We start from the raw sequence: 72,089 nt of genomic DNA, 5'->3' as shown, positions 1-72,089 counted from the left end.
GATGGACAAATAACCCCCTTTTCTATGCATTCACACTGTTCCTGGCCTTGAATCGGTGTCAGATCACTTGTTCTGATTCAACTGAACATGAAAATAGGGAAGAGTTCCTGCCTTTGTGTCCAATTTTATTATAGTCTGACCCATGTGGTGTCCATTCATGGAGGATGAGCTTAAGAGTTCAGCTTCAACCACTTTCAAAACACTTAGCTAGATGTTTCCCGTCAGTCTGAACACCTTGATTAGCTGGTTCAGGTAAGTTTAAAGGGATACTCCCCTTTTCCTTTTTTTTTTGGAAATGGGCTCACTTTACAACTCCTCTAGAGTTAAACAGGTGAGTTATACAATTTTTTAACCCATATAGTCAATCTCCGGGTCAGATGGGAGCACTTTTAGCTTAGCTTAGCATAAATCATTGAATTAGATTAGACCATTAGCATCTAATTTGAAAAAATTCAAAGTAAGACTTTCCTATTTAAAGCTTGACTCTTCTGTAGCTACACCTTGTACTAAGACGGACAGAAAATGAAAGTTGCTATCTTCCAGGTCAATATGGTTAGGACCCAAAATGTCATTCTGGTGTAATAATCAAATGATTTTGCTGCCATACCCCGGCTACAGCAGGCACAATGATAATACACAGTACTGTTACCAAGCTTTAAATAAGAAAATTATTAAAACTTGCTAATGCTAATGGTCTAATCTAATTTAATGATTTATGCTAAGCTAAGCTAAAATGCTTCCGCCAGACCTGGAGGAACTCAAGGGGAGTTGTAAATTAAGCCGATTCCCCCTAAAAAGTGAAGCGTTCCTTTAATAACTAATAAAGGTTGGAGCTGAAGCTTCTGAAAGCTTCTGTTTGTACATCTGTTTTTTTAAACACCTGACCATTACTTTCCACAATTTTGCAAAACTTACCCGGCAGAACTGGAGTGGCCGTGGCCTGAGCGATGGGGCCGAGACCCTGCTGCATGGACAACTGGTGCAACTTGGCCAACTGAGATAAAAGAGGAAGAAAATGTCACTTCATTCATATGGAAGGGGTTTATTACTCTCATCAGTAGACAAGGATGAATTAAAGCATACAGTTCATTGACATGTGATATACAGGCTCATTTACTTGAGCTAATGAACGTTACGCAGCATGTGTGTGGTTTTCTTACCTCTGAGTGTGGAATGCCATATTGGTTTTGTACAGTATAAGCCTGAAAGAGAAAGGTAGAGAGCATTAATATGGACAGATGCGATGAGATGTCATTCAGCCATTTATTATTGCATGTTGTTGTTCATCAAGACAGGACTAGAGTTGCAGATATTGGAGGATATGGTAACACTTTACCTGAAGGGGTGTTTATAAGACTGCAATGACACCTTTATAATCAGGACATGACTGCAATATGAAGGAGATAAGCATGCTTATGACAACTGTCACATTGCCTGAGATGTCTTTATGCTAACTTGACATAAACAAATACATCATAATCAGTCTTGACATTACTAATACAACATAACATGTCATAAACCTGTCATAAACATGATTGTCCTGAGATGATTATTGTGTCATAAATATATATTTTTGATAGTTTTATATTTTTTAAATTGTCAATAAAAATTCGCAATTAATGCTCGTCCACACCGGGTGCTTTTCATTAGCGTTTATCGTCAGCGTTTTTCGAGACGATTTTCCTGATTCAAACCCAAGCCATTTACACTGGCGTCAAGCAGAAGAGTATCCAAAATCACTCCTTGACCTTAGAAATCATGTTGATGACAGATTTATGACAACAACACAGAAATATCACAGCAGTCTCAAACAATGTCCGCCTTGTGTTTAACATGACGTAACTGAACTAAATCATATCAATCCAGGATTATAACGGCTTCATGACAGTCTTATGAACACGCCCTTCAGGTTAATGTCACTGACTATATTTATATAACATAAACACGCAGATGCTAAAAGTTGTTTGCTTGTGTTTTGCCAGACGGTTGCTGATTTCAGAGAGTTTTGGGCCACTTATCTAGCGGTTAGGACAAAAAAGTAGGGGGTCTCTGTCCCTCTAGACCACCCTCCCGCTCTCATAATTCAAAAGCTGTTTAAAGGGGGGGACAGATGTGAACCTAGAAGATCTCTGAATCGAGGCTTCTGCATCAAAGAGAATAAGAAGCCAAATAGCCAGACAAGAAAGCTACAGAGAACGCTCCGTGCTGTTCCCAGAGGTTTTCTTGCATAAGCCTGCTTAAAAGTTTAAACACGTGGAAGAGAGAAGGAGAGAGAGAAACCGAGGGAGGATGAGATGGAAAATAAAATAAAAAGATCAGTGATGCAGAAATGGCAGTCCGTGTTGAGGAGCAACCCCAGTTTGTGTCTCTGGCAGTCGACTTAATGAAAATGATTGGTCGCTGCTCTCAAAGCAAACATTGTTTAGGGGGGAAAACATGACCCTTCATTGTCAGGACGGATTTAGCTGGTCTCCAGAGGTGAGTTCAGAATCTGTTACGTGACTGCCATCCTTAACCTTCAATGTCTCTCATATTCTCTGTTTTTGTGTTGTGCTTAAAGTTTCTGCCTAAAACGCTTCAAATAATGACTTGCTTTCTTTGGGATGCAGAAAAGGCCTTCACGGATAGGAAGACCAAGGAAAGAAATGGCCAGAAATCACCATACAGGAGGGGAATAAGTATTAAACACGTCACCATTTTTTCTCAGCAAACATATTTCTAAAGGTGCCGTTCAGCATATGTTGGTGACAACCAAAGAAATCCACATGTGCAAAGAAAACAAATCTAATTATTTTACAAGTGGAGTTCTGTGTAATAAAATGAAATGATGCAGGGAAACAGTGTTGAACACATGAAGAAAGGGAGGTGTAGTTGATCAGTGAAAGCCCAGACAGCAGCTGAAATCTCTCAGTAGTTCTTCAGCACTCCTCTGCCCTTCCTCAGTGTAAATGAAGATCAGCTGCTTCAGTCCAACATCTACATTAGCAGGAGGATGAAGATGGAGCAATTTCAGCACGACAATGATCCAAGACACAGCAGAGGAGACTCTCAGATGATTTCAGAGAAAGAAAATCAAACTGTAGAATGGCCCAGCCAATCACCTGATCCAAATTTGATAGAGAATACAGAATAAAGCTCAGATTTGATAGACGAGTTCCACAGAACATCAAGATTTACACACTCTGTGGCAGTCCTGAGCAATGCATGTCTTCATTCTGCATATGAGAGGCGTCTTCACGCTGCAGCACCTTTTATATGAAGTATTAAACACACTTCAGTAGTTCAGTGCTTTCTCCTTGTGTTATTCCATTGTTAATACACATAATAAATTTTTCAGTTTGTTTAATTTAATCTGTATTGTTTTATTCAAATCTGCTTCAGTTCCACGTCTTCTAGCCGACCTGCTTGCTGTGAAGTCATATCAGATTTGTTTGTGTTGAACGCAGCGTTTATTTACAGTGTTTAAAGTCACCCAAAACTCCAATGTTTGGAGATAAAATGAAATCTGTTCATCTAATAAAGTGATCGTGTGTCTTCATTAGACTTTTGATTAAACCACTCCACTCATTTGGGCTTGTTTTTTTTTATCTCTCTATGATGCATTGGAGATTTAGGTGAAAAGACCTTCATCAGAAGGACAGAACAATCTCAGGGCGGATTAAAATATCTTCATCTGCATTCTGAATATAAATAAAAACTTCATTAGTGGAAATCAACATTCAGAGGACTTGGAATACACTGCTTATTTCTACAACCTGACAGTCAGGGTGGAAACGTTAAGTGAAGTTTATTAATAGACTAATGTGTAGAGGATCACGTGCTGATGATTGCTTGCGGCCGGTTCCGCATTATCCAATTTATGATTCACCAATCAGACGATTCCTAAGCCACTATAAATACCCTCAGTTCCATATCACAGCCATCTTCATTTTGAACAATCCCCCCTACTCCTCCTCTTTTCCTAGATGGGTGGCACGGTGGCCCAGTGGTTAGCACTGTTGCCTCACAGCAAGAATGTCACTGGTTCTAGTCCTAGTCCAGCCAATGTTTCTGTGTGGAGTTTACATGTTCTCCCCGTGCTTGCGTGGGTTTCGTCCCGGGTTCTCCGGTTTCCTCTCACCGTCCAAAACATGCAACTGAAGCTAATTGACTAAACCAAATCTAAACCACAGACATGCTCCTAGTCAGTAGTGATCTCTTAAGAGCGATCACTGTCTGTTCATTAGCCACTACAGCAGGGGAGTTCTCCAGATCTACCTGAGCTCAAACTCCCCTCTCACCCTGCAAACGGGAGGGAGCCCCGGGCTCGAGGGATCTCATGAGCTCAGGACTCTCTCCTGGGACAGCATGCCGAACACTCTATAATCGATCATCAGCTCAGTGTGAACTCTTGAATGGTAAGTAAATAAAAAAGAGGAACTGAATTGAACTCAACTATCACTTGTCTTCATATTCTTGCTAATGTTCATACTGTACTGTATTAATTAACAGTTTCCACATTATATATACATCTAATTCACAAGTGTTTTCTGCTTATTTACACTTGTGAACTGCATTATGGGATGTTGATCTCTGCTCTGTCATCGTTAGATGCTGTAAATTCAACTCTACAATTTAACAAAGTGACTTGTATTGACATTTTAGTAAATAATATAATGTATAAGACATAATATCTAGAGAAATAAGTCAGTAAAATAACAGAAAATGTGCTGGCAACCTATTAACGAGGTTGTGGCACCATCATATACAACCCCAGCCCAGACAATACAGCACTATAAACTAATAAAAATGGCCATAAGAGTCACTTTTTTGAACCTTTCAAGGTTAAAAGTTGTTGGAAAGAAAGATCAGGGTGTCATAAAGCAGCTCAACAGCAGAAATAACCATACATCAGAACATATGGAAATCTGCTAATACATGTACAGAGTGGAAAAGGTCTTAAAGTAGAGCAAACGAACATCATTTCCTGCGTTATTCCTCTCCCTTCCTGCTCTGCCAGCGCAAAACACTGGTAAATAATGCAGAAAAGCATTAATCGGCTGGCTGAGCCACTTAACGCTGTATAATCCTTATGCACACACACACAAACGCGGGGCCTTCATTAGCGAGAGCTGTGGTGATGTTGTCAGTCCCTTGTCTCCTGGCAGACAGTATTTATCTCCGCTGGGTTAGAAGAATGTCAGCGTTCGGGCCTGACACCTCGTCCTTACAGCTCTCCACTGTACTGGAAGGTCACATGGTTCCCCTTTTTAGCCTTCGCATCAGCATTAGTCAGAGGAGGATGACATTTAAAGGAACAGTTCACCCAAATTCGGTCTTCGTTAGCATACAGGGAGGTTTTTATGCTGATCTAAATGCAGAGAAGGCGGCAAGCGAACGGGAGATGTCAAAAAGAAGCCAACATTACCAGTAATAAAGATGATATATGTAAGGAAGAGGCTGAAATTTGTCTTATTTTACTGAAAATGTCTCAGCAGGATAATATAGGATTGAAAACATTGACAAAAGTGTGCCTTACAGTAGAAATAAGAATTGTTGACCCTCCTGAATTATTAGCCCCCCTGTATATGTGTTCCCCAATTTCTGTTTAATGGTTAGCAGATCTTTTTCAACACATTTCTAAAGATGACAGCTCATAATATTAGACTAGATATTCTTCAAGACACTAGTATTCTGCTTAAAGTCACATTTAAAGGCTTCACTAGGGTAATTAGGGTAAAGTTAGGGTAATTAGGCAAGTCATTGTATAACAGTGGTTTATTCTGGAGACAATCCAACACTAATATTGCTGAAGGGGGCTAATAATATTGAGCTTAAAATGGCTTTAAAACAATTAAACACTGCTTTTATTCTAGCTGAAATAAAACAGATAAGACTTTCTCCAGAAGAACAAATATTAGAGGAAATACTGTGAAAAATTCCTGAATCTGATCATTTGGGGAAAATAAATAAATAAAATCTCTTGACCTCAACCGTGTATACTTTAATATTGTCACGATCCTCGTTGATCTAGCCTGGGCAGCCCGCTGGAGAACTACACACCTGCCATTGAACTGGACTACAAATACTATCATGCACCTCACATACACACCAGTTCCTGATTCCCTCTGATTACACACACACAGCTTGTTTAGTCTTTCGTGTTTGACCCACGCCTTGTTTGCCGCCTGTATCGACCTCTTTGCCTGTGACCTCGACTATGCTTTTGAATTACCCCCATGACACCCTTTGCTCCTGTTTTGACCATTGCCTGCCTGACCAAGCTGTAAATAAAACTGTGGATCCTTGATAATTGCCTGCCTAAAAGACCTTTAAATGAAGTCAAAAGATTATCAGTCACTCACACCATCACTGCATCCTCAAATGAACTTTGCACAGTGGAAAAGATTTAAATAACTGCAAAATAACCTCCAGAATAGATGTTTGTTTCTCACAGAATCAGCAGTGAGAGACAGCTCATTACTGTGTGATATTATTTCCACCCTGTAAATTATGCACTGTTGTGTTTTAACTTAGGGAGCAACACTGACATTCTGCATCTCCGCCCATTCCTCATATCAATATATGGATTTGAACATTTAGTAAAATCATGCATAAAGTCACAGTGTAAAACAAAAAGCTGACTCAACTTAAAATTGCAAGGCAACTTGCTGCAGAGCTTTTTTGAGTTGACTCAACTTAAATTGAGTGCAGTACTTTGGTTGAAAGTTGACTCAATATGACTTAAAACTTTAAGTTGAGTCAGCTTTTTGTTTTGCATTGGGTTATACTGGGAAAAATGACATTGTGTAAACAACTAATGTAATACATCATCACTTTGTGTATACATTATCACCTTTCTTTGCTAATTAAATCAATCATACTTCTAAATACAACAGGACCCAACACATCGCCTTGGGGGACACCATTACTTTAAATCTATGAAGTGTACACTACTTTATTGTACAGGATTGTGTTGATGTTTGTAAATCAATAAATATTCAGCATTTCTAATGTAATGTCAAATATAAACTCACGTCTAAAACAAAGTGTGATGAGTTTTTCCATTATACACAGTTGTTTTCTAACTAAGACAGCAATATAAACAGGAAATCAGGACATTCAAAACTTCAGCTCATTACTGTATTGATGAGTAGTGTTTGTAAAGTAATACAGGAAGTCATATAGTTTTCTTTTATAGAGTCTTTAACGTTTTACTGGAACAAGTTAGATTTTATATACACAATTCATTTAATACTAAGAGGCATATTAACACTTTGCCTGAGCACAAACCTTATCTTGCCATTTAAAGGAATCCTATTTCCTAATATAACAGGACCCAACACATAGCCTTGGGGAACACCATTACTTTATATCTGTACACTGCTTTACTAAATCAACACAATAACGTGTAATAAATCAACACAACTGCAGCATTTCAAGGGTAAAGCCATGCCTGAATCTAACGTCAAGTGGAAAAACTCATGTCTGCAACCAGTAATTGCTGTACAGTCTCGCTCCCTTGCTCAAGTGGGGAGGACACTGGCTGCAACATGCGGCAAGAGGAATGACAGAAGGGAACAGAATTCCCATCTTCATGCAGGGGCGAAAGAGGCAAATAAAGAAAGAGTGGGAAGCGCTGCTCCCTACATTATCCGTCATGGATTGATGATACTCACTTGTTGCAGATCCAGGCCTCCCTGAGCCACTGAGAAAAGCGGATGAGACGCAAACTCTGACGTTTCGAAAACCTTAAGAAGGCAAATAGAGGACAGAGACACAAACCAAGGCTCAATTGAGCTGTTACAGACGTCATCAGCATCAAGCGTGATATGAAAGCAAACAGATAATGAGCAATCTGAACATTAATTGCATTATTAGACATTAATCTTGCTTTTGTCATGACAGACGGCTGAATATATCAAACAAACGATGCGTCGTAAGTGCGTATGTTAAAGTTTCCGCCACTCCGATTAATTACGCCAATGGCGAGGAGGACTTTTAATGGCCGGGAATATTCATGAGCCTGATTGATCTTAATGCTACTGTTATTCATGCGTAGAAGCGTCAATAATGAATAGCCGTGTCAACATGAATAAACATAACAGCCTCTCTACTCTCGTCCTGAAACGCGTTAGAGAATTATGTGAAGTGAATAATAGGACAAACGGTAGATTAAAGAGTACAAGACAGCATATTTCATTTGACACGGACGAAAACAAGCCTGGGAGTGATGGAAGGCCATTTAACTCAAGCTGACAGTGTCAACGAGAATACTTTATAGATTATTTACATGAAATAAAGCGGCCACTTTATTAGGTACACCTGACTAGTACCGGGTTGGACCCCCTTTTGCCTTCAGAACTGCCTTAATCCTTCATAGATTCAACAACCTACTGGAGATCGTCTTCAGCATGTCTACATGCCTAAATGCAGTGAGCTGCTGCCATGTGATTGGCTGATTAGATTAATTTGACGAGCAGTTAGACAGGTGTACCTATTAAAGTGGCCAGTGAGTGTACGAATATATTACATTTATTCTTGTTTTCATCTACATTGCATTAAACAAAATAAGTTCGCAAATCATCACAATACGTGTTAGATATGCATGCTAATTATATAATGGCGCTAAACCGTGGTGTAATAACACACACAGCAAAGAATATTTCATAAACAAAAAGTGCCCTCCGCCAACACCTTTCAGTGAGGGACTGAGTTGATTTATTAAAGGAAATAAAGGGCACATGCTGTCAGCTCTGTGTTAAATACTCAAATCAGCATTGCACACAGGTGGGTTTTACGTTTGTGCAGATGCTAATTGGATCTACTTGATTCTATCGGTAATTAAGAGGATTATATTGTAAATAATTAGGCCTTGTTCACATGGGCATCAGGAATTCTTCTGTTTGGGCTGTGGCAACAGACTGATGTGCTGATTTATACAATCCAATGCACACTTCACTTTACTTGGTGTAATAAGGTCTTCATTATAGCAGCTTACTGTGAAGCCATTACAGGCATCAACAGCGCTTATTTCAGATGAGGAAGAAAGAGCACCTTTAGCATCGTAGAGACACCTACGTCATGTCTGTCAGAATCAATGTAGATGTACTAGACGTTGACTAGACTGTCCGAATGTTTCAATACATCAGGTTTGACTGCCAGCACTCAAGATGGGATTAAAATAAAACACATCAGATCTGTGTGCTGTGAACAAGGCCTTAAAGGGATCCTTCATTCAAATAATGAAGATCCTGTCATCATTTACTCTCGCTTTACTTCTGTTGAACACAAAGGAATATATATTGTAGAAAGCTGAAAACCTGTAATCATTGACGTTCGTAGTCAAAAAAAACATTACTATGGAAATAAAGGGTTACAGGCTTACACAATTCCTCCAAACATCAGCTTTTGTGCTCAACAGATGAAAAAAAGTGTCAAAGTGAGTAAATAAAAGCAGAATCTTCAGTTTTTGTGTGTGAATGATCACTTTAAGGGGTAGTTTGGATCAAATAAATGAGAAACCTGTCATTATTTTACTAGAAATACAAGACACAGTTGCTGTTTTGGAGCTTGACAACATTTTTACCTTCCCTAGGTTGAAAAGAGCTTCAGAATTTCAGCTTTGCTCCACAGAAGAATACAGCACTCAACACAATTGAGGAACTCTTTAACACTTAAAGGTGCTCTGCGGAGGATTTAGCCATCTCACAGGTGAAAAATAAACCTGCACGTTGCTGACAGAGTAATGCAAGGGCTACATACAGTAAGTCATCAATCGATTGAGTAATTATTCAGCATGACTGAATATGATGGTTTGAGGTCTTTAAATGTGAAAATGGGGGGATAACGATGCAGTAACAGCTAAAGAATTATGTTTATGGATGTAATGCATGTTATGATTTTACAGTAAGATTAACCATTAAGAAGAAACCACCGATACCTAATATGTACTTCCACATTAAAGAACACCACTTTTTTTTGGAAATAGGCTAATTTTACAAGTCCTCTAGAGTTAAACTGGTGAGTTTTACCATTTTTTATTTATTTAGGCATTTTTTGGGTCTGGCTAGAGCTCTTTTAGCTTAGCTTAGCATAAATCATTGAATCGGATTAGACCATTAGCATCTCAATCAAAAAAACAAACAAAACTATACTCTCATTCTGACCTAACAATGAAGGAACTTTGCTGCCAGACCATGCCTACAGCAGGCACAATCCTATTACAAAGTGCTGTTGCCTAGTTACCTAGCTAGGGACTATTGTCATGTGCGCTGTAATATAGATGCCTTATCAATCTAGAACATATCAACGTTTACAATAATGCCAGTTTTATACACAGTGTCTCTACAGAAGAGTCAATATTTAAAAGGAAAAATTATTGATTGAGATGCTAATGGTCTAATCCGATTCAATGATTTATGCTAAGCTAAGCTAAAAGAGCTCTGCAGATGTGGGATCTATGAATTAAAACTTGTCTTTTACAGCATAACACAATTATTCTACATAACAAATGTCATTTATTCAGACACTTTTCAGAATGTATTTATATTATATAATATTATATACTGTCAAATAATATATCAGTATATATAATATATATATATATATATATATATATATATATATATATATATTATTGTATATATATGTATATATATATATGTGTGTGTATATATATATATCCAAGTGTGTAAACATTGGAAAAATCAACTTTCAGTTTAGCATTTTCTTATTCCCCCAAAATACATGTAATTTATTAAATTATTGTTATGCCTGCACTATTAATTATTTTTATGTTTAAGCTGGAATTAATTGTTTATATATATAATATATATATATATATATATATATATATATATAATATATATATATATATTTAGATATAGATATATCTTATTTTATTTTTATAAGACCTTTACAGAATAAAGCAGATCAAACATTTTACTCAAACGCCACACAATTAATCCAGGAATCAGTGGTCTCTTATTTAGATTTGCCATAAGCGCGTTGTTTTCAGAAGCGTGTTAATGCTTTAAGCTGTGTTGAGTGACTCTACTTGATCAACACTTAATAAGCTCATTTATCTGTGTCAGAATGAGTGAATCTAAACTGATGGAGCCGCTGCAGCGCTGTCTGTCAAACCTGAGCGAGAGCTGTTCCTCCACACCTCCTGCTCCAGAAGCGACGGGTCATTTCTACAAACTGGCCATTTTAGCAGCGTTTCGTGTTTGTTTTCGTCAGCCTGTGAACAGCGAGCTGGTGTAATTCAGCTGCTGAGAGAACGGTTTCGTGAACTTTGAGTTCATTTAGGAGGATCTGAAGCACAGCTCTTATATCAGGCTTAACTATTTGTATGATAGGCTAATAGTTGTGTGAGCAACATACATATTGTGTCTTTAAGTAATTGACAATAAGCAAAATAAGGGGGGAGAATATGGGTCAGACCTTATTTTGATGGTCCGTTTGTTGTTTTTAAGTTACATTGCATCTACATGTCGACTAATTCTCATTAGATTATCAGTAGACTGTTGGGGTTGGGGTTAGTGTAAGTTGACATGTACATGCAAAGTTTCTTCTAGTCAGTTAAATGTGTGTTGAAGGAACAGAATCAGCAGATATTAAGCAGACAGTCTACTAATACTCAAATGGACCATCAAAATAAAGTGAAATATGGTTAATTCTGCTCTCTATTAATATTATTATTTTTTTTTATTAAAGTAAATCATGCGCAGAATTTTAGAGAAAATTGATCGTATTATATAGTTGTTTTTCACAGCATTACAATAAATCAAGTATAAATCATATTACTAATTATTACTATTATTAATGTTATATGAGTCAAATGAAACTCTTGACTCACATTTTGCCATCCAAAGACTGGAATGGATGTTTCACTGCATTAAAACAAACCACATGAGACTGTTGTTGTAATCGGTGTCATTTTAAATCACATTTTACCAGGCAAATAAGAAAAATACATTGTTATATTAGTGGTGTATTTTAATATAAAAATATTTATTAAACCTCCTTTGAATGGTGAAATGTGGTCAACAAAACTTATATTTTATTATATTTTATAAATTATATCATATATTTATTTAAATTATAATTATGTTCATTTTGTTGCATTTTAATCTATATAAATATATACACACACATACAGTGCTCAGCATGATTGAGTTCAGCCCATTTTGAAAATGAATATGTTCCTCCATTTCTCAGTGAATATAGGCAGTGTATTTTGGTGCATTTAGTTAATTAAACAGATATATTTATTCAAATAATATTTTAGTCACCAAACATTTAGAAATAGAAAGATAACACAATTAAATTCAAGCTAAATATTGAAAAAATTGCAAACCTACAACATTTCAACAGTTTTTCCATGTTTTTGCTTCTCTTGATTTTTCCTCTTTGTTAAATTTGTATTTAATATTTTTCTATAACATATGCATTTGGCTGTACTAGTGTTATCATCGGTTATCTTATTAGATTAGCACCAGATTTGGCTTCAGTACTGACCAATCTAATGTATATGCACAAATATAATATTGTAGAGCTTCCTATTTGGGGGGTGAACTTTTATATGCTGAGCACTGTACATATATATATATATACTAACAATATTACTATTATTTCTTCAGGATTTTCTGTAATTTTAAGTTAAACATACTTCAGTTGCATTTAAAATCTCATCATTTCACTCGGTCTGATGCTGCTTACTAACGTTGCTTTTGGCCTCTGGACTGCTTTGCTCATTCTCTGAAGTGCTTAGCTCTTTAATTGCTGCTATCAGCTATATTTATTATTATTAAACTAATGTGTTTAAACCCTCCTAAACGTCACTTTAACTGGACAGACTGAACTCTAGATTTGGTGTAGATGTGTTTGTGCACTTCATTGATGTTGATGGAGTCTCTGAAGCCTCACTTGAAAGGATTTTTAAGAAGAGTATATTTCCACACTGTGCTGAGCCAGCAGCTCCTGTGACCTGCATACGTCTGATCGCTTTAGTGTGCGCTGTTGCACTTGAATACCTGAACATCCACAATTCTCCTCATAACGGTAATATAATATTAAACACACAGACATGCTGTTGATTTATTCCCAACCAAAAGGGCCACATCTCGTTCTTTCAGGTACATCGCGGATCATTTGGCAGGAAAACAATCCGATCTGACGAATAACCTTGCTCAGGTAACAACACTACATCTTTTTCGAATGTTCGCATGAAAAATGCACCGACTGCAGCTGAAATCTCAAGCCGCAGCAGGTTATTTATTTACAAGCAGAGCACGTCAGGCTCATTGCAGCTCAGGGTTGTTGTTCTGATGTCTTCACCTAATTCTTCCTGCCCTTTTTGTCGTTTGGAGTCGCAGATTGGGCCCCCCGGGGGCAGATGGAGATCGGGTGTTTCTGGGATTTGGCCGATTCCTGCTCGCAGACTCCATCGACCCGAAGCACTTCACTGTAAGCTAACCGGGTGCTCTTCTAGCGCAGGAAATGGAAGACACAAGTAATAAAATATTAACGCAGAATCATGAGAGGTCCAATGAAATCCATTAAAGCCAGGAAAATCAATGAGACATGGCCCCGCAGCTTCTCAGCCAGACCACATATGACGGCCTTCTCTTGGTCTTTATGGACCTTTTGTTAAGAAACACAGATGAACAAGAGCAAACTAGAGTTCGGCAGTCAGCGACACGCGGGGCCTTTTGGGCTACGTCTGAATTAATCAGCTCAAAATGTACTTTTCATTTATTTTCCTTCGGCTTAGTCCCTTTATTAATCAGGGGTCGCCACAGCGGAATGAACCGCCAACTTATCCAGCATATGTTTACGCAGTGGATGCCCTTCCAGCTGCAATCCAGTACTGGGAAACACCCACACACTCATTCACACACATACACTATCCTACCCAATTCACCTATAGACCATTTCAGTGTGGTGCTGTCATTGGCCCATGAACATCTCCTGCTTGTTATCAAACTATTTCATATCTGTAACAAGAGGCGACGTTTAGACAGCTATCATAGCGTTATTTTTCAATATGTGGCGCTTTTTTGGATTTTCGGAAGCTCTAGAAATTACAAATGTACAACAGGAAATACGTTAGGACCATTGTTTTTGTTTACATCTCTCAAAGTGGTCTATAGCGCATGTGTTTGGACTGTGGGGGAAACCGGAGCACCCTGAGGAAACCCACGCCAACACGGGGAGAACATGCAAACTCCACACAAACACCTACTGACCCAGACTCGAGCCAGCGATCTTCTTGCTGTGAGGTGATTGTGCTACTCACTGCGCCACCGTGACTCCTGTGTCCATACTAGGGTCTATTTATTCATTGAATGTTCCCAAAAGTCATCTTACAGTCATGTGAAATGTGATGAAAACAGACAGCTAATATGCGATAAAGCTATTTAGCGTTACTATTTTTAATAGCAAAATAGCCAATCAATTAAAGCCTGTTTTATAATTGTAATCAAACTGAATATAAAACAAAAACCTCAATACTAGTGTTGATGGAGCTCATGTTAAATAAGCTCAGTTTGAGCAAACAGCAAACCTCACTGTAACGTTAGCCATATTAGCTTCCACGCTAACAGATGATGAATGTAATGCTAACTATAGTAGCGTGTACGCCAGTAGATTATATGTTTAACAATATAACTGCCTACTTCAACAGACAATAACACTATTAGAGTCAACATCAACAGACAGTAAGTGGAACTCTAACTATATTAGCATCCACTCCCACAGATGATAGCAATTATAGCAATAACTGTATTAGCATCCACAGAGACAGGTAATAAATATATCAATAGCTCTATTAGCATCCACACGAATAGACAGTAGCTTTATTTCTTTGATTTATTCGATATGGACAATGTTAAGAATGTTTGTAGGCTACATGCTTTTAGCAACATTGCTAATTTACATCCATAAATCATTGCTAACTAGATTAGCGTACATTAAGCAGACAATTACACGGTAACTATTTTAGCATCTACAACAATAACTGTAATGAAAACTATATTAGCGTCCACTCCAACGCATGATAGCAAAACTATAGCAATAGCACTATTAGCATCCACAGAGACAGACGATAAATATGACAATACATAAGCATCCACACAAACAGACAGTAACTTTATTTGATTCAATTTATTTGATAGGGACAACGTTTAGAACATTTGTAGTACATGCTAGATAATTAGCAACATTGCTAATTACATCCATACATCATTGCTAACTAGATTAGCGTACATTAAGCAGACAGTAACTAAACACAATAACTATTTTAGCATCCTCCAGAACTGTCAGTACTTATAATGAAACGAGCGTCCACTAGAAGGGATTATAGCTAAGCTATAGCAATATTAGCAATATTTATTTGATAGGGACCATGTTAATGAACGTTTGTAGTAGGCTAACAGAAATGCTGCATCATAGCAACATTGCTAACTAAATTAGCATCTATTAAGCAGACAATAACTGTACATGAAAACTATTTTAGCATCTACAACAATAGCTATAATGAAAACTATATTAGCATCCACTTCAACCGATGATAGCAAAACTATAGCAATAGCAATATTAGCATCCACACAAACAGACAATAACAAACAGATCCATTTGATAGGGACAATGAGCATTTGTATTAATAGGAAATGTAAACATGCTAGATTATAGCTACAGTCTTGAACACACAAAGTCCAGATTTAAATAGGAACAATCTTTTTGGGATTTTTAAAAATGAGATGCTAATTCACTTCAATGATTTACGCTAAGCTAAGCTAAGCTAAGCTAAAGTTCTTTCCGCCAGATGCGGAGATCAGCTCAATAGATTAAAAAAAGGCCAAACTCGTGTGTTTAAGTCAAGCGCTCTCGTAGAATTAATGTATTTTCAAAAAAACTAAACCAAAAAGTGACATGCTAATGGTCTAATCCGATTCAATGATTTATGCTAAGCTAAGCTAAAGTTGTTTCCGCCAGATGCGGAGATCAGCTCAATGCATTAAAAAAGGCCAAACTCGTATGTTTAAGTCTAGAGCTCTTGTAGAATAAGTGTATTTAAACATCTGTGCAATGACAACTTCACGTCCTGCTTTGACATCATGTGTGTGCTCATGTTGACTCATTACCCTTCCTCCTCAAATCTCATTTAGACCCAAACATCTGACCTCAGATCAGCTGCTGTAAACCTCATGATCTGCACATGAGCTCACCGACCGGCCATAAACACTGATTCCTAGAAAAGCTCGCAGGAAATGACACAATCACAACACGGCGCATGATTTGGAGCTCAGGCTTTGCATTCAGAGGAGCAGGCAGGTGGTCGTGTGGCTTTTGGCCGCCGCGTGTATCTCTGACATACCTACCGTATGGCTTTAAGCATTGTTTTACGGCTACAAAGAAATCTGTCGGGAGCTTACGGCCCTGTCTCGCAAATCCTGCTCCGTTATGGCAGAGACAAGAGCTGGAATCTCCCAGAAACAATTGTGCTCTGTTTCATCCCGATGAGATTGGAGGTGTATTTATAAAGCATGAAGCAGGGACAATGGAGCGGGCCGAGCTGATCTGTGGAGACGTGACTAAACACTGCAGACACGGATGAATCACACAATACATATATCCAGAACACGTCGCACCATGTAGTACAACACACACTGCAATTTATTTTATTGCTTTACTAATTGAGAATTTTGTCTTGTTTCTAGTACAAATATCTAAATGTTCTTAACCTTTAATTGGCCCACAGGGATGTTTCCTACGTTTAAATATATACAAACACACTCAGTAACTCAAATAAGCACTCGTTACAACCTTGAGGCGGATGGGCTACAGCAGCAGAAGACCACACCGGGTGCCGCTCCTGTCAGCTAAGAACAGGAAACTGAGGCTACAATTCACACAGGCTCACCAAAACTGGACAATAGAAGATTGGAGAAACGTTGCCTGGTCTGATGAGTCTCCATTTCTGCTGCACATTCGGATGCTCGGCTCAGAATTTGGCCTCAACATGAAAGCATGGATCCATCCTGCCTTGTATCAGCGGTTCAGGCTGGTGATGGGTAGTGTAATGGTGTGGGGGAGATTTTCTTTGGGTCCATTAGTACCAATTGAGCATGGTGTCAACGCCACAGCCTACCTGAGTATTGTTCTGACCATGTCCATCCCTTTATGAGCACAGTGTCTCCATCTTCTGATGGCTACTTCCAGCAGGATAACGCACCATGTCATAAAGCACCAATCATCTCAGACTGGTTTCTTGAACATGACAATGAGTTCACTGTACTCAAATGGCCTCCACAGTCACCAGAGCTCAGTCCAATAGAGCACCTTTGGGATGTGGTGGAACGGGAGATTGGCAGCAACTGTGTGATGCTATCATGTCAATATGGAGCAAAATCTCTGAGGAATATTTCCAGTAGCTTGTTGAATCTATGAAGGATTAAGGCAGTTCGGAAGGCAAAAGGGGGTCCAACCCAGTACTAGTAACGTGTACCTAATAAAGTGGCCGGTGAGTATATATATATATATATATTAGTTTTATCATTTCAGGTAGTTTAATGCATTCAATTTAATGAAGCTAAATGCAATTTCTAAGAAAATATATAGTCTTACTCACCCCAAACTTCTGAATGGTAATTATGAAGACAATTAATCTAGTTTCTTGTCATTTTCTTAGCAATTACTCCCCAAAGTCTGATTATTCTAATCTTTTTTATATTAAAATGATCAGTATTATTATTTTTAAAGTAGTAATTATGTTTTGATTCTTATGTAGTGTAGTCCTGTTCAATGAATAATTATACACTTATTTATTCACAGTGGATTTGATTTTCACTAATGCAATATTTATTTATTTAAATTATTATCGTTTTTGTTAATAGCTCTATCTCTCTATAGCTGTATTTTATTTCTCTCTCTATAAAAAAAGACTAATACAAAGATAATGAGAGAATAATACAACTATGTAAATAGATTACTATATATGATTTTATAATGCAGTTATACATGTTCATACATAAAATAATACAATAAAAGATGTATTTTTCAAATAAAGACTGTTAATGAGAGAACTTATGTCATTAATCATCATAAAACAAACAGAAAATGTGCATTTATGAATAACTATACATAAATATTGTTCTTTGTCAGTCTGATCTAATCTATAGGTATGGGGTTTGTGGTATATGTTCAGCTGCAGAAAAGCAGCAGTTCAGTAGATTTGGGCTTTCTAGAATATCAGTCCAGCACTTTATTACTATATTTTCCTTAGGCCTTGGGGACAGCACATGTATCCCATCTCTAATTAGAAATAAAAGTTAATAAAGAGCATGCTTTACAGCTGGGAGCGGGTCTGAGGGAGCGGTTTGAGCTTATGATACAGCAGTTTCCATTAACAAGCGTAGGCAGTCTATAAAGCTGTTATTAACTGCAATTATACCACGACCAGTCAATCAGTTTTAGTGCTTCAGTGTTTTTTCCTCCTGTATGTCATGTCTGACCTGTTTTTCTCCATCTGACATGCATCAATCTCTAACATGCAAATTCCTGATAGTAAAATACAATGACATCAATGTTTACCATGATTTACTCAGCATGAAGTCACTCAGTAAAATCCCATTCAGTCTAACAATAGCTACGTTACACAAATGGACATGTTAAAGGTCATAGCGCACTTCTGAACTAGTTCATTGTAATTTTAAATACTTTTAATTTAACATTATCCTTTAAGCCAGTGTTTCTCAACCACTTTCCTGGAGGACCACCATCTCCGCACATTTTACATGTCTCCATAACCAAACACACCTGATTCAGATCTTCAGCTCATTAGCAGAGGCTGGGAGACCTGTAATGGGTGTGAAAGACACAGGAGACGTCCAAAACATGCAGTGCTGGTGGTCCCAATTATCATTATTATTATTTAATAATACACATGGAGATGGGTATTGTCAAATATTGGAGTATTGCTGATAAGACTTATTGTGTGCAACTTAAAATCATTTACATTCATATTCACAGTTGGCGGTTCATTCCGCTGTGGGACCCCAGATTAATAAAGGGACTAAGCCGAAAAGAAAACAAATGAATGAATGAATATTCACACACTGCGTTCCCTTAAAATGATTCATTAAGTTCCTTAATTGTCCCTAAAAAGGGTATAATATTCCTTAAAGCGACATTTCATCCCTATGTAAACAACATATATAAGTACACATCATTTTTCAGTCCACAACCATGATACATTGGCCAGTTTTTAGATCCTGTACACCCCCTGACATCTTTTAGTCGACTCTTTATTTACTCAAGTTGTTTCAAACCTTTAGGTTCTTTACTGTACTGAACCTAAAAGAAGATAATCTGAAGAAAGCTGGAAACCTGCAATCCCTGACTTCCACAGTAGGACAAACAAATATGGAAGTCAATGGTTACAGGTCTTCAGGTTGTCTTCTTTTGTGTTCAAGAGCGAGTAAAGGATGATGGAGTTTTGAGTGAACTTTCCCTTTAATGACCCAACAGTTCTGAGTGACTATGGCTAGATCTAATAAGCTAACACTTCCCTGAACCACATTTGATCCTCATACTTCAGAGCTGATGAAGACAGCACATGGCACAGCTGTATGTTTTAAAGCTCCTCTGCTGTTCTTCCTCCAGATTGGCTTCTCCAGGCTGGCAGATGGTGCCGGGGCTCCAGGTGCTTCACCTCCTCCTGTTTCACACCCTCATTGATCCCGGCTTTCTGATTGTCCTCCTGAACCATCAGGCCCTGCGAGGCCCTCGGGGACTCAGACTTCACAGGCCTCTTGAGTTGAACCCGGGAGTTTTAGGTATTGTATTGAAGATCTCTATTGGACTGTAGTGTCAGAGCTCTATTCAGTTATTGATTCTGAATTGATGATGGATTCGACACATGTTGGCATGCAAGAATAATAGATTTTATTATTAGAAAGTAACCCAGCAGACATCAAAAACACCTCAAAACATGTCAATGTAAATCGACTTGATGTCACTTGACTACCTTGATGTCCAAACGACATTAAATTGACATTTACCACTGCGCCAAAAACCAATCACAAGACAACCCTGTAATGCATTCTTCAAATGGTTTTGACCCAGTGATAGACGTCAATCTGGTGTCGTTTTGACATCAAGGTAGTATACATGCATTGAGGTCGCCACAGCGGAATGAACCGCCAACTTATCCAGCATCTTGGCACACACACACACACACACACACACACACACACCCACACACACACGCGTCATTCCGCCTCCTCCCAGAGCCGTCTTCAGTTCTTCTTCAGGGTTTGTGTTGATAACAGGCTCATTCACAGTTTGTTTTGCATATAGTGAATGGCAGGGCGGTTGTACATGATGTGTGTGTGTGTGTGTGTGTGTGTGTGTGTGAATAGCTTGATAAATAGGCTTGTGTGTTCAGCGGCCTGCAGTGAATGAGTGTGAGGGACGGATCGGTGTTTAATGGTTTAACACACAGACCTCTGGCATTAGATTGACTGTGCTGAAAACCCTCATTGTGGCTGATTGTAGGATTGTGGTGTAAGTTTCAGATCCGCCGGTGTGACTCACTCTCACAGACGCGTAATTACAGGGATGGAGAACAAACCCACGCGCCTTTAGTGATGTTTGAAGAACGAGACGGGAGAAAAGCTGCACAAGCCATGTGCGGCTCTTCCTGTGCAAACAGGAAGAGCAGGCTGGGGGGTTTCAATATGTTAAGTGGCAGGGGATTACCCCCAAATATGACCTTACTGGCAACACCATCCTAGAATGTAAGACATCAAGTTTAGAAGGTCGCTGGTTTGAGTCTCGGCTGGGTCAGTGTGTGTTTCTGTGTGGAGTTTGCATGTTCTCCCCATGTTGGTGTGGGTTTCCTCCGGGTGCTCCGGTTTCCCCCACAGTCCAAACACATGCGCTATAGTGGAATTAGGTAAGCTAAATTGTCCGTAGTGTATGTGTGTGAATGAGTGTGTATGGGTGTTTCCCAGTGATGGGTTGCAGCTGGAAGGGCATGCGCTGTGTAAAACATACACTGGAATAGTTGCAACATGCATTTTGACAAAATTTCTTGTTTGTCGTAGATATTTGTAGACAGCTCATGAATATTAATGATTTGGGGGCGGGGTTTGTCTGACCAATGTATGATGTCATGACCAGTGTATTTCAATATTGGTGGTGCAGAAATGCTTTGAAAACACGAGACTATGATTACTGATCAAGAAGCAGGTAAACATGGCCTCACCCACTTTTCTGTGGACATTACCCAACAATAAACAAATGTAGCTGTGTTTACAGGTCAGCAACGCACTAAAAGGGAAACTCTTTGCGATTTAAAAACGTTTCACTCACCATGTTGTCAAAATGGTCACACTAATAAATTGAAGTCTTTCTCAGTTGTTTGCATATTGTTTCCAAATTTGCGCATCTTGTCATTTGCATCAAGCATTTTAAGCAAGCGACATTTAAAAACGTGCATAAAAATAGGTGGATTTGCAATTTAAATCAATTTACAAAACATGCTTTATATGCATGCATGCCAGTAGATGGCGATGTTTTCTTTTTTAAAGATATACTACACATCTGCACACATATAGTCGCCATTATAGTTTGCTTTTATGGTTTCAGTTGTCAAATATTCACTGATATCTATAGAGCGAATTAACGCAATTTTACGACAATTCGTAACTTTTAGATTTAGTGGCTTATTCGTATGATCACATTCGTACGTTTTAGTATGATTTGCTCATTGACCAATGAGCATTGGGTTTAGGGGTGGAGTTTGGGGACACGCCTCTTTTTAAAAAGTTAATTTTAATAAGAATGAAGTCGTATCAAGTCGATAACACAAATCCTGCACGTTAAAAACCGTTTGCGTTTTGCCGCATTCATATGCTCAACATATAAGTGGAGGTGCAAGATTTGTGTTATCACCGTGATACGACTTCATCGACATGAAAATGAACTCTTGTTTTTAAAGAGGCGTGTCCCCAAACCCCATCCATAAACTCACAAATGAGCAAATCGTACTAAAATGAACGATAGAACCACTAAATCAAAGCTGTGCGAATCGCTGTGGGATTGTGTTAATTCAGCATATAGGCATTAGTGAGTACTCGACAACTAAAACAACACGAGTGAACTACAGTGACCAAAACACATCCGTTTTCCATTTATTATTGAAATATAGTGTGGTGTAAAGACGCTCTTACAGCTGATTGACACACCAGGACACCGGTACGGGCAAACCCAGAGCAAAGTGTGTAGGAGAACACCAGGACAGTCTGCGCATCTCAAGAGCTTCCTCATGATAGAGATTGGACTGCTCTCTTTGGACCTGCTAATAGGAGAGTGCAAAGTTGCAGTTTTCAATTTTCTCAATGTTTTACAGGCATTCGCAGGGCCGCTAGGGAATGGCCTGAAATAATTCTGGATAGCTTCAGGCTAAATATACACTAGTTTCTGTTTAATAGCCTGAGCTGAGTTTCATTTCCCTCTGATTTTGATTCTGTTTCTTTTACATCATGTACGTGGCACAGATCATGTGCTTTTATTCGCATGCCAAGCCCACTGGTGTTAAGCTCCCACCGCAGCCAAAGAGGTCATCAGCACATAATTACAGGCTTCCGTTTCCAACTCTCTTTGTCTTTAATTGTTGGTAAATTGCAATTATTATTCCACCCAGTGACTGTAGGAGGCTTTCGTAGCATAATTACTCGACATCAATGGACGACACCGAAACCTGCTGAGTTTTGCCCTGCTAGTAAATCCCATAGAACCCACAGAAGATACTGATGGTTTCCACTACACTTAACATGCATTACATAATATCTCCATCAAAACCAGAACATTTGAAGGGTCTCTAGTGTGTGTTGGGACATGTTACATTGGGGTTTATTCGTTTTAAAGGGTTAGTTCATTCAGAAATGAATATTTTGTAATTAATTACTCAACCACAAGTCATAATTAGTGTCATAGTTGGCATTTCTGTGTGGAGTTCTTCCTGTGTTGGTGTGGGATTCCTCCGGGTGATCCGTTTATCCCACAAGTCCAAAGGCATGTGGTTCAGGTGAATTGGGTAGCCTAATTTGTCAGTAGTGTATGTGTGTGAATGGAAGTGTATGGGTGTTCCCCAGTGATGGGTTGAGGCTGCAAGGGCATCCGCTGCGTAAAACATATGCTGGATAAGTTGGTGGTTCATTCAGCTGTGGCGACCCTGGATTAATAAAGGGACTAAGCTGAAAAGAAAATGAATGAATGAACATATGAATGAAGTCATTCCAATCCCGAGGAACACAGCTCTCTTCTCCTCCATACACAGCAATGGTCTCAAGACGTTCAGAAAAGGTGTCAAAACAGACTTCTGTGGGTTAAGTGTAATCATATGAAGCTGCAAGAACGCTTTAGTGCACCAGAAAAACAACCCAACAGTAAAAACGACTTTGTTAACCATTGTCTTCTGTTCCGCATCAGGTCAGGGTGCGCATTTACTCCAGTAATACTACACTATTAGAGTCAACAGACCAACACACAAGCGTAAATACACACCCTAATCTGACCTGTAACATAGGTCAAGGTGTTTTTAGTGCACAAAACGGTTCTGGAAGCTTCATATGATTATGATGGAGGACAGAGCTCCTGGATTCCATCTACAATATCTTAACTTGAGTTCCTGAGTCAAACAAGGGTCTCAGGGGTGAGGTGAAGCCTTTAACACACCACCAACAGAAGGCAGATCCATTACCAGAAGACATTCAGTTTCCATTACAACCAATACATTTATATTAGAACCATTAAAACCAGTCAAACTTCTATGATTAGCAGAGCATTTCTTCTTCTTTTCCTCCTCGAGATGTCAAGGATTATCTGTGTGGGCATCAGCGAGTTCCTTTGTGAGAGTTGTAGACTGTGTTTAAGCTGTCGTAACACACACACACACACACACACACACACCAGCTATAAGAACGTGTTTGAGCAGCTGCCGTGAGGTGTAAGCTTTATTCATAGACTGCTTTCATCTCTGCCGTTGCTGCATTTAGCGGTGTGATGGCGAGGCGTGGGGATAGTAAGATGGAAGGGGTGGCTGATGTGTCAGCATGTTATTATAGCTGAGTTTGTTTATTACACACACGCATTTTGGCTATCGCTGGTGAGATCCAGCTGTACGGGTCTCCAGGGGCTTTTCCTCTGAAATGAAAAGACACCTCCTGCAACTGAGTGACACAAGCGAGACTTGTTCAAACAAAGAGGGACGGCTTATTTTAGACTGGTTTTGTTTGAAAGGCCCGCCGCGAGCTGTTTAATTAGGGCTTTTAACTTGTAAAACTGTACCGTCAGTGCTGACAGAAGCGGGAAATCTCCTAATGGCGGTGTGTTGGCGTTGATGGTGCCTAATGAACACCTTAAAGTCATTTAAAGATGTCTTCTTAAAGATAACAGACGTTTTGTGATGGAGACATCTATTTAAGGAGCTATCAAGCTGAATACATGTGTTTATTAGCCAAATTCATATCTAAGAACATTTGCAACAAGACAAATGGTGTTAAATGAGACATATTAAAGTAGAATACAGGTAAAGGCCAAAGTTGCATTAGACACCTCCTGTGCAACTGTAGTTCTTTTTTCTAATATTTCCTATTGTTTCATAGTTGTTCAACACATTATAAAATTAATTAATTAATTTTCTAAAAACTAATTTCTTTTATTTACAGTTGGAAAACTTGTAAAACAGTAAAACTCTGTATATTTAATTAGTACTATTTTCATTTATTGAATTTATCTGTGCTTTTCATATAGTAATGCTCTCCTACAGGATCATCTCAGTCAATCTGAAATGATCACTTATTTCCTAATAGTTATTTAACCACCTCTAGTGTCTTGTTTTCATCTCGTAACATATATCGCAGAACATAAAAAGATAAATAAATACATTTTTTTTAAATTATCGCAATGTTAGATTTATTCACTCGTGCAACCCTAATATATCTGAGCAATACCACACAGTAGCAGTGTGGATCGGCTTGTCTATCGGCACTGGTGGGAGGCGTTGCGTTTTGACCCGCTGCCACAAGCCGAGAGTGCCGTTGTGTCCCACCGGTGATGATATACAGCCATACCGCCACTGCTACTCGTGTGATATTGCGTTTATACAACAGTTTGACAGTTTGATTATATTCAGTATGGGGCGTCGACTATCAACATCAACAGCCTGAGGTATCAAGACATTTGTGCTGCCCCATTACATTACAAACCCACAGGAGAGGGACCATTCTCCAGCAGGATAGCGCTCCTTCTCATACTTCAGCCTCCACATCAAAGCTCCTGAAAGCAGAGAAGGTCAAGCTGCTCCAGGATTGGCCAGCCAGTCACCAGACATCAACATTATTGAGCACGTTCTGGGGTAAGATGAAGGAGGAGGCGTTGAAGATGAACACAAAGACTCTTGATGAACTCTGGGAGTCTGCAAGAAGGCTTTCTTCACCATTCCAGATGACTTTATTAATCAGTGATTTGAGGTCATGTCAGAGATGTATGGATGCAAGTCCCTCCAAGCTCATGATGGAGTCAGACACAATATTCATTCTGTTTCCACTGCAGCATGAGCACATATTCTATACTGGACATTATTGAAGGTTCAGTGATGAGACTTTAGTCTAAGCAGAGTCAGACCTTACTGTCCTAATCAAATCAGTCAACATCAAGACATGATCAGATTTATATTGTGCTCAATAAGCCTCATCTAGAGGCCTTACCTTTCTTATAAGACACTTCTGATACAACCAATCATCAACTAGAAGTCCAGTTATTATCTGTGTTCCTAAAGTTTGGATAGGCCCACAAGACTTTCTGGCAGGCAGTGTAGATATATTTACAAGTGTGTGAAGTTTTGAACTGCAGCATAGTTTCTGATTTAATAGTCCTTTACAGTGTTTTCTTCAACACTTAGTCAAGATTCAGTTCTTCTTAGTTTGGTACTTAACTTTTTATTATATATTATTATTATTATTCTTTTTTTGTTTTAAGGAAAATGAATACTGCTGTCTTACAGCACACCGTTAAGGGGCTACAAGCCTAACAACACCCTGTGTCCATGTTAAAAAATCCCTGCAATCACCTTGAGTGGATTATTGCTTTAATAAAACACACACTGTACCTTCGGGCTTACTTTTAATTGCTTGTTTATTTGGGGTCTAAACTCTTAAAGTTCCAAATTTTAAACAGCAAATTGTCTGTCTCACACACACACACACACACACACACACACACGCGCACACACACACACACACACGACAATTAATTTCACGGCACTAGAAAGGGAGAGAAGACAGCGGATTACGTTAATACAGTATTGTTTTTATTCATTTGTATGGCATTGATGAATATAACTAAAAACAAGAGTTGCATTTATGCCAAGGCTGACAAACGAAACCTCGAGTGAATCCAAAACCCAGACCTGGGATAATTCAAGCATCTGAACAGTTTTCTGCAAACCCGACAGTGGAAATCTCACAGCCGCACCGAGCTGCTTCGCAGAGCATGTGAAAGGGTGCTTATGTGTGGTTAGGCTTTGGAATGGGAAATATGAATACAATAAACGTATATTTATGTATATATGTGTTATACACAGCATGGTTCGTAGATTCGAGAGCATCGTTGTCCTTTGTCTTGGGTTCCCGCTTTTGTTTTTGCGATAGCCCTTTCTTAATGGTGGTTTATTTAGGGCCATCTATGAAGCATGACATAGGATACCTCGCTGAACCGCCCCGAGATGTTTTGCATAGACGCCGAGTTAAATTCATGCAAATGATTATGGGACAGACGCTTAAAGAGATCTAAACGAATCAAAAAGAACAACAACAACGACAAAGAAAGACCAGGAGTCAAGGTTACGCTAAATCTACCAGGTGGATGAATCATGTGAGTGGTCACATTCAGTTTTAGCTTTCTAGGTTTAGAAAAATAAGTGAGATTATTTCTATATTAAAAAATCAAAAGAACAAGTCAAATCAGTCCACGAAGTATACTCTGTGATTGAGCATAATGATTACCGTAGCTACACTTGAAGCATGTTTACATGTAGGTCTTATATATATATATATGTGCGTGTGCGTGTGTATTATAGTACTTTCAAACCAATATTGCTTTTCTGCAACACTTCTACATGTCCAACCCAGGCTCATTCTGAAAACATATCTCTATATACATTTCTGGAGGCCGCAAAGTACGTCCCAGGAGATACGCTGCTTTTGCAGTGTTTGTTTTCGTGAATCCACTAGAGGTCACTGTGTACGCTTTTTCATATCTCAGAGTTCTCTCTTGAGTGCCATTCACGCCTGCAGTTCTCACATAAATCCACCAGAGGCCGCTGTCGACTGACTGACTGACCGACCGATCGACTGACCCACCGTCCTCCTTCCCTAAACCCAATCAACACTTTTCAAAAGCAGAAAAAGAAGCCCTCGTCTGATTTATTTATTTATTAAAGTTCGCAGGTTCTGCAGGCTGTAATGTCCTGAATTTTGCTGGCTAATCTTAGACCAATTGTAATAGATTGTTTTAGTTCAATTTGGAATTTTCTCCAACCAGCGTAAAGCCCGGGGGACCAGAGTGAGTGCTCCAACTTGGCCCCCCGGTCCCCCTCGTCGGATTTTACCACGTTTTCAGATTTTACCACATTGCTCACCCTGTTATTTACTTGTTCATTTTATTTTTTGGATTCTGTTTTTTGTTGAACCTGCTTTCTGGAAACTGTTCTTCACCAGACTCTAACCCTGTCGTCGTGGTCAACTCCTCTCTGCGCCTCAAGTCCGGCGACCTACATGACGAGCTACCAGGACAAAATGGTTACAGCGGGAAAGCCGTCCACACGGAGGGTAAGTGGTCAGCTGGTAAGCGCAAAATACCGCCCCGTAGCGTTCATTAAAAAATGAAAAGCAGCCATACGTACCTCTGGCTACATAATTCACCATCTCCAGAAACGTATACAGGGCTACGCTTTCAGAATGAGCCTGTGTTGAACGTGTCTTTGCTAGTGTGAGGGGCCAAGTCAACATGCAGCATTAGTCTCCAACATGGGCAGTCACCATGCATAGTAGTCATGTATGCCATTAGAAATGGTGAAAGAAACCCCCCTGAAACAGCATTTGTCCATGCTCGGCTGTTGCTAGCCAGGCTGTGTTTGGATATTCATCCCAGAATTCACCATGGCACGCAAGTACAGAGAGTGGCTACGTAACTACCGTCTCGTCTTTTTCACGTAACCCATGACTGAATGGAAGAAATCATTATTTTCGTCATCATATATATATATATATATATACCTGCCGCCGTTACAGAAAACATTGACTGTAAAAGAAACACTCTGCACAATAAATAAAATAAATAACATTTCAGAACCATAATGTGAACCAAACGTACAAATGTAACACAAACAAAGGGTTCGATCTGTTGTCAAGTTGAAAAACATCTTTTTTTTTTGTTTGTTTGTTTAGTTTTAATACATCGTTTAAAGATTTCTAAAAAAATCAAGGAAGTCGTTGTATACAGAAGCATTCACAGACATCGTTGTAGAAAAGCTGATACGTAAGAGATTAGCATCAGTCAACAGTGTTCTACGTTATATAAACTCTTTGCGGGAATAATTCGTTAATATCAATAAATAAGAGCAGAACAATAAACGTGTGTGTGTGTGTGTGTGTGTGTGTAGAAGATTTGGGGAAAGATTAGGAATATAGTCTATGGCTTTAGCGGCTACCTCAGCCAAAACACAAAAGGTTAAATTTGATGTCGTTTTCCAGGACAAGCTACGAAACCGAATAAAGAAAACAAATTGGTTCTGTCTGCTTCTACACAGCTACATCAGGCTAGAGGAGAAGAAGAACCCTTAAAAGTATTCCCCTGCGGCGTTTCGTCTCAAAGGAGGTGTGGGTAGTTCCTCTCAGTAGGGCGCAAACTTCTGCCGCTCCGGTTTCTTGATGCCGTTGGCCGAGGAGATCTTGGCGGTGTAGGAGGCCAGGGAGCCGTGAGCTGGGGCAGCGGCGGCGGCGGCGGCAGCAGCGGCGGCAAGTGGCAGCGGGGGCCGACAGCGCCAGGAAGGGGACGGATTTGATTCCCAGGAGGCTGGAGAGGGGGAGGGTATAGGGGGGCGCCCAAGATTGGAGCGTGGGGCAGGCCGCCCATCGCTGCCAGGGCTGCGGCAGAGGACGATGCAGGGGGAGCAGTCTGGGTGAAGCTCATGTTGAGGTCTACAGGGGTCGACATGGAGGAGGACTGGGCAGTGGATTTGGCGGTCTCTAAACTGTACGGGGGAGGGGAGGAGGTGGAGGAGAGGAGGGTGGAGGGACAAGGGAGGGAGCCGGATGGAGAAGGGTTAGAAGGTTAAATAAAAGACATGTTAAACCAAAAAAATCGAGAGAAACAAAAACAAAGAGTCAAAAGAAAAAGAAGAAACCAAAAAATCATAAGAGAGGTGTGTTTTGCTGGTGGTTGCAACAGATTATTTGAGGGGGGACCTTGGCACTCATGGGAAAGGAGCTGTTTAATTCGGGGTGATGGCTTGGGTAGGGGCTTTGGGAAAAGAGACACAATGATTTTAATTTCAGTAGCATTTCCTTTAGCCTTTGTTGTTATCAAGTCGCATTTGTCAGAATGGCACTCACTGCAGATGCATGGAATGAAATGTGCCGCTGATGTGTTTCTGAGGGCCTATGGTTGATTATCAAGTAAAAAGGGGGTGTGTTCAATATGCAGATCGTTCTGATGCAACGCATTGAAATGAGACGTCTGTCTAGCAGGAAGTATTGTTCGGGGGTGACAATGATCAGGGGGGGACGTCTCTAGATTCTTCCAGAATGTAAATAATCATGTTTGATTTTCAGTGGCTTGACTCATTAACCCTTTCACACGTTAGTTTAAATACGCCATCTGCATCAGAGCTTTGTAGTGTCCACATGATCCACCTCATGATTTATTCATATATCGTGTTTTGTTTCTTTTTTGTCTGCAAATATGACAAAGGTCCTGATTGTGTTGTAAATAGCAGATCTTCTGATTCTCAAATATGTATCAGAACATGTCTCACGTCATTTAACAGCTTAATAACGATCATATTACTTCATTAATGACGGGTGACACTATTTTAGTCTGCGCTACAGTGGAGAGATCAGGGGTGCGTTTCCCAAACCATCATTAGCCAACTAAGGTCGTAAGTTGTGTCAGTACAAACATAGTCCGTTGATTTGGTGTTTTCCAAATCCGTCGTTCCAACGAACATTCGCAAACTGCAACGCAAACTTGTACACTTGCAACTACACGTCTGGAGCTGTAGTTAAGCTGAGTCCCTGGCTGTGTTCTAGTCCCTGTTATCCCCCCTATGCCCTTTTGACTTAGAACATTCTAGCATTTAAACTTGCAATGATTTTTTTTAAACAGTATTAAGCTCATCTCTCTTAGTAATTGGCTTTCAAAGTATTTAGATAGTTTTATACCCTGTAGACCTCAACATAGAATACACAAGACGTGTCTCTCATGTAGTTTTGAATTGGGAACAGTGTAACGCTCAATATGGCGAATGAAGCCCCGCCTACTAGTACAGCAGCCAATCATCGATTGCTATAAACTGACGTTTCTCCGGGGGGCGAAGCTTGAACCAGATGTGTGCTTTTAACACAGTTTGGTGGTCAACAAACGCACTGGAGTCTCAGCGAATACTTGCTTCACAGACATCAGAAATACATCCACATAAAGCCTGAAATCTCTACTTTTAGATGAACCCACTACACTTGAAAAACAAATCTTTTCTGGATGAAACGTGAGGTACAGTCTGTCCTTTCAAACACACATCACATGACGGCAACTACTCAAACGCCCATAAACATGTAAACCAAGAGTCGCTGTCATTTCTGGAGGAGATTCACCATCAAGACCAAGCTGTGGATTATTTCAGAAGAGCAGCGCGACCTGACTTAGCATTATCCAGAGGATGATCATGTCTAGAACGGCTATAAATGAGGTTGGTTGTCGTGATCTCGTTTCTTTCGAGTGTGCATTAGCTTGGCCAACCAAAAAATATGCCGATTTTGTTTGATTCAGACATTTAGAAACTAAACTTATGAGACAGATGTTGTTTAATTTTATTGGTGATTCCTAATATGTAATGTACTCGTAAGCTTGGCTAACAGTTTTGGAGAATTTGATGTTTCCCCATTCAGACAGAAAGCCCGAGCATTAAAGATGTCGAAGATGGCCGCCGAGTGAAATGACTTGCCTTCAAACGACTTTGTTTAAATTTAGCAGATGATGATGTACGCTTTAAACGTTCTTATCACACACCGGTGTGATCGTACGTGTGAAAGGGTTAAGGAAATCATCTGACGCTGGAGTGCCTTGGGTTGCTCTGGGATTGCGTTTTCTTGGCATAAAACCAAACTTATATGTAATTCAACTAATGAGAAACCACTAAAAATCAATAATATCAAGGCAAAAGCAAAACAACAACACAAGAAAACCTTCCCAAAATATCTCAAAACCAACAGAGTAGTTGTCCATGCAGGATGCCTGAGTGAGCTCTTTCAAATCAAGGCAAGTAATGAGGGGCTTCTCTGAGTTTGACATTCTGCACCGGTCTGCTTGTTGAACACACCTGAGACAAGCATAAATATTTCATTCAAGACCCAATTATTGCACTCTTGTAGACTTGCTGACTCATACCACGCTAGAAGAATTGATATATAACTCTGAACATGACACAGCATCTGTTAGACATGCTCATTTCTTCACTAGCCAGGAGAAGAGAAATAACTGGAGCTGCTCAGTTGGAGCGGCGTCTAATTGTGTTTCTTCATTATTATTTGTTAATGGATCTGCTTTAGTCCACATTATAAGTGCTAATTGTTTGATTTAGGGCTGTGAAATATGACGATATATATCATTAAGACAAAATAACAAGCCTATAGTGTTCATATTATGCTCTATTATTTACATGAGAACATTATTACACGTGTCATTAAGGTGATGCAGACTGAAACAGTACTGAATAACAGCGTCGTGAGAAAGCTGTAATCAAGAAAGTGCATTTATTAGAGGGGTTTTATTTCTGTTAGAGTGTATTTGATATTTGTATTCATATTTATTTTATATTTCCACTACATTTTTAATTAACCTGAAGTGTGAAATACGATCTTATTTAAATGAATCTATATTTTAAATATATCAAATATTATTGATTGAATTTACAGAACGCATCATATATATTGTGATATATTCACCGGCCACTTTATTAGGTACACCTGTCCGACTACTCGTTAATGCACATTTCTAATCAGCCAATCAGATGTCAGCAGCTCACTGCATTTAGGCATGTAGACATGGTCAAGACGATCTGCTGCAGGTCAAAGCGAGCATCAGAATGGGGAAGAAAGGGGATTTAAGAGACTTTGAACGTGGCATGGTTGTTGCTGCCAGACGGGCTGCTCTGAGTATTTCAGAAACTGCTGATCTACTGGGATTTTCACGCACAAACCATCTCTAGGGTTTACAGAGAATGGTCCGACAAAGAGGAAATATCCAGTGAGCGGCAGTTCTGTGGGCGCAAATGCCTTGTTGATGCCAGAGGTCAGAGGAGCATCTCTGATGACAATGAGTTCACTGTACTCAAATGGCCTCCACAGTCACCAGAGCTCAATCCAATAGACCCACCTAGGGATGTGGTGGAACGGGAGATTGGCATCATGGATGTGCACAAATCTGCAGCAACTGCGTGACGCTATCATGTCAGTATGGAGCAAATCTCTCTGGAATATTTCCAGTAGCTTGTGAATCTATGGAGGATTAAGGCAGTTCTGAAGGCAAAAGGGGGTCCGACCCGGTACTAGTGAGGTGTACCTAATAAAGTGGCCGGTGAGTGTAGACTGTAAACCATATCTGTAAATGATCAGTTTTTATTTTCCTCAGTTTATTTATACTGCGTTTATTTGAACTGCATTATGGGATCTTGATCTTTCTTCCAACAACGGTAACCTTGAAATCTTTGAAGAAGTGACTTATTGACATTAATAGTGTGCAGTGCTGTATTGTCCGGGTTGATATTGTATATTACGCTACAAAAGCCTCATAATTAGCTGCCAGTGCATTTTCTGTTATTTCACACACTTATTTCTCCATATATTATTTTTTATATGTTATTTTATTTACTAAAATGTCAATAAAATCACTTTATTAAACTGTAGAGTTAAACTGTAGAGTCCAGAGCAGAGATCAACATCCCATAATGCAGTTCACAAGCGTAAATATATATGAAAATAAATGATATATATCCTTTCAGAAATAAAATAATCTAAATAAAACACTTGATTAACAGATATTTCTTTATAGTGTATATCTTTGTGCCATATGGCCCAGCTCTAGTTTGATTGTTTGGTATTGTTATATAACAGGAGCTATATAATCTCCACACAGCTCGAATGGTTTGGATTTATTACGAGTGTTTAGTAAATTGTTCATTAAGTTAATAGAGCTGACTTTACAAGTACGCCGGCGATCGTTTTCAGTAGACTGGTGAAGAACAGAACTATTTATTTTCCTACATTAGCAAATGAAATTTAGCGTGGACTGAGAAGAGCTGTCTGGAATTTACAGCTTCTTGCCTGACACAACATTTGATCAATCTGCAGGCCGCATAGATCTGGCGGGAGAAAATTACAGTCTGTCTATGAGGCAGCCAAAAATGCTCTGCCTTAGCTCTAACAAGCTTCTGGCTTGAAACTTGGCCAATTAATCCCTCACCTGGCTTCTTTCCGCCACATCTTCCTGCTTTGTAGCTGTGCCTTTGCTCAAGAGTGCTTCTTTTTTTGGGCCTGCAAACTATGGGCTGAAGAGACCCCTGACTCGGTATTCTCAGAGGTTTTGGTCAACTTCAAGGTCCTCTACAGATTTGTGGCGTACAATATGCCACATAAACACATGGAGCGGGTCAAGTGCAAACGCTCGGAATCTGTTATGATGGGACGGCGTCCAGTGCTTACCAGGATGTGATTAGATACTGGGGCCAAGTTGATGCTGATTGGGGAGCCCGTGATGGTGACGTGACGGTCACTAGTGCTGTCCAGCTGACTGCCGATCTTGATCTGAGCCCCGGAACTTGGCGGATCTCGTTGATTTTTGTACCCTGCCTGCCGATTATTGAACCAATCAGCTGTAGGGAAAGCGCAGAACAATCAGATGAGTAAATATATATATATAATTCAGTCAACATGACAGAATTTCACAGTTTTAGGACAGAGATGTCCAACCATGCTTCAGGGGGACAGAATACAGTCACAGATGCATAGAGGCTTCTAAACATCCAGATTAACTACCCAGCAGGCACAGGACGTCAACATGACATCAGAACGACGTTGGACTCCAACTTCATGGGGCGTTGCATTTCGTTTGGAAATGAAAAGTCAGGTTAATGTCAAGCCCACACCAATTTCCAATGTTGAACAGACGTTACATTTTAGTTACTTTCCAACGCAACCTGAAAACAACCAAATATCAATACTATACTAAATATTTAGTATACAAAGTTTTTGACATGGGGGTGGGCGCAGTGGGTCGCACTATCGCCTCACAGCAAGAAGGTAGCTGGTTCGAGTCCCAGCTGGGTCAGTTGGTGTTTCTGTGTGGAGTTTGCATGTTCTCCCTGTGTTAATGTGGGTGCTCCGGTTTCCCCCACAGTCCAAACACATGCGCTATAGGGGAACAGATCAACTAAATTGGCCATAGTGTGTGTGGGGGTGTTTCCCAGTGTTGGGTTACAGCTGGAAGGGCATCCACTGTGTAAAACATATGCTGGATAAGTTGGCGGTTCATTCCGCTGTGGCGACCCTGAATAATGAATGAATGAATTTTAAAAGCTATTCTGGAGCAGTGTATAGTCTCTCAGTCCGTTATATTGCAGAGGTTTGAATCGTGTGTTACACATACTGATTAATGTCCTGATTGTGTTGTGAAATATCTGATATTCTGATTCTCAGATATGTATTACGTCATTTTAACAGCTTAATAATCATCTATTATTGGATCTCTGACAGGTGCCGTCTTGTTTAGTCCACGCTGCAGCCGAGAGATCAGAGCTGCTGCATTTACAACATGATAATTCATCAACTTCACCCAATACACATGAAGGTAAGTGTCTGTTTACCTGGGAGAGGAATAGAGGACATATTCTCATAACCTAAACAGTATCTTACATGAATAAAGCACATGGTCCAGTTATATTTAAGAATAACACGTTTCTTCATCTCTATAGACATCAGGGTGTATTTTATGAACCATGAACGTTACGTTTAGCTAGTACTTGCAGCCTGATCTCTCGAGGAAACATAACATGTGTGTGACATAAGATTACAGTATGAGCTCTTGGAGTCTTGGGGGGATTGGAACTGATTGACGGTGAGTAATGAATAACAGAATTGTCATTTTTGGGTGAACTGCCCCTTTAAATAAGTTACTATAATGTGAAGTGTGTACAACTGCGGCTGTAAGACGTGCATTATGATAAACATGCTCCAATATGATCAATTTAACCAAAACCAAACTGGTGTTTTCCAGATTTCCCATCAAGACAATTTCCAGGGACTGTAGTTCATCACAGGACACACAGTCGTCCGACCCATCTGTGTGGCTGAGTGACTATTGATTTCAGGGTCAAGCGTTTGCATTCTCATCGTCGTATCTAATTTGTTTACTTGACAAACAAACCCTAATCTTTTTTGTGTACGCGTGCATGTCATCGTAGCGGCCTGGTTTCTCTGTTTGTTCATCTGGGCCTGAGATGACAAGGCTGAGTTGTATCAAGCATCTGCCAATAGTTCTGCTGATCCAGGCGGTCAGTGTTAAACCAACAACAGGTGGCGAACTAATTCATCCATCGTGTGGCGGCGTCAGCATGCAGCACACATGCCAATAATCCAAAACTCAAGATAATCACCATAATGAACACTGACAATGGTGGACACTTCATTAACATGCATAATTATTCATACTCAAACTTAGAGTGCTTTTCAAGACTAGTCAGTCTGATGTACTGGCGGTGGTTGTTCATCACAGCACCAGATGATGAAGAATTAACAGGTGATTTCACATTTACCTGGCCTAACGACACTAAACATCAATAAACTAACCTGAAAACGTATTTATTCATCTGAACACTGGTATCTTGAAGAAGATCTAGTCAAATATTATGATTAAATCAGTCAGAAATGAGTTATGAAAACTCTGATGTGTTGAAGAAATCTGCTCTGGAACTGGACTCATACAGGGGGTTAATAATTCTGATTCAGCTGTATATGTCTGTATATCTGGATGAAAGCTTGAGCAAATTAATTGCAACAAGAAAACACAATTGAAGCCTGGTGTGAGGCAAAGCAAAAGTCACTGCATGAACCCATCTGACCCAAGCAGCTACTACACCTCGTGTGGACGGTGTCCACTTCTTGAAGGATCCAGGGGTCGGGTGACCGTATGGCTTTGTTGTCACGCCTGGACACTGATAAAGTGGAGTGACTCCTACTGGGGACGACCGGCTGACTGTTTTATCATTCGAATGACTGGCAGCTTGTCTTTTGTCATCCCCTGCATCCCGGCCCCCTCCCCTCACTTTGAGTTGGATTATGAGTTGCTCCACAAAGCATTCCTTTCCTCAGGAGTCATACGGACGTCAGAAGCTCCTGATTTGTCACAAGCGCTCCTCTCCCTGGGGCCCGGCGGCTATTAATGGCTCAGCTGATTGTGGCTAAGTGCGCGTACCGCCAGGTCTCGCTGCCACCCTGACGTAGAAGATTCCGGCGAGCACTGCACAGGCGACATCCTTCATTTTTTAAAAACCCATCCGTCCTGGAGAAGAGGAGCGTTAGAGTGCAGACTCCCACACACCTCCTCCACATTCACTACACAACTAAACGTGGATCGCTCTGTTTTATTGATTCCACCGAAATCAAGCCTCAAGCTATGGGTCAGATCTGGTCCAACGCAAGAGACAGGGACATGCACCCAATCCATGCTGGAGATGGCTCTATTCAGGAGAATCTTCTTCTTTAAGGCTTTAAATCTGTCTCCTGACAGCAGAGTTCAGCAATTAGTTCCAGTCACTGTCACGTGATTAGGTACAGTACAATAGTACTCCCATCTGAGAAATCAAATGCCTTAGTTTTGACAGCACTATGACAACAAACAGAGGTGGTGAGGAGGAGGATTGTATTAACTCTCTCCAAACCCTTTCCCCATCTTTCTGAATGACACGCCTACTTTACTACATCAAATGAGCTCGCAGTAAAAAAAACAAGCCACGCCCACTGTTTACTCATTTAATATTCCGTTTCTCTAGGAACTGCATCACACACAAAAGAAAACCGCTCACAGCTTTCGGTTCATGCGGACACTACGGTTAAAAGATCTTCAAATGCAGTGGTGCTCATTACTGTCAGTTCTACAGCAGTGGACCAATCAGAGAACTCGGAAGTGGGACAAACCGTTACAAGCTTCTGATGACAGGCGCTCAGTCGCTGTGTCCGGATACCGTCATGCTTTATGATGTGCTTTTTCATTCATTCATTTTTCCTTCGGTTTAGTCTCTATTTCAGAGGTCGCCACAGCGGAATGAACCGCCAACTATTCTTGCATATGTTTTATGCAGCAGATGCCCTTCTAGCCGCAACCCAGTACTGGAAACACCCGTAGACACTTATACACTACGCGGACACAGCGAGAACATCCAAACTCCACACAGAAACACCAACTGACCCAGCCGGGACTCGAACCAGCAAGCTTCTTGCTGTGAGGCAACAGTCCTAACCACTGAGCCACCGTGCCGCTGTATGATGTGATTTTTTCAAACTAATCCAGAGCGCTGACTCTTGTGTTTTTAGAGGCAAAGACATGTTTGGTGTGAATGAGCCCTTATTCTCAACACTGCCCTGCCAACTACAACTGGTGTCATCAAACGGTCTCGTCCACTTCTCGCAAGGCAAATATCTGCACAGTACAGTTCTGAATTATAATCCCAGCTGAATCCGCTGCCCTCTGCTGTGCTCTAGCACTGATCTGATCCAATCTAATGGTGAGGTGTTTCTTGGCGATATAGGCGGGATGCTTCAGCATGGACAAAACTGCTTCCTCTATAGGGAGAAAACCTGATTGCGAATGATAAACAACTTTGTCTGCCAGCCGTTTGATGTCTGTTTGATGTCGCCTTGCCTTGGAATTGCATCGCTGTGAGGGAATTTCAATAATACATGCTTCCATTCGCCCTGTTTATGGCTTTATGCAGGCATATGAATGTACAAGCATGCTAAATTAGCACTTGATTGGAGAAACGGGCAAAGCTTCTTTGAAGTTTATGGCGAGGTTGAGAAATGAGGTCTAGCAGCTAATGAATGCATTCAGGAAGTCAGGCTTTATTCTGAGCTATAGTGTCAATCTGATAAGAGCTGAGTCTTTGTTAGCGCGCATCAAGGTGGTGGGAGATTTCACTAGTACAGAATTACTTTAGATAATGCACACACTCAATCTGTGCTAACAGCTGTGCAAGATATGCTGATATGGTATTTATCGTCACTGATACAATATTTAGACAGACACACACAGCGCAGAGAATACTGTACACTAGAGGATCACACAGTGGGGGAAAATAAGTATTGAACACATTGTCATGTTTTTATGGGAATTATATTTCTAGATCAGCTGTTGACATGGAATTAAAGCAGATTTGGAAAAACCCAAACAATATAATCATAAAAACAAAACAAAACCAGAAATAATCTGAAATGTTATGTGTATTAACAATGGAATAACACAGGGAGAAAGCACTGAACTACTGAAGTGTGTTTAATACTTCATATAAAAGGTGCTGCAGCGTGAAGACGCCTCTCATATGGAGAATGAAGACGTGCATTGCTCAGCTGAGATTTTGTCCAAAATCGTGAAGCTTCTGTGGGTCTCGTCTATCAAATCTGAGCTGTATCCTGTATTCTCTATTGGATTCGGGTCAGGTGATTGGCTGGGCCATTCTACAGCTTGATTTTCTTTCTCTGAAAGCATCTGAGAGTCTCCTCGGCTGTGTTTTGGATCATTGTCCTTGCTGAAAATGGCTTCATCATTCATCCTCCTGCTAATGTAGATGTTGGACTGAAGCAGCTGATCTTCATGTACACTGAGGAAGGGCAGAGGCTTGCTGAAGAACTACTGAGAGATTTCAGCTAGTGGCTTTCACTGATCAACTACACCTCCCTTTCTTCATGTGTTCAATACTGTTTCCCCTCCGTCATTTCATTTTATTACACAGAACTCCACTTGTAAAATAATATTGTTTCTTTAGATACGTGGATTTCCTTGGGTGTTACCATCATCTGGTGAATATTTCAAGTCAACAACACCTTTAGAAAGAGAAGTTTTCTGAGAAATATGGGATGTGTTCAATACTTATTTTTTGGACATACAGATGGAAGTTGGTTAGATTTCCAGTTCCATTTTCCTTCATTTTGAAATAGTTCCCAAGTGGCTTTTAACTGTAAGATGTTTCTTTATCAACAACATTTCTAACGTATAGTTTTAATGACTTATAGCATGTTTTAAATATTTAAAACTGGTTTTATTCAAGCCAAACTAAAATAAATCATATTTTCCCAGAATAAACAAATACAATAGGAATTACTGGGAAATTGTCCTTCTCTCTTAAGTACTTGGGAAAGGAGGGTTAATAAATTTGCCCTCAGCATTCGAACACAATATGGAGCAATACAGGTCTCAGGACTCAAATAATGGGGGAAAGTTTAAATGTAAGCAAGAACTTCTTACGTGAATAGCCTTGGCTTTAAAACTCCAGGCACATGTGGATTACGACAGCATGATTGACATGAAGCCTTAAAATAACAGAAGCATGGGAGCTGTAATGATGTATTAAGCATGGTCAGAATCCACAGCTGGCCGATTAATCCCGTGATCTCAGGGAGACATGGAGGCGAGAGGGAGCCCCGGTCAGCAGGCATGAAGGGAACGTCCCGTTAGGCCTCTGGGGTGCACGGTCTACACCACAACCTAGAGCTCCGACACAAGGCTCTGGCTTTATTTACCCCGCTCTGTTTTGACAGCAGAGGAGTGCTAAGCAAGTCAGACGCCATGACAGGATTGAACTGGATCTTGTGAAGCTCTTCTGGCAGAGCAGGGGGTGGACAGATGAAGAAGACTGAAGGTCGATTCCTTTGAAATAAAACAGGATTTCTGCACGGCCGATGAGGAGCGTGAGCAGGTCAACTTAACGGTTTCGTGCACACCAGAAAATATTCATCAGAATAAACAGCGAAAACCAGTCGGAGGCACTCAAAAATGTGGAAAATATATGAAAAAGCTAATCTTTATAGACCGCTCCCTCACACATCTGCATGGCTGTAAATACTGACGATTGGCTATTCCGACCAAAATCTAAAATCCTTTCATTTATGTTCTGAAGAGAAACACAAGCCTCCGGGGTTGACATGAGTAATTAATAACATAATGTTTATTGGGTGGAATTACCAGTGTTCCCCAACCCTGTTCCTGAAGGCACACCAAACAGTACACATTTCCACCCTCTCCCTAATCAAACACACCTGAATCAACTCATCAGAACATTAGAAGAGACTCCAACACCTGAAGTTAATGGGTCCGACATCCTAAATATGTACTGTTGGTGTGCCTCCAGGAACAGGGTTGGGAAACACTGCTCTAGGGTGTTACTCTATGGAAAATAAAGACTGGCCCATTCTTGTGGTTAAACAGTGTTTCCTGACACCACTCTAAGCAAATGTGTTAAGGAGTTCTGACCAGGTTTTCCTGCTCTCTAAAACATCCACGTGGGCCTCTTCTGAGACATGATAAAGTCTTGATGAAGGATGTCAATCAGCATCATCAGCAAACAGAAGTTTTAGCACTTACGTCATTTGGAATGAGAAGTTCTTGTGATGCTGTCTGGGAGCTGGACTCAATGCCTGCTGGAAAAGAAACGAGTGCCAAGTTAACAAAACCAGAGGAGAATTCTCTGTACAGTACACTCGTTTGTTTGCTTCTATATTTCCCTTTATTTTTCTCACAGTGAGTGAGTTCTACATTTGACCCAAGCTCCTTTGACCTTATGTGGAGGAAAGTCGTCTCAGGATATGTTATTGTCTCCCTTTCGTTCTCTCTTCACCATTCTGTGTGTTTATAGTAAATGGCATCAAGAAAGGAGAACCGGTCACATAATTCTGACTGATTCCACTCTCGCTACACTTTGCCTTCGCTTCATTGCATCAAACCGGTGGCATCAAATAGAACTGTAATACGTTTGATTTACCTATTTAGCTGAATGAAAATAAAAGTCAAAGCTTTACTTTGGAGATTCAGTTTGGTTCTGCACAAGCTGAGCCCTTCGGCTTGGTGTAGGTGCTTGTCTATGATACCCTCTGACCTCATAACCCAATGGCTGCTAGTCCAACTAGCAAACTCTCATAACTAACTCAAGTTACACTATGTAACTTGGTTTCCCTCCACCTATTTGTATGTGCATATGGAAATGACATTAAATAATGTTTGCTAAAAGGCACATACATTCTGAAAATACGCACGGCTGAGTAGGATTAACTTCCAATTAGAAAAAAATGTGCATTTGGAAACTCCTTTACTGAATAAATTCCAGTATGCGCATCAAAAAGGTCATGTGAGTTAGTTTTTAAAGATCATGTGATGATAAAAATAACAGTAATGTATAAACCATTGGACTGACCACATTGCAAAAAACATGTTGATTTGGTCTTTCTGAAATCCCTCAGCTAAAGTCTGTCATCACAGTGGTTCAGTATTATGACCTCCAGAACTGTGTTGAGCGTCTGAAAACCAAGCACAACGTTCATCTGTGTTCTGTCTTCTTCTTCTGGGGTTTTTTCTTCGTTCTCTTTGACTCATTGGATGGAAACTTTGCTTTAATCACAAATGTGCGATGTTCCAGTTTTGCGCATAGTTTTCAGTCGTATCTTTGGCAGCCAAAGTTATCACGGGATTGAATGGGCGTTATCAGTGGTTATCAGCTGATAGATATGGGCCAGTAGGGGCCTTCTACGCCTACTAGTAGGCTCAGAAGGCTGTTATCATCCATCCATATGGTTAATCAGCTATAGATCACATACGGCTGGGGTCGGAAGTTAAAGATAATTATTTATATTCTATATTAAATGTCCCATTAATTTTATTTATTAAGGTCTAGCCCTACCCAAACCTAATCCCAAGAATCACAGTACTGTACAAACAGATCTGGAGTCTTCTCTATTAGTATAGCTGATTAACCATGTGGATGGATGATCACAGCCTCCTGAGCCTACTAGTAGGCACTCTTATTGGCCCATATCTATCAGCTGATAACACCCATATCAATCGAATGATAACATTGGAAGCGGGTGTCTTTAGGAGGAAACATATTGTTGAATTGAAGCTACTGTTAAAACATTGGACCGCAATAGCCTCTTAGCATGACGACAGGCCTATTTGTGATCCACAACCATCATTAGCATTATGCTACAAATTCTCCTGTTATCCTGAATCTACAATATCCCTTTAAGTGTTCTCCTACCAGTTAGCTGGATGCTATCATCTAGCCGCTAATGACGGGCACAGAGCTAGCCTGTTTTTCCTTCCTGTCTCAGCAGGCGGGCCAGACCCAGCAGTGCCTCCCAGCCCAACAGGGGCCTATTTAATAGACTGAAACATTGCCTTGACTGATGAGCTTTTTACCTCAGACATAATCGAATTCCCCAGCCATATCATGATAGGATGTGCTCTTGTAATTTTAAGCAATGGGGGGCAACTATTACATTTGTTTCGACCACTCAATTCCTCGAAGGGGCTTTTTGATTCTCACATTTGCACCAAAAGAGCTTATTTACCATAATGTTCGACAGTCTCTTGGCTTTGAGAAGGCCTACGCCGCAGATCTTTTGCAAATGTTGGGGAGATATTAACACACACCGCTGAATAACTCGGGCTGGATGTATAATTGGATGTCTGGTTGTGTGCAAGACAGAAAAACAGGACAGGGAGCAAGGAAAATGGAAGAAAGTCCCTCCTTTTTTGCTTTAGCTGGACATTTGTCACGGCTCTGTGAAGCGCCAGGAGCTGACTGTGGAGCCTTGTAAAGCTTGGCCCCGTTTTTGCAGCTGTAATCTGCATGCGCCGTATGCTCCATGGAGCTCAGGTGTATTACCTTGAACTTGGGTGGCCTCTGGGTCTTTGGGAGGTCTGTTTCAATTCATGTGCTAAAGCTTGAGTTCTCAAGTGGAATTGTGTCACATCCACTATCACTATAAGCAGAGATTTAGCCCTGCTAAAACACTACTAGTGCTTTAGGGTAAATATTGGCTGTTTTAGACTTGAGTTCTGTTTATTGGACGTTTAGTTCACAAAGAGTAGACAAATAACCTACTTCTCTATGCATTCACACTGTTCCTGGCCTTGATCGGTGTCAGATCACTTGTTCACCAAATTACAGATTCACCTGAACTATGAGAACCATTTTGGGTCCAGTTTTATTATAGTCTGACCTATAGGGTGTCCATTCATGGAGTTCAGTTCAACCACTTTCACTTAGCTAGATGTTTCCAGTCAGTCTGAACCCCTTGGTTAGCTACTACAGGTACGTTTAAAGCAATACTCCACTTTTTTTTGGAAATGGACTCATTTACAGCTCCCCTAGACTTAAACAGTTGAGTTATACCCATATTGAATCCATTCAGCTGATCTCCGAGTTTGGTGAAAGCACTTTTAGCTTAGCTTAGCATAAATCATTGAAATGGATTAGACCATTAGCATCTCACTCAACATTTCCAAAAAGAGTTGTGATAACTTTCCTATTTAAGCTTGACTCTTCTGTAGTTACATTGTGTAGTAAGATGGACAAATAACCCCCTTTTCTATGCATTCACACTGTTCCTGGCCTTGAATCGGTGTCAGATCACTTGTTCTGATTCAACTGAACCATGAAAATAGGGAGTCCTGCCTTTGTGTCCAATTTTATTATAGTCTGACCCATGTGGTGTCCATTCATGAGGATGAGCTTAAGAGTTCAGCTTCAACCACTTTCAAAACACTTAGCTAGATGTTTCCGTCAGTCTGAACACCTTGATTAGCTGGTTCAGGTAAGTTTAAAGGGATACTCCCCTTTTCCTTTTTTTTTTGGAAATGGGCTCACTTTACAACTCCTCTAGAGTTAAACAGGTGAGTTATACAATTTTTTAACCCATATAGTCAATCTCCGGGTCAGATGGGAGCACTTTTAGCTTAGCTTAGCATAATCATTGAATTAGATTAGACCATTAGCATCTAATTTGAAAAAATTCAAAGTAAGACTTTCCTATTTAAAGCTTGACTCTTCTGTAGCTACACCTTGTACTAAGACGGACAGAAAATGAAAGTTGCTATCTTCCAGGTCAATATGGTTAGGACCCAAAATGTCATTCTGGTGTAATAATCAATGATTTTGCTGCCATACCCCGGCTACAGCAGGCACAATGAGAATACACAGTACTGTTACCAAGCTTTAAATAAGAAAATTATTAAAACTTGCTAATGCTAATGGTCTAATCTAATTTAATGATTTATGCTAAGCTAAGCTAAAAATGCTTCCGCCAGACCTGGAGGAACTCAAGGGGAGTTGTAAATTAAGCCGATTCCCCCTAAAAAGTGAAGCGTTCCTTTAATAACTAATAAAGGTTGGAGCTGAAGCTTCTGAAAGCTTCTGTTTGTACATCTGTTTTTTAAACACCTGACCATTACTTTCCACAATTTTGCAAAACTTACCCGGCAGAACTGGAGTGGCCGTGGCCTGAGCGATGGGGCCGAGACCCTGCTGCATGGACAACTGGTGCAACTTGGCCAACTGAGATAAAAGAGGAAGAAAATGTCACTTCATTCATATGGAAGGGGTTTATTACTCTCATCAGTAGACAAGGATGAATTAAAGCATACAGTTCATTGACATGTGATATACAGGCTCATTTACTTGAGCTAATGAACGTTACGCAGCATGTGTGTGGTTTTCTTACCTCTGAGTGTGGAATGCCATATTGGTTTTGTACAGTATAAGCCTGAAAGAGAAAGGTAGAGAGCATTAATATGGACAGATGGCGATGAGATGTCATTCAGCCATTTATTATTGCATGTTGTTGTTCATCAAGACAGGACTAGAGTTACAGATATTGGAGGATATGGTAACACTTTACCTGAAGGGGTGTTTATAAGACTGCAATGACACCTTTATAATCAGGACATGACTGCAATATGAAGGAGATAAGCATGCTTATGACAACTGTCACATTGCCTGAGATGTCTTTATGCTAACTTGACATAAACAAATACATCATAATCAGTCTTGACATTACTAATACAACATAACATGTCATAAACCTGTCATAAACATGATTGTCCTGAGATGATTATTGTGTCATAAATATATATTTTTGATAGTTTTATATTTTTTAAATTGTCAATAAAAATTCGCAATTAATGCTCGTCCACACCGGGTGCTTTTCATTAGCGTTTATCGTCAGCGTTTTTCGAGACGATTTTCCTGATTCAAACCCAAGCCATTTACACTGGCGTCAAGCAGAAGAGTATCCAAAATCACTCCTTGACCTTAGAAATCATGTTGATGACAGATTTATGACAACAACACAGAAATATCACAGCAGTCTCAAACAATGTCCGCCTTGTGTTTAACATGACGTAACTGAACTAAATCATATCAATCCAGGATTATAACGGCTTCATGACAGTCTTATGAACACGCCCTTCAGGTTAATGTCACTGACTATATTTATATAACATAAACACGCAGATGCTAAAAGTTGTTTGCTTTGTGTTTTGCCAGACGGTTGCTGATTTCAGAGAGTTTTGGGCCACTTATCTAGCGGTTAGGACAAAAAAGTAGGGGGTCTCTGTCCCTCTAGACCACCCTCCCGCTCTCATAATTCAAAAGCTGTTTAAAGGGGGGGACAGATGTGAACCTAGAAGATCTCTGAATCGAGGCTTCTGCATCAAGAGAATAAGAAGCCAAATAGCCAGACAAGAAAGCTACAGAGAACGCTCCGTGCTGTTCCCAGAGGTTTTCTTGCATAAGCCTGCTTAAAAGTTTAAACACGTGGAAGAGAGAAGGAGAGAGAGAAACCGAGGGAGGATGAGATGGAAAATAAAATAAAAAGATCAGTGATGCAGAAATGGCAGTCCGTGTTGAGGAGCAACCCCAGTTTGTGTCTCTGGCAGTCGACTTAATGAAAATGATTGGTCGCTGCTCTCAAAGCAAACATTGTTTAGGGGGGAAAACATGACCCTTCATTGTCAGGACGGATTTAGCTGGTCTCCAGAGGTGAGTTCAGAATCTGTTACGTGACTGCCATCCTTAACCTTCAATGTCTCTCATATTCTCTGTTTTTGTGTTGTGCTTAAAGTTTCTGCCTAAAACGCTTCAAAATAATGACTTGCTTTCTTTGGGATGCAGAAAAGGCCTTCACGGATAGGAAGACCAAGGAAAGAAATGGCCAGAAATCACCATACAGGAGGGGAATAAGTATTAAACACGTCACCATTTTTTCTCAGCAAACATATTCTAAAGGTGCCGTTCAGCATATGTTGGTGACAACCAAAGAAATCCACATGTGCAAAGAAAACAAATCTAATTATTTACAAGTGGAGTTCTGTGTAATAAAATGAAATGATGCAGGGAAACAGTGTTGAACACATGAAGAAAGGGAGGTGTAGTTGATCAGTGAAAGCCCAGACAGCAGCTGAAATCTCTCAGTAGATTCTTCAGCACTCCTCTGCCCTTCCTCAGTGTAAATGAAGATCAGCTGCTTCAGTCCAACATCTACATTAGCAGGAGGATGAAGATGGAGCAATTTCAGCACGACAATGATCCAAGACACAGCAGAGGAGACTCTCAGATGATTTCAGAGAAAGAAAATCAAACTGTAGAATGGCCCAGCCAATCACCTGATCCAAATTTGATAGAGAATACAGAATAAAGCTCAGATTTGATAGACGAGTTCCACAGAACATCAAGATTTACACACTCTGTGGCAGTCCTGAGCAATGCATGTCTTCATTCTGCATATGAGAGGCGTCTTCACGCTGCAGCACCTTTTATATGAAGTATTAAACACACTTCAGTAGTTCAGTGCTTTCTCCTTGTGTTATTCCATTGTTAATACACATAATAAATTTTTCAGTTTGTTTAATTTAATCTGTATTGTTTTATTCAAATCTGCTTCAGTTCCACGTCTTCTAGCCGACCTGCTTGCTGTGAAGTCATATCAGATTTGTTTGTGTTGAACGCAGCGTTTATTTACAGTGTTTAAAGTCACCCAAACTCCAATGTTTGGAGATAAAATGAAATCTGTTCATCTAATAAAGTGATCGTGTGTCTTCATTAGACTTTTGATTAACCACTCCACTCATTTGGGCTTGTTTTTTTTGTATCTCTCTATGATGCATTGGAGATTTAGGTGAAAAGACCTTCATCAGAAGGACAGAACAATCTCAGGGCGGATTAAAATATCTTCATCTGCATTCTGAATATAAATAAAAACTTCATTAGTGGAAATCAACATTCAGAGGACTTGGAATACACTGCTTATTTCTACAACCTGACAGTCAGGGTGGAAACGTTAAGTGAAGTTTATTAATAGACTAATGTGTAGAGGATCACGTGCTGATGATTGCTTGCGGGCCGGTTCCGCATTATCCAATTTATGATTCACCAATCAGACGATTCCTAGCCACTATAAATACCCTCAGTTCCATATCACAGCCATCTTCATTTTGAACAATCCCCCCTACTCCTCCTCTTTTCCTAGATGGGTGGCACGGTGGCCCAGTGGTTAGCACTGTTGCCTCACAGCAAGAATGTCACTGGTTCTAGTCCTAGTCCAGCCAATGTTTCTGTGTGGAGTTTACATGTTCTCCCCGTGCTTGCGTGGGTTTCGTCCCGGGTTCTCCGGTTTCCTCTCACCGTCCAAAAACATGCAACTGAAGCTAATTGACTAAACCAAATCTAAACCACAGACATGCTCCTAGTCAGTAGTGATCTCTTAAGAGCGATCACTGTCTGTTCATTAGCCACTACAGCAGGGGAGTTCTCCAGATCTACCTGAGCTCAAACTCCCCTCTCACCCTGCAAACGGGAGGGAGCCCGGGCTCGAGGGATCTCATGAGCTCAGGACTCTCTCCTGGGACAGCATGCCGAACACTCTATAATCGATCATCAGCTCAGTGTGAACTCTTGAATGGTAAGTAAATAAAAAAGAGGAACTGAATTGAACTCAACTATCACTTGTCTTCATATTCTTGCTAATGTTCATACTGTACTGTATTAATTAACAGTTTCCACATTATATATACATCTAATTCACAAGTGTTTTCTGCTTATTTACACTTGTGAACTGCATTATGGGATGTTGATCTCTGCTCTGTCATCGTTAGATGCTGTAAATTCAACTCTACAATTTAACAAAGTGACTTGTATTGACATTTTAGTAAATAATATAATGTATAAGACATAATATCTAGAGAAATAAGTCAGTAAAATAACAGAAAATGTGCTGGCAACCTATTAACGAGGTTGTGGCACCATCATATACAACCCCAGCCCAGACAATACAGCACTATAAACTAATAAAAATGGCCATAAGAGTCACTTTTTTGAACCTTTCAAGGTTAAAAGTTGTTGGAAAGAAAGATCAGGGTGTCATAAAGCCAGCTCAACAGCAAGAAATAACCATACATCAGAACATATGGAAATCTGCTAATACATGTACAGAGTGGAAAAGGTCTTAAAGTAGAGCAAACGAACATCATTTCCTGCGTTATTCCTCTCCCTTCCTGCTCTGCCAGCGCAAAACAACTGGTAAAATAATGCAGAAAAGCATTAATCGGCTGGCTGAGCCACTTAACGCTGTATAATCCTTATGCACACACACACAAACGCGGGGCCTTCATTAGCGAGAGCTGTGGTGATGTTGTCAGTCCCTTGTCTCCTGGCAGAACAGTATTTATCTCCGCTGGGTTAGAAGAATGTCAGCGTCGGGGCCTGACACCTCGTCCTTACAGCTTCTCCACTGTACTGGAAGGTCACATGGTTCCCCTTTTTAGCCTTCGCATCAGCATTAGTCAGAGGGAGGATGACATTTAAAGGAACAGTTCACCCAAATTCGGTCTTCGTTAGCATACAGGGAGGTTTTTATGCTGATCTAAATGCAGAGAAGGCGGCAAGCGAACGGGAGATGTCAAAAAGAAGCCAACATTACCAGTAATAAAGATGATATATGTAAGGAAGAGGCTGAAATTTGTCTTATTTTACTGAAAATGTCTCAGCAGGATAATATAGGATTGAAAACATTGACAAAAGTGTGCCTTACAGTAGAAATAAGAATTGTTGACCCTCCTGAATTATTAGCCCCCCTGTATATGTGTTCCCCAATTTCTGTTAATGGTTAGCAGATCTTTTTCAACACATTTCTAAAGATGACAGCTCATAATATTAGACTAGATATTCTTTCAAGACACTAGTATTCTGCTTAAAGTCACATTAAAGGCTTCACTAGGGTAATTAGGGTAAAGTTAGGGTAATTAGGCAAGTCATTGTATAACAGTGGTTTATTCTGGAGACAATCCACCACTAATATTGCTGAAGGGGGCTTAATAATATTGAGCTTAAAATGGCTTTAAAAACAATTAAACACTGCTTTTATTCTAGCTGAAATAAAACAGATAAGACTTTCTCCAGAGAACAAATATTAGAGGAAATACTGTGAAAAATTCCTGAATCTGATCATTTGGGGAAAATAAATAAATAAAATCTCTTGACCTCAACCGTGTATACTTTATATTGTCACGATCCTCGTTGATCTAGCCTGGCAGCCCGCTGGAGAACTACACACCTGCCATTGAACTGGACTACAAATACTATCATGCACCTCACATACACACCAGTTCCTGATTCCCTCTGATTACACACACACAGCTTGTTTAGTCTTTCGTGTTTGACCCACGCCTTGTTTGCCGCCTGTATCGACCTCTTTGCCTGTGACCTCGACTATGCTTTTGAATTACCCCCCATGACACCCTTTGCTCCTGTTTGACCATTGCCTGCCTGACCAAGCTGTAAATAAAACTGTGGATCCTTGATAATTGCCTGCCTAAAAGACCTTTAAATGAAGTCAAAAGATTATCAGTCACTCACACCATCACTGCATCCTCAAATGAACTTTGCACAGTGGAAAAGATTTAAATAACTGCAAAATAACCTCCAGAATAGATGTTTGTTTCTCACAGAATCAGCAGTGAGAGACAGCTCATTACTGTGTGATATTATTTCCACCCTGTAAATTATGCACTGTTGTGTTTTAACTTAGGGAGCAACACTGACATTCTGCATCTCCGCCCATTCCTCATATCAATATATGGATTTGAACATTTAGTAAAATCATGCATAAAGTCACAGTGTAAAACAAAAAGCTGACTCAACTTAAAATTGCAAGGCAACTTGCTGCAGAGCTTTTTTGAGTTGACTCAACTTAAATTGAGTGCAGTACTTTGGTTGAAAGTTGACTCAATATGACTTAAAACTTTAAGTTGAGTCAGCTTTTTGTTTTGCATTGGGTTATACTGGGAAAAATGACATTGTGTAAACAACTAATGTAATACATCATCACTTTGTGTATACATTATCACCTTTCTTTGCTAATTAAATCAATCATACTTCTAAATACAACAGGACCCAACACATCGCCTTGGGGGACACCATTACTTTAAATCTATGAAGTGTACACTACTTTATTGTACAGGATTGTGTTGATGTTTGTAAATCAATAAATATTCAGCATTTCTAATGTAATGTCAAATATAAACTCACGTCTAAAACAAAGTGTGATGAGTTTTTCCATTATACACAGTTGTTTTCTAACTAAGACAGCAATATAAACAGGAAATCAGGACATTCAAAACTTCAGCTCATTACTGTATTGATGAGTAGTGTTTGTAAAGTAATACAGGAAGTCATATAGTTTTCTTTTATAGAGTCTTTAACGTTTTACTGGAACAAGTTAGATTTTATATACACAATTCATTTAATACTAAGAGGCATATTAACACTTTGCCTGAGCACAAACCTTATCTTGCCATTTAAAGGAATCCTATTCCTAATATAACAGGACCCAACACATAGCCTTGGGGAACACCATTACTTTATATCTGTACACTGCTTTACTAAATCAACACAATAACGTGTAATAAATCAACACAACTGCAGCATTTCAAGGGTAAAGCCATGCCTGAATCTAACGTCAAGTGGAAAAACTCATGTCTGCAACCAGTAATTGCTGTACAGTCTCGCTCCCTTGCTCAAGTGGGGAGGACACTGGCTGCAACATGCGGCAAGAGGAATGACAGAAGGGAACAGAATTCCCATCTTCATGCAGGGGCGAAAGAGGCAAATAAGAAAGAGTGGGAAGCGCTGCTCCCTACATTATCCGTCATGGATTGATGATACTCACTTGTTGCAGATCCAGGCCTCCCTGAGCCACTGAGAAAAGCGGATGAGACGCAAACTCTGACGTTTCGAAAACCTTAAGAAGGCAAATAGAGGACAGAGACACAAACCAAGGCTCAATTGAGCTGTTACAGACGTCATCAGCATCAAGCCGTGATATGAAAGCAAACAGATAATGAGCAATCTGAACATTAATTGCATTATTAGACATTAATCTTGCTTTTGTCATGACAGACGGCTGAATATATCAAACAAACGATGCGTCGTAAGTGCGTATGTTAAAGTTTCCGCCACTCCGATTAATTACGCCAATGGCGAGGAGGACTTTTAATGGCCGGGAATATTCATGAGCCTGATTGATCTTAATGCTACTGTTATTCATGCGTAGAAGCGTCAATAATGAATAGCCGTGTCAACATGAATAAACATAACAGCCTCTCTACTCTCGTCCTGAAACGCGTTAGAGAATTATGTGAAGTGAATAATAGGACAAACGGTAGATTAAAGAGTACAAGACAGCATATTTCATTTGACACGGACGAAAACAAGCCTGGGAGTGATGGAAGGCCATTTAACTCAAGCTGACAGTGTCAACGAGAATACTTTATAGATTATTTACATGAAAATAAAGCGGCCACTTTATTAGGTACACCTGACTAGTACCGGGTTGGACCCCCTTTTGCCTTCAGAACTGCCTTAATCCTTCATAGATTCAACAACCTACTGGAGATCGTCTTCAGCATGTCTACATGCCTAAATGCAGTGAGCTGCTGCCATGTGATTGGCTGATTAGATTAATTTGACGAGCAGTTAGACAGGTGTACCTATTAAAGTGGCCAGTGAGTGTACGAATATATTACATTTATTCTTGTTTTCATCTACATTGCATTAAACAAAATAAGTTCGCAAATCATCACAATACGTGTTAGATATGCATGCTAATTATATAATGGCGCTAAACCGTGGTGTAATAACACACACAGCAAAGAATATTTCATAAACAAAAAGTGCCCTCCGCCAACACCTTTCAGTGAGGGACTGAGTTGATTTATTAAAGGAAATAAAGGGCACATGCTGTCAGCTCTGTGTTAAATACTCAAATCAGCATTGCACACAGGTGGGTTTTACGTTTGTGCAGATGCTAATTGGATCTACTTGATTCTATCGGTAATTAAGAGGATTATATTGTAAATAATTAGGCCTTGTTCACATGGGCATCAGGAATTCTTCTGTTTGGGCTGTGGCAACAGACTGATGTGCTGATTTTATACAATCCAATGCACACTTCACTTATACTTGGTGTAATAAGGTCTTCATTATAGCAGCTTACTGTGAAGCCATTACAGGCATCAACAGCGCTTATTTCAGATGAGGAAGAAAGAGCACCTTTAGCATCGTAGAGACACCTACGTCATGTCTGTCAGAATCAATGTAGATGTACTAGACGTTGACTAGACTGTCCGAATGTTTCAATACATCAGGTTTGACTGCCAGCACTCAAGATGGGATTAAAATAAAACACATCAGATCTGTGTGTGCTGTGAACAAGGCCTTAAAGGGATCCTTCATTCAAATAATGAAGATCCTGTCATCATTTACTCTCGCTTTACTTCTGTTGAACACAAAGGAATATATATTGTAGAAAGCTGAAAACCTGTAATCATTGACGTTCATAGTCAAAAAAAACACATTACTATGGAAATAAAGGGTTACAGGCTTACACAATTCCTCCAAACATCAGCTTTTGTGCTCAACAGATGAAAAAAAGTGTCAAAGTGAGTAAATAAAAGCAGAATCTTCAGTTTTTGTGTGTGAATGATCACTTTAAGGGGTAGTTTGGATCAAATAAATGAGAAACCTGTCATTATTTTACTAGAAATACAAGACACAGTTGCTGTTTTGGAGCTTGACAACATTTTTACTTCCCTAGGTTGAAAAGAGCTTCAGAATTTCAGCTTTGCTCCACAGAAGAATACAGCACTCAACACAATTGAGGAACTCTTTAACACTTAAAGGTGCTCTGCGGAGGATTTAGCCATCTCACAGGTGAAAAATAAACCTGCACGTTGCTGACAGAGTAATGCAAGGGCTACATACAGTAAGTCATCAATCGATTGAGTAATTATTCAGCATGACTGAATATGATGGTTTGAGGTCTTTAAATGTGAAAATGGGGGGATAACGATGCAGTAACAGCTAAAGAATTATGTTTATGGATGTAATGCATGTTATGATTTTACAGTAAGATTAACCATTAAGAAGAAACCACCGATACCTAATATGTACTTCCACATTAAAGAACACCACTTTTTTTTGGAAATAGGCTAATTTTACAAGTCCTCTAGAGTTAAACTGGTGAGTTTTAACCATTTTTTATTTATTTAGGCATTTTTTGGGTCTGGCTAGAGCTCTTTTAGCTTAGCTTAGCATAAATCATTGAATCGGATTAGACCATTAGCATCTCAATCAAAAAAACAAACAAAACTATACTCTCATTCTGACCTAACAATGAAGGAACTTTGCTGCCAGACCATGCCTACAGCAGGCACAATCCTATTACAAAGTGCTGTTGCCTAGTTACCTAGCTAGGGACTATTGTCATGTGCGCTGTAATATAGATGCCTTATCAATCTAGAACATATCAACGTTTACAATAATGCCAGTTTTATACACAGTGTCTCTACAGAAGAGTCAATATTTAAAAGGAAAAATTATTGATTGAGATGCTAATGGTCTAATCCGATTCAATGATTTATGCTAAGCTAAGCTAAAAGAGCTCTGCAGATGTGGGAATAGTAACTTTTACAATAACACTAGTACAATACACAATGTAACTACAGAAGAGTCTAGGTTTATATAGGAAAATTATAGAATGAGATGCTAACGGTCTAATCCGATTCAATGATCTATGCTAAGCTAAGCTAAAAATGGTTAATTACAAAATGGTGAAACTCAACTATTTAACTGTTGTAAAATCAGCCTATTTCCAACAAAAGTGGAGTGCTGCTTTAATAATTGTTAATTTTTACTGGAACATCACTTGCAGTGCACCTTTATTTGTTCAGCTTTAGGACTCTCAGTATCATTGATAATAGAAGCAGGTTTATCTGTGTGTAGATGTGTGTTTCGTACCTGATTTCCAGCAAGAAGTACTGCACCTGGAGCAGGACTGGGGCGGTACGGAATCGTAGCCCCCTTCGGAGGAGACTGCAAACACAAATGAAAACTCTTAACATGTTAACTCCGTCACAGTCTAATGTCCTCTCCTATCATCCTCCATCTGCAGCCGGCTCTAAAACACCTTAAACAAAACAGAAGCTCAAGGATTCTCTTACCTAAGGCATTTGCGGAGTCATATTATCTTAATGACTGGAAACGCTGACATGGCGCACAAATGCAACGTTTATCGATCGGCTCCTCATCGGATCACTTAAACGCACACCATTAGCCTCTCACAGGAAGTCATTTGGCCAAATTATTTCAGAAACGCTATTAATGCTTGCTCATGACATCCTGGGATGGGAAAGGCAGCACCCGGAGCATGCTTTCTTTGAGCGCATGGTTGTTGTTCAAACCCAGATTAATACTTCAAGAAGAAACCAAATCGAGTGTGAAATTACTCTTGGCCTATTAGACGAGGTGTCATCTTCACCCTGAAGAACATCTTACACAGAACAACAACAGATAAGTGTACAGTTAACTAAGCAGATCTGCGTGTGTGCGGTGATTTGATTAAGATAAAGCGTAAGAGGTCAGAATAAGGTGATGAAAACCAAGCCAAGCACATCCCCCCTCCCCACCCTATGCCTGCTCAACCAAACACAAAGAGCGGTTTTAAATATTCATCGCTTGACTTTGCATAATTCCATCCTGAAGCGGGGCAGGATTCCTAAAACGGGAAGCGTAGCAGTCAACAATCTGCCCCTCATCTGCTCCTCTAAAAATGAAAGAGGACGAGCAGCACAGTCCCGCTCAATAAAATGTAGAGATTCTTCCTTTCCGATCCATGTGTGCGCAAAGAAAACCATCTGAGAGGGAACATGTTTCACGCTGGGGGAGATCCGAGAGAGCATATTCGCTAATCATTACTGTAATGACTTTAACGTGCGCTTAGTTAGCTGAAGTGGAAATCTGCTAGAAACATATGTGTTGGGGATGTAGTGCATTCTGTACAACGCTGCTATTCTCTCTAGACTTGCAGATTAAGAATATCAGCTGATGCACACACACACACACACACACATCTCGCCTTAATGAAGCCAAACGGACTCTCCTGCAAGTCAAATTACCTCCAGTATTACAGTGCAGATGAGCTTGACACACTGGATGATGGCGTCCTGACTGCCAGATATCGTCACGCCTCGCTCTGTGGAGTTGGGGAGCAGGTCTCCTGCCACCTGTACCTGAGCCCCTGTTTTCTGCAACACATAGATAATTAGCAGCGTGTGTCTCTGAGGTCAGGTGTCCACTGCAGAGTTGAGCTCCCACACACCTGTCTGAACAGAGATCCTAAAGAGCTTGATTAGCGTTTCGCTTCTGGTGGCTTTATTTAGCTTTGGAGGAGAATGAGATTCTGTAGGAACAGCACTAGTGTCACATAGAAATCATGGGATGGACATGGCGAGATGGAGAACATACAGTGCTTCACACACAAGGAAATTTGCGGAGCTGGTGGTCCTCCAGGAGCATGGTTGAGAAACACTGTCCTAAATTATCAGCAGGATCTAGTGGAGTTACCCTACAATCTATGAGTTGCTTAACCAAACCAAATAACTTGAGAGGACGGCCTAAAACGTTCAGATCTACTCAGTTTACTTGGTGAAAGCTCACTAAACAGTTTGAAAACATACTCTCCTTCTTTATTAGCTTAACACGCTTGAATTCCCCAACACCAACAACCTTCCCTGCACCCCCCCTGCATTACTGCATTACGGTGTGCTCCAAATTTAGCGTGACAGACCATTCACCATTACCTCATACCATCCTGACAGCCCTGAGACCATAAATGTAAAATAAATGGGCTTTTACTGGCATCCAAACCCATGAAATATGCAACAGAGCAAGCAGTCCTAACATGGACGTCCTGGGGCAGAGGAAAGCAAGACAGGGGGGATATGGAAAAGCACTCACCTCTCTGATCTCTTTGATTTGGGAGCCGCCCTTGCCGATGAGGGACCCGCATTGGCTGGCCGGGATGACCAGCCGCAGTGTGACCGGAGGCTTACTGGTGACGGTGCCGTTCGCCACAAGTGCAGCCAAGTCCTTGAGGGCCAAACAGAGAATGGATGAGGTGTTAATGAGATCTTTTAAAAGAGTAAAGGTTTTGATTAAGGATGATTTGAACCATGGTTAAATATTTGGAGAGTATTAAACCCGCAGGGCAAGAGATTAAACCCTAGGTTTCTCACTGAGGAAACTGGCCCTATGATATGCTTCTGCTACCAAAACCGCTGCCTCCATCTTAAACTGGATTTTGCAAAAGGGATCAAAACAAGGTGCAGCTTTTCCAAACACAAAATGGATGCCCCCAACTGTTCTCCTGTCTCTATATTTTGTTGTAAACTTGCAGCAGTTATTAATAGCTTGCATCAAAATGCATCTGCTTATTTTTATACTGTAATTCGTTCATTCATTTTCCTTCAGCTTAGTCCCTTTATTTATTAGCGGTCGCCACAGCGGAATGAACCGCCAACTTTTCCAGCAAATGTTTTAGTTTAGTTTAGTTCAGTTCAGTTCAGTGTGGTTTAATCTTCACTGCTTAAAGTCCAAACACTGAAGAGCAAATCCATCCATGAGCAGCTCCACAAGTCCCAAACCAAGCAGTGGAGACAGCGGAGGAACAAACTTCACCATTTAATGGACTAGATTTTAATTCAGTGACATTATTGATGTGAAAGGAACCTTCTGAAATTGAAAATATTCACATAAACCTTTCACCGGAAGTTTAACAGTGGCTGAAAGACACTTGCTGTGTATATAGTCCATTAGGATATGGGGAAAAAGGACAATCTTAACTTCCATTTCAAGCCAAGAAATAGGACACTAGGTAGTAAACAGGGGACAGCATGGTTCATCAAGATTCAAGGCACAGCATTAGTTAAACTGGTGATTGCGACGTGACGGATGCCCTCATAATTCACAGGGATCGTTAATGTATGTTCTTTATCTCAAGGTTTGGAAATGCCATTGTGCACCATTGACCCTTCATGACTTTAGATTGCAACTGCAATCTGATGAAATGTTCGTTACCAAAGCCACCTTAATCAATTTCCTATTCAGAGATTGTGGATCGATGTGCCCCGCTAACAAAAGGTTATAGCTGACTGAACACACGCGCACCGTTGCCTGAAGACAGCCATTGATTTTCATGACCGAATGAAACGATATTTACCCACCTGTCATCCGCACTTATCTCTATCAAGATGCTACTTGTATTTGCAAGGTGGATCGTGTGGAATAAAGCCCTAATAAATAGACACATCTTAGGAAGCACCTATGGTGCATTGACAGCGCTGACATTTAAATGTGGTCAGAAATGCATTCAGTTTACCTGTGTTGTGTAAATGACTAGGCTAACAAATGGCAGTAAAGGTAGTAAACTACCTGTGCTACAATCAGTGAAGATACAGATAAGAAATGAGAATAATAGTGTAAAATAAGTAATAAAATGACACATCTGCAACATAACAAGCTGTTCTGTAGGGATAAAAATGACCGTTTTTCTTTGGCACATGTTTCTAAACAGCCTTAACATTCTCTAAGTGTGAGTGCAAATCTCTAAACAGTTTGCTGGAACTTTATTGCATGTCTGCTAAATGTAGTTTACTACTCCCCCAAACCATTTTAATTATGCTTTAAAGCCTAGTTATTGTGTCAGAACGTTTATTTGTCATCGCATGAGCCCCATGGCTCAAAATCATGAGTTGTTGTAAAACAGGGAATCTTCCAGTTATGGACATTGTGTTTCAGCTTAAGGACTCTTATTTTGAGTCTTTGTTGTCATAGTTACTGATTGATTTCTGTTCTCACTGGTTATGTTCACCTGTGTCTTGTTTGGGTTTGTGATTAGGATATATACAGCCGTCAGTTTCCTTCTTGTCTTTTGCAAAGCTTTTGCATTTATACTAGTACTGGCCAAAGAATAATCATGATTAATCACATCCAAAATAAAAGACCATAATATATGTGTGCGTATTATATATTCTCCCTGGCCACTTCATTAGGTACAACTACTCCTTAATGCAAGTGTCTAATCAGCCAATCACATGGCAGCAGCTCACTGCATTTAGGCATGTAGACCATGGTCAAGACGATCTGCTGCAGGTCAAAGCGAGCGTCAGAATGGGGAAGAAAGGGGATTTAAGTGACTTTGAACGTGGCATGGTTGTTGCTGCCAGACGGGCTGCTCTGAGTATTTCAGAAACTGCTGATCTCCTGGGATTTTCAGGAGGTGGCTTTTGGACATGCATGTTCAATGCTATTAGGCTAAAGTTAGCATTTTCCCAGATCTCCTACTGCATCTTTAAGCTGCAATGCTCAAATGGTGAAAGATAAAATGGCTGACTCCACAATGCCAAAAATACACATTTGGTCGCACTCTTCCTTTAAGCAGAGGTGGACAGCCTGTGCGTTCTCATATTCCTGCAAATGCAAGGAAACAGCGTCCACGTCCATTACTCACCCAGTGCAGATTCAGAGGCTTTCTCTTTAATTAAAGCAGGTAATAAATATCAGCCTGATCGTGGCCCACCGCTGCTGCAATCAATTAGGGGGAGCAGGAATCTAGCCGGGTTTGAAAGTAAAGCGTTTGCTGTCTTTTCTGCCCATCAGCCCATACCTCACCGTACGTGAGCCGAATGAATAACCTCAAGTAGCGTCTCGCCAAAAACAAGTCGAGCTAGTGAGTCTTTCTCTTCTGTGTTTAGTGTTTTCCATCAGCGCGAGGGTTTGGAGACGCTGTTGTTGTGCTCTTTCCAACCAACGTCTCGCCCTGAAACCTCCAGAGATTGAAGAGGAGGGGGAAAAAGAGAGAAAGCGCTTCTCTCTCGCCGTTGCTGTGGGAAAGGAATATCCAAATGTCTGACTGGAGACGCTGCTCTCAATTTATTTCTTTATTTCCCAAAAACCTCTGTAGTCTTTTCACTGTGGAATTAGCAGTGATTCCAGTCTTAATAACACTGGCCTTCTTGATGTAGGCCGTCACACAAACCCTCTACCCCTCATCCCTCTCGTCTCATTAACAGCCTCCTGGATAATAAAATATCATTTAGATATTACTCTCAGCAGATTGACTCAGGTCTTATTTGCATATTCGCTGTTGAGTAAGGGGGGTCCTGGCCAAGAGCTGATGACTGTTTTTGTAAGGGCTCTTGATTCTGATGCAAATAAGGAGCTGTTTTAAAATGAATCTAAAGCGTGTGCATCAACATCTCTGGGCTGACGGCACAAGGGTGGATTTAAAAAGCGGTTATAATATGCTGAGCGAGGGTATAGGGATCTTCTTCACATTTCAGGGGCTCTTGGAAGTAAAAGTTGTCATAGTAAATAAAGACACAAGAGATGCTGGGGTAAGTACCTTTTCAAAAAGTATGCATCTGTAAAGCCAAAGAGTCCATATTAAGACTGCAGATCTGCACAGGACGTTTGGCCAGAGAGAAATGCTTGTGTCCAACTGAGTCTGGTTTCTCTCCAGGTTTTCTCCTTCACTTTGGTCAATTGGTGAACTTTGTTCCTCCACTGTCTCCACTGGCCTGCTTGGTTTGGGACTGTCGAGCTGTGCATGGATGGATTTGCTCTTCAGTGTTTGGACTTGCAGCAGTGAGATTAAACCACACTGACTGACTGAACTGAACTGAACTATGAACACTGGACTGACACAGCTTCAGGTTTACTAGAACTTCAGTGTTCAGCTGCTGCCACACACTCTACAGTGGAGAAGAGCTGGAGGAATACAGATGAAGCTGAATGAACTAATACTCAGAGGTATATTACCCAATATACCTAATATGTACCTTTGAGGTACTAAATATGGACCCTTTAGGTACAAATAGATGCCTTTGGAAATAATACTGCCCTATTGACAGCTCCTGTACCTTTATTTCTGAGAGTGTTTAGTGGTTCATAACAAAGCTACATCAAATATCAAATCTGAGTTAGATAAATCTACGATAACATCTTTAATGACTTTCTAAAAGAGTGTAATATAATAAGAGATTATGTTTGTTTAAAGGAGAGAAAGACCTCAGATTTGACGTCATCCCCATAGTCTTGGTTTAGCAGTAACTACAGCAGTCAACATTCACTCGTTTCTCCACTTATTTAAAATGAGTAAAACAACACAATTCAGGGTTTTTTGGACAACTTAAATGTGTTATGTTCAATCCACTTACCATTGGTTTACATTAAGTGACCTTTATCGATTTGTGGTTTGGATCACATTAAGTAATTATGTGGGAATCCAGCATTCTTATAGTGTTTGAACTGGATCAAATATGACCCACGTCAAACGTTGACATAGACTACTGTAGAGCTTCTCGAATGTAGGCACAAAGGAAACTTGAGCAGGTAACACTTTAGTTTATAGGTGATGGTATAATCAACACTACTAGCTTAATAAACTACTAATTAGCTGCTTATATTAGTTAGTAAGGTCGTTTGGTTTATAGGTTTAGTAGGATTTGGGATGCAGAATAAGAACTCCTAATGAAACAGTTCATATCTTAATAATAGGCAGGTAATAAGCCAGTAGTTACTAGCATGAATGTGAGCTAAACCATAGTGTTACCCTTGAGCAATTATTAGCGAATCATATCTTATGATACCCCTTTTAAAAAGTGACTTCACTCCTTTTTAGTCTAGACTTTCACAATGCTCACATTGAGACCCAAAGTTCTCGGTCGTGCTGTCAGAAATCCCTCGATTCAGTGGCTTTTCCATGTCCTGGTTGTTCGGAGCTGAACTGCAGGAGCAGGCGAAAACATTCGGATCAAAGCCGGCCAGACCTCAGCAGATCTCCTTGTAAAAATTCGACCAGTAATGCACAATCATATGCTCGGCATAACTAAAACCACCCATCGCCACCTCAGGGGTTTCTATGGTGACTCTCCGGTTATGGGTACGAGAGCGGCTTGTGCAGAGGGAGATTCCTAACAGATGTTTAATGAATGGCGCCCTGCCTGCTATGAAAGGATATCAAATACATAATAGATTTAGCAGGAGTGAGGAGATTCATTATTACTTGGTGGGGTAGAGCTGACATGCTGCAGGCGGACAGACACACCTCATTGACTGGCGGTTATATAACTCTACTGAAGCCATTAATGAAATATACTGATGTGTGAAGCATCTGTGTGCACGATTCTGGAAACAACCGAACATTCACCTTAAACCCTGAGCGTTTTTGCATGAAATCATAATGTGCAGAGTTTGTTTGCTAGTAAAGTCGACCAGATAATCCAAATTCACTCCTTATTTATGCAGCCTCGAGTGGTTCCAAACCTTAATGAAATGAGTTTTTATTCTGTTGAGCACAAAAAGAGATACTTTGAAGAAAGCTGAAACCGGAATTTCATAGCATGTCCAACAAATATCATAGAAGTCAATGTTTACATGTTTCCCGCATTCCTCAAACTATCTTCTTTTGTGTTTTAACAGAAGATAGACAGCCAAACAGGTTGGAATAAGTCAAGTGTGAGTACACGATGAAAGAATGTTTGAGTTATTGAGAACTATCCCCTAAAGTTGAACAATTAATCATGCAGGTTACTGTAATAGTTTGTAAAAGTCTGTTTTTGGTCAATCAAAATCTGAGCATTTGCACTCTGGAATGGCAGTTCTTCCCTGACGACAGCTTAAGTAAGATATGCTTAGCCACGCCCCTTGCACCACTTGATTTGTTGTGAATAAAGATAAGAGGAGGAGTGTAAAAACTAAACCATGTCCTCCTCAAACGTGCTGACATTAGTGTGAGGCAAGAAAGTTTCTGATGACACGCATCATCTCTGAATGTCTTTTCTAAAATCCCATCGTGTTCCTGGAGGCCTGGTCCATTTTTCAGAGAGCTGTACTGTATGTCTCTTTTCAGCAATCGCTCACTGGCATCGCCCCGGGAGCCTATCATGTAGGGGTTCAAATTACATTTCTGAGGTTATCCTACAACAGATAGGTTTCCCACTGCTATGGGACCGACTGGCGATATATGAAAACTACCCACGGCCGCTTCGTCCAGCTGTTCCTACAAGCCGTGCCTCAAAACTGCTGAAATTCAAACACGCAGAGTTAAAAGGCGCTCGTATTGACAGCTCCATCCTTTAGTGGAAGTCAGTTATGTGTAGAGAGTGTTAATGATGCAGTAAAGTTTAATATATATTAGGCATAGCTTATCAATTATCTATTAATATCAGATCACATTTTACAGGCTGTCCATTTATGCACAGTTTGAATGTTTGGGCTATTCCATTGGGCTATTCCATTGGGCTATTCCATTGAGCTATTCCATTGGGCTATTTCATTGGTATATTCTATTGGGCTATTCCATTGGGCTATTCCATTGGGCTATTCCATTGGGCTATTCTATTGGGCTATTCCATTGAGCTATTCCATTGAGCTATTCCATTGGGCTATTTCATTGGGCTATTCTATTGGGCTATTCCATTGAGCTATTCCATTGAGCTATTCCATTGAGCTATTCCATTGAGCTATTCCATTGGGCTATTCCATTGGGCTATTCCATTGGGCTATTCCATTGGGCTATTCCATTGAGCTATTCCATTGAGCTATTCCATTGAGCTATTCCATTGAGCTATTCCATTGAGCTATTCCATTGAGCTATTCCATTGGGCTATTCTATTGAGCTATTCCATTGGGCTATTTCATTGGGCTATTCCATTGAGCTATTCCATTGAGCTATTCCATTGAGCTATTCCATTGGGCTATTCCATTGGGCTATTCCATTGGGCTATTCCATTGGGCTGTTCCATTGGGCTATTCCATTGAGCTATTCCATTGAGCTATTCCATTGGGCTATTCCATTGGGCTATTCCATTGGGCTATTCCATTGAGCTATTCCATTGAGCTATTCCATTGGGCTATTCCATTGGCTATTCCATTGGGCTATTCCATTGGGCTATTCCATTGAGCTATTCCATTGGGCTATTCCATTGGGCTATTCCATTGGGCTATTCCATTGGGCTATTCCATTGGGCTATTCCATTGGGCTATTCCATTGGGCTATTCCATTGAGCTATTCCATTGGGCTATTTCATTGGTATATTCTATTGGCTATTCCATTGGGCTATTCCATTGGGCTATTCCATTGGGCTATTCTATTGGGCTATTCCATTGAGCTATTCCATTGAGCTATTCCATTGGGCTATTTCATTGGGCTATTCTATTGGGCTATTCCATTGAGCTATTCCATTGAGCTATTCCATTGAGCTATTCCATTGAGCTATTCCATTGGGCTATTCATTGGGCTATTCCATTGGGCTATTCCATTGGGCTATTCCATTGAGCTATTCCATTGAGCTATTTCCATTGAGCTATTCCATTGAGCTATTCCATTGAGCTATTCCATTGAGCTATTCCATTGGGCTATTCTATGGGCTATTCCATTGAGCTATTCCATTGAGCTATTCCATTGGGCTATTCCATTGGGCTATTCCATTGGGCTATTCCATTGGGCTATTCTATTGGGCTATTCCATTGAGCTATTCCATTGAGCTATTCCATTGGGCTATTTCATTGGGCTATTCTATTGGGCTATTCCATTGAGCTATTCCATTGAGCTATTCCATTGAGCTATTCCATTGAGCTATTCCATTGGGCTATTCCATTGGGCTATTCCATTGGGCTATTTCCATTGGGCTATTCCATTGAGCTATTCCATTGAGCTATTCCATTGAGCTATTCCATGAGCCTATTCCATTGGGCTATTCCATTGGGCTATTCCATTGGGCTGTTCCATTGGGCTATTCCATTGAGCTATTCCATTGAAGCTATTCCATTGGGCTTATTCCATTGGGCTATTCCATTGGGCTATTCCATTGAGCTATTCCATGAGCTATTCCATTGGGCTATTCCATTGGGCTATTCCATTGGGCTATTCCATTGGGCTATTCCATTGAGCTATTCCATTGGGCTATTCCATTGGGCTATTCATTGGGCTATTCATTGGGCTATTCCATTGAGCTATTCCATTGGGCTATTCCATTGAGCTATTCCATTGAGCTATTCCATTGGGCTATCAAATGGGCTATTCTATTGGGCTATTCCATTGGGCTATTCCATTGGGCTATTCCATTTGTAATCTATTGTGTTATTCAGACTGTGTCAGACTAAAGAGAGGGACACCTGTAACCATTGATTTTCATAGTATTTGTTTTTCCTACTATGAAAGTCAATGATTACAGGTTTCCAGCTCTCCTCAAAATATCCCCTTTGAGTTCAACAGAAGAAAGAGACTCAAACTGGTTTGAAACCACTTGAGTGTGAGGAAACTCTCATTCTGGGGTGAATTATTCCTTTCAGTTTTACACTTGAGCTATTTTTTATGTAAATTCGCAATTTTAGCATGCAAAAGCACTCAAGCAAATGGAGTGAAAGTCATTTTGAAATAAGAACTGTCTGCTCTTCATAACTGGCTCTTCTAATCTGGCATTGAGAGCTTGTGCATCCTGAGTTTAACTTATAATAAACTAAAATAAGTTAGTCAAATTAAGAGAGTTTTTCCTCAAAAGTAAATAATCTGCTGATGGGCTACGCTCAATAATCTGATGTCAGAATAAAAAAACAAGATTATTTCGCTTACCCCTTTGACTGATTAGTTTACTTGTTTTAAGGAAAAACTGATTATTATTTTTTATATATGATATTATTATATCATTATTTCTGAAAATAAGACAACAGTTTTGCTCGTCTAGAAAATCCTTCTTGAATTAATAATTATTTGATATTTGAACTGAAATATTCTGAGTAATTAGCTTTGAATTAGCTTTGAACACTGAAGCAGTGTTGCCTGATATAAGACAAATATAAAACCCCCTGACTTTCAATGTCGAGACCTTTTTTAAATTCCATGTTATTCCAGAGAAAGTACTGTCATACAGAGAGTCCAACCATTAAACAAAAGCAGAAGAAACTCCAATTCTGATTAAAATGTAAAGCTGTAAGGAAGAAATCAGAAAGAACTGATGTGGAGAATCATTTCCGAATCAGATCCCAGGATCGAAATCGGATCATGATGATGTGCCTAACGATTCCCACCCCTAATGGCGTTATGCGTATTGCTCTGTGCACTTACCTCTTCCAGTTTGATTGTGATCACTAGTGAAGGCTCGAAACACACACTCTGTGGCGCCGGTGATGGTGAATGATTCTCTCAGGGCATGGAATCCTTCTGAGATATTGATACGTGCACCGGGGGGGGGCTCTATATGGACGGTAAACAATAAAATATGACAATGAATAGATGGTAAATACAAGGAGAGTAAACACATCCAATCATATATGAGGTAATCAAACACAAAGGACAGTCAAAATACACAATGGTGGGAAGTGTGTTTTCCCTTGACCCCTTTGAGCGCTGTTCAGGTCGTTTCATCCACTCTGGGCTGAATTTAGAGGCTATTTTGGCACAACTTTTCTCCATATTTCAGCAAATGTTAATGATTTTCCGTCTTATTTTGACACATATTTTGGGGAAATGCTTTGAAAATATTTTCCAAACTGCAACAACACCACGCTGAGCAAATGCTTCTGTTATGTTGGTGGCTGTTTTAGCTCCATTTACTTCCATTATAATCACATTTTTTGATTGCAAAGCCATGACACCATACAATCACGCATCCTTGATTGTTGCAGGTTTTTCCTCTTGGGAAGAGGGACCATTTGTCATTTTTAATGTTGATCATCAGTTGCAGAGCAAAATAAGCTTCTCTTTTACTCCACAGAACTCCATATAAAAGCCTGAACGTGTTGTGCACAGGCCTATCTAAAGGGTTAGTGCTGCCAAATGATGCTCAACAGTGAAAATGAAAAGGTTAACCTCCTCCAAACAGGGAAAAACACCAACAATCAAGAATGCAGGATTATTTGGTGTCATGTCTTTCAATGAGTGTGCTTATAATGGCAGTCAATGGGGTAAAAACAGCCCCCAACATAACCAAAGGGGAGCTAATTTGAACAGTGCACAAGGCTTCAATAACTAAATGTGTTACTTAGCTGGGAAAGTAATCTGGTAGTATGTGTCATGCTGTTTTTGCAGTGTTTTACTCAACTAATCGATTTCTTTAATCTTGTTGACTTCTGAGCAGCACGTTGGTGAAGCCGGTGACCTTGCATTGTGTTTTATTTTAACTCAAACATGATCTATGCAAGAGGTGTGTGTGTGTGTGTGTGTGGTGTGTGTGTGTGTGTGTGGTGTGGTGTGTGTTGTGTGTGTGTGTGTGTGTGTGTGTGGTGTGTGTGTGTGCTCAGTCTAAATGTCTCCAGTAGAGATCTGGACTGGACTGTGTGATTCATGCTCCTGCCAGGCTCTGACCGTCAGCTTCACTTACACTGATTTCTCTATCAATCATAGCCACTAATGCAATGCATTGCACCTGAGTTAGTCAACGCTGCCTTGGTGCTTTGATTGAGGTATTTTATAGACCATTTCAGTGTGGTGCTGTCATTGGCCATGAATATCTCCTGCTTGTTATCAAACTACTTCCATATCTGTATCAAGAGGTGATTCACTCATAACTTCTGGTTAAAACAGCTCTGATAGCGTTATTTATCAATATCTGGCCTTTCTGGATTCTCAAAAGCTCTAGAGATTAATAAGGTAAACAGGAAATGCAATTGGGACCACTATTTTTCTTTACATCCCTCATAATGTTTGGTTGTATAGTCTAACTGATTAAAGTAGACGTGTTGTAAATCCACTGGAAATAAACTGATGAGATTAGATATAAGTCACTCCGTAATGAACGACATCGATATCCCTGCAGCTCAATGTGCAGATCCAGCTTTCTGATCGACATGCTGCATATCGTTTGTATCTTCAGTAATTTAGGAGCGCACATGGAGGCGCAGCACTGTTATGTTATCAGCCACCCTTAGAAGTTACTTCAAAGCTAGCCGCTACTTCATTTAGCCGACAGTAATACCAGTTTTTGGGTGCGCAGGCGTCTCGTTGTCATATTTCATTACATTGTTTGCTGATTTATTCAACTAACTAGCATACGCTGAGTGTTTAGTGTGAGTTGGTGCTGTTTTCCTCATGGTGAACGCTAAACTAGCATACGCTGAGTGTTAGTGTGAGTTGGTGCTGTTTTCCTGATGGTGAACGCTAACTAGCATACGCCGAGTGTTAGTGTGAGTTGGTGCTGTTTTCCTCATGGTGAACGCTAAACTAGCATACGCCGAGTGTTTAGTGTGAGTTGGTGCTGTTTTCTCATGGTGAACGCTAAACTAGCATACGACGAGTGTTTAGTGTGAGTTGGTGCTGTTTTCCCTCATGGTGAAAGCTAAACTAGCATACGCTGAGTGTTAGTGTGAGTTGGTGCTGTTTTCCTCATGGTGAACGCTAAACTAGCATACGCTGAGTGTTTAGTGTGAGTTGGTGCTTGTTTTCCTGATGGTTGAACGCTAAACTAGCATACGCTGAGTGTTAGTGTGAGTTGGTGCTGTTTTCCTCATGGTGAACGCTAAACTAGCATACGCCTGAGTGTTTAGTGTGAGTTGGTGCTGTTTTCCTGATGGTGAACGCTAAACTAGCATACGCTGAGTGTTTAGTGTGAGTTGGTGCTGTTTTCCTCATGGTGAACGCAGTAAGACACTGTATTATCATCAATAACGTTACTTGAGAAAAGTTCGGAACATACACAAACCTTCTCTATGAAATGTTCTGCCCTTATGCTCTGATTTCGGTGTTTGCTCATTACTACACCCGCACACAGAGCTACAGTCCAGCATCTTCACACTGGCTTTAGTCTTGACTAGTGCGGCTGAAAGACTTTTATCCTGGGAGCCCTGTACCAATGTGGCGGCGCTATTGACGCATGTTCAGGGTCCTTATGCGATATCTAGTGTATATATATCTATGAATAATAGAAAGGCACACTGACTACGTTTACCTGGACATCAGTAATCAAATTACTTGCCCTAATTGCCTAACTCTGTTTACATGAGCTGCTTTTTGAACGTTTCTTCCATGATCCAGTTTACATGTTATGGTACATCATTCGATTGATGTGACGTCAATCGAAATTGTAACTGCAGTTTGGCACTTTCACTTTCATTGGAGAACATTTCCTGCATGCCCCCCGTGACAGACCAGATATTGGATGCGAGTATGAACTGCTGGAAGAGTGTAGTTTGAACAGGGTTTGATACCGCACGCCGTATGGGAATAAAACCTCTGCATTTCTCGATGCACCTGTCTGTGGTCCTTCACTGACTCGACAGGTGCAGACAATAGCATCAATAGCATGTGGTGAAAGTCCTACACCACGGTAATTATTTGATTGCTGTGTTTACATATATGTACTGCACTTCAATAACACTATTACAATAGGAATCCTCACATGTCTTCTGTTTAGTTCAGTTATGACCTTACTCTGACTAAATTCATCAAAAATGGCTGTTTACATGGTCGACTCTTGATCAGAGTGTTGTCTTAAGTGGATTAACATCGGTGTCCATGTAAACGTAGTCAATGTTAGGAAAAGCCTCAGAGTTTCTCTTAACTCTGCTTTTGTTTAATGAAAAAGAGTGAACATTCTTTAAAACATCTACTATATATAGTAAAGAATATAAATATAGCTCCCTCTGCTAATAATAGCAGCGAACAGCAGTGAAAAACAAGAGGCAATGTTCCTTCTGTGTATGACATCTATCGGGCCCGGAACCCACCCCTGCGGTGTCCCAGCTAATGCAAGAGAAAATACCTCAAGTGCAGGCGTGTGCTGGCACCCACACCGCTCCGATGTTAATTAGCCTAAAAAAGCGCAATCTTTAACATTCATGTTGTTAAGGAGCAAAATCCATTAGATAAGGGGTGCGGGCGGAGCTCGACAAACAATGGCGATGTGTCTTCCTTTAGCTCCAGATCAGTGTCAGTACATTATTATTCTTATTTTCCCTGGAAGGGACGAGTTCCACCCACCGCCGCTGGTCTTTCTCCTTGGTAACCTACTTCAATCTCTATCCTGGAAGCTATTGTTATTAGCAGCTACCTTGAAAAATACCAGCGCATTCATACTGAGCTAATGAACGTGTGTGTTGCAGGGTGAGCGTCATGCGCCCTTGAGATGAAAGCCTTCATTTAAATATTCATGTCTTGTGCAGTCTTCCAGCTTTAGTGTGGCGGACGTCGACAGTTTTGTGGGAGCTGAGGGCATTTCTGCAGGTTTTTAAGGCACATTTACATGTAGGACTCCACTTGAAAGGAATATCATGTCAGTTTAGCATGCATGGGCTGCTGAGAGAGTCAAGAGTAGCATGTAGCTGGCTTACCTCCTCTCGTATCCTTTTCACCGTCTCTCCTTTCTGCAGAGAGAGAGAGAACAGAGAAGATCATCAAGCGCTCACTGCCTGCGTCTCGTGTTTGTTTTGCATGATGTGTCGTTTTCCCGGAGTGACTGCCGTTCACAATGGCTTACAGCGGAGGGTAAAGTGAGTCTGACTAGTTGAACAGATAGCTCAAATTAATATCAACTCTGCTCCGCTACACAGCAATATGGCATCTGCATGGATAGGCCTCAGGGGAACAGGTTTTCCAATCGAAGGCTCTGCAATTGGACTGACTAGGGGATCAATAGTCCATGAATCACTTAGATAGGCTGAGCTAGTGTGTCAGATGTAGAGGCTAACGTGTGCAGTACAGTCATGACTGCAGATCCAACAACCTGCTTTAGCACGCTCGACTGGCGTTTCATTGTCTTTGGATGGGCTAACAGGATGAGTGGATGTGTCATAACAGAGGTGAAGGGGGGATTCATTTAGCAAGGAAATGGACATTTCAGATGAGACGACTTACAGGACCACCGTCTCTTAAACCTAGCCTTAATGCTCATAACATTTCACAGGACACGCGGATCTATCTATCTATTATCTATCTATCTATCTCTATCTATCTATCTATCTATCTATCTATCTATCTCTATCTATCTATCTATCTATCTATCTATCTATCTATCTATCTATCTATCTGTCTCTCCATCCGTCCGTCCGTCCATCCATCCATCTTCCACCCTCCCATCCAATCCATCCATCCATCCATCCATCCATCTGCCTATCTATCTATCTATCTATCTATCTATACTATCTATCTATCTATCTATCTATCTATCTATCTATCTATCTATATGTCCGTCCGTCCGTCCGTCCGTCCGTCCGTCGTCCGTCCGTCCGTCCGTCCGTCCGTCCGTCCGTCCGTCCGTCCGTCCGTCCGTCGTCCGTCCGTCCGTCCGTCCTCCATCCATCCATCCATCCATCTATCTATCTATCTATATATCTGCCTATCTATCTATCTGCCTATCTATCTATCTATCTATCTATCTATCTATATCTATCTATATCTATCCGTCCGTCCGTCCGTCCGTCCGTCCGTCCGTCCATCCATCCATCCATCCATCCATCCATCCATCCATCCATCTATCTATATATCTATATATCTATCTGTCCGTCCGTCCGTCCGTCTCTCTCTCTCTCTCTCTCTCTCTCTCTCTCTCTCTCTCTCTCTTTATCTGTATGTATTCCATTTATTTGCTTGTTTACATATCTAATTCACCATTAAACTAAATAACTAAAACCGAAACTGAAATTAATCAAATTACTGTAAAAACAAAAGTAAACAGAAAATAACTAAAGTAACCTTTCAAAATCAAACTCAATAATCAATAATCTGGTACATTGTGATGAACTAAACCCCATTCCTTAAAATACATTCAGATAGATTTTATACTACAACCAGTAAACAAGCGGCAGAGAAATCAGTTTGTGTGTGGAACCATTCATAAAAACCTACATTTTAATTCACCGCAACAAATCACACGGAAATGTTTAACGAACAGAGAGCTAGCTTGAACAAATGTAATTGGTTCTGCTGGTGTTCCATGAATACCTCTCTCTGTACCTCCACCACCTGAACGCCTCATTTTCTATTCATGTCAATTAAACATCGCCCACTGTCCTCTAAGCTCTTATACCTCTTATAATTTACAATTCACCTTCATTTCTTTTGCCTGAAGATGCGTTACGAATAGTAATCGACTCTATATAGCCCTCCCCCACCAATATCTGCGACGGAAATGTGTGATGGAGAAACAGCAGAAGCCAGCGCAGTCCTTTAGTCTAGGATTGTGTTTAATCTGTGTCCAGGAACCGAGCCTTTGGTCTATTGATTTCTCAGTGGAGAGAGATTCACCATAGGCCTTCATTCCTTGTACTATGATTCAGAGAGTAGAGATGAAAATGAAGACAACTGAGGATGTGAACGTCATCGTTAGCTGATCGT

At 40.3% G+C, this 72,089-nt stretch overlaps 1 protein-coding gene and 1 pseudogene across 1 annotated transcript; both read right to left on the bottom strand.

Annotated features, from left to right (window-relative positions):
* Window positions 1-8,395, bottom strand: part of LOC130215789 (poly(rC)-binding protein 4-like) — a 23,517-nt pseudogene extending 15,122 nt beyond the window's left edge.
* A 20,467-nt stretch (window positions 8,396-28,862) lies between these two features.
* pcbp4 (poly(rC) binding protein 4) lies at window positions 28,863-67,611 on the bottom strand. Its single transcript, XM_056447629.1, is given in 16 exon segments — window positions 28,863-29,074; window positions 29,076-29,153; window positions 29,155-29,308; window positions 34,032-34,051; window positions 34,053-34,147; window positions 34,150-34,201; window positions 40,960-41,015; window positions 44,848-44,926; window positions 45,093-45,134; window positions 51,594-51,665; window positions 54,722-54,796; window positions 55,879-56,007; window positions 56,720-56,851; window positions 65,889-65,912; window positions 65,914-66,017; window positions 67,560-67,611. Coding segments are annotated over 16 exon segments (1,290 nt in total). The 3' UTR covers window positions 28,863-28,948.
* Window positions 67,612-72,089: the final 4,478 nt, after the last annotated feature.

Source organism: Danio aesculapii, chromosome 22 (genome assembly GCF_903798145.1).
Source record: "Danio aesculapii chromosome 22, fDanAes4.1, whole genome shotgun sequence".
NCBI classification, from domain to species: Eukaryota; Metazoa; Chordata; class Actinopteri; order Cypriniformes; family Danionidae; genus Danio; species Danio aesculapii.
The sequence above is the reverse complement of the archived record's forward strand: the minus strand, read 5'-3'. Positions and strand labels throughout refer to the sequence as shown.